The following is a 52,238-nucleotide window of genomic DNA, read 5'->3' as shown; positions in this document are numbered from 1 at the left end:
TATTACAGGGACAATCCCCCTGGAGCAACATGGAGTTAAGTGTCTTGCTCAAGGACACACTGGTGGTGGCTGCTGGGATCGAACCTTAACCTTTTGATTTACCAGTCCAGTGGTTTAACCCACTAGACCACCATCTTAATGAAAACATATAACAGTGTTATGTAATCAGGATGTAAAAAGTTACATAAATTATGTTACAATAAACATGTTATATAAACAACCATAGTAATCAGATTATATTTTGTAAGCCCTTTCTAAGTATTTATTTTAATCTGCAGGACTGGTTCTGCCAGTCTATCTGCTTTTCAAACTGTATCTCATTCTGACCTGTTGGATGTAATCTCAAGCATGAAATTGACCACATGCTCTCTCCACTTCATTCCTGACACCCTATTTAAAGTGTTTTTTGACGTTATCTCACCTAGTGTGCTGTCTTTTCTAATTGCATCCCTGCATACTAGCATCGTCCCATCGTGTTTTAAACATGCGGTGATACACCCTCTGATTAAAAAACAAATCTGGATTTCTCTGATTTTCAAAATTAAAGATTTAATTCTATGGCGCCCTTTCTGCTGAAAGTTCTGGAAAAAGTAGTCTTTGACCAATTTAATCCGTATTACTTATCCAACAATATTTTGTATCCCTTTCATTCTGGTTTTAAGGCCCAGCATAGTACCGAGTCTGCCCTCCTAAGAGTGACAAATGACATCCTACTATCAATTGACCCAATTTGGTTTGAGTCTTACCTGAAATTTGAGAAATTTCTTCATCCCCAATGCCGATTACATGTGGTGTACCGCAGGGTTCAATTTTGAGTCCAGTCTTATTTAATCTTTGTATGCTCCCCTTATGTTTGATCTTTGAGCGTCATAATATATGCAGTTGACACCCAGTTTTATTTGCCATTAGACACTGACAGAAATTCTGTTCCTTCCTTGCTAGCTTGCTTACAGGATATTAAGGAACGGATGGATGAAAATTTTCTATAACCGATTGAGACAAAATCTGAGGTCATCCACTGATCGATAATAACAGTACTCTCCTGGGTCCCCTTCAGACAAATAATATGTAAAAAACTTGAGTAAACAAGTAAAGTAAAGTCTGTGGTCAGGGCTAGTTTCTTCCAACTAAAGCAACTTTGAAAGATACATTTATTTTCTTTCTTTCAGTGACTTAGAGACAGTTATTCATGCATTTATCTCCTCAATGCTTGATTACTGCAATGGCTTGTATGCTTGAATCATTCAGTCATCACTCTCACAACTACAATGAGTACAAAACAATGCAGCTCCATTTTTGACTGGGACAAAAAAGCTTGACCATATTTTACCCATTAAAGCTTCCCTACACTGGCTTCCGGTGAAGCAAAGAATTTGATTTTAAGGTATTAACATTTGTTTTTAAAGCTTTACATTGACTTGTGCCTTCTTATATATCAGAACCTCTAAGTTTTTACTCTCCTCAGCGATCTCTCAGATCTTCAGACCAGCAATTGTTGAAATGCTTCTAAATTCTGGAATACATTACCAGTAACGATCAGAGCTTCTCCTACAATTACAGTTTTTAAAACATCTATTAATACATTTCTTTTTCTCAGGCTTATTTATAAGTAGGGTTTTATTTTGTACAGCACTGTTATTGGTGGTTGAAGTTTGTGTTGTAGTATTTATTTTTATGAAATATCATATAATGTATGTTGTAAGCTTGTTTTTACTTTAACTACTCATTTGACATGATTTGTTCTTTTAAAGTACGTTGTCAATATTGCTATGTGAAGTACTATGGTCAACACTCATGTTGTTTTTGGCGCTATACAAATAAACTTGAGGTGTCTCTGATAATGGCAAGGAAAGAGGATGCCTACCCGACGAACCAGTGAACCCTCAGACCTCCTTTCCTCTATTTATATTCTTGATTGCTTCCCCCTGCATGAGTTGTGGGAAACGTCCTGTTGGGCAATTAAACTGTGCTGAAATAGTGGGATTATAACACTTAGTCCTATTAAAGGTGTGATGAACTGGGCTTGTTTATTGTTTTATACTGTTGTATGAGGTCTGCTTATGACGTTTGCGTGACTTTTACATTCAAAAACATCGAAATCAATAAGTAATTGGCTATTTTCTACCAGGGTTTTGAGGACAGCTCTGCAAATGCTCGGTTTTAATGTGTGTGCCGCATTGAAGACTTTGTAAGTAAATGCCCACTGCTTTGATTGGATAGCAATTTGCGTAGTTGGAGCCTTTTGTGTATTTGGTTAGAGACGTAATATTAGGTTACACATGAGCATTTGTATTATCTGGAGACCTCCTGTGATTTATAAATAACCTCCCCACATCAGTATTTCATGTGACGCATTAGCACGGGATGATTTTCCTCAAATTAATTGATTTATTTCCCGGATCTGATGGCAAGGCTTTGCATATAGTTTGTATAGCCTATAGTTGTATTGCGTTTAATGAGGGCCGTGATTGCGAACCGGACAAAAGATCACCGCGGGTTTCCAATGTTACAAGAGTTTCCATGATAAATAAGCAAACGGGAGACTCATAGTAGCTTATGGATGACACCCAGCACCCGAAATAATACCAAAACACTTCAAACAGCCTCCATTATTCACAAACGGTGGATAAACCTTGAAAAATTATGTATGAGCCCGCAAAATCGCAGAGATCCCGATTTGCACAGGATTAAGATCACAGACAACCTCTGCAATGAATTCAAATGACTAGAGGTCCCCAGGTAATACTCATCTCGTGAGACAGTGATCAGGGCACATCATACGATCTCTAACAAAGCATAGTGACGCATAGTACAAACAAGTTTTACTCACATAAGATTGCTGCACCATTCCGATCGGATCTGGTTAAAAGCATTTATTATTATTATAGAAATGCATACTTGGCTTATAAGATATGTTTGAAGGAAGGATTCAGGTTTAAAGCAATTTTAGATCATTTATTTTGTGTCTCTAATGGAAAATTCTGGTTAATTTCAATCTTTGACAGTGTTATTTCATTTGAGATGCAAATTATTAACCTTAAGATAATTTATCTTAAGATAACCTTAATTATTATTTAATATAATTCTTACCAGTTCATTGCGATTTCAATACTTGTACAAGGTTATATACAAATGTTGAAAATTGAAATAAATGAAATGGTACTCTGTCTGCTCTGTCCATTCATGCACAAAAGGGTAGACCTGCTGTGAAATGTTGTAGTACAGTGTTAAATTGTACAGCCCTTAATAGGATGAGAGGTCAAAATACAAGAATTTCCCAAATTTGTTCCAAGGAAAAACTCTAAAATGCAGATGCAGACAGTGTCATGGGATATTTCATGAATTATTCTCTGTGTTTTTTATTTCTTATTTTATTGTAAATTGTACATATACAATTCATTTTTCATTGCATAACTTCTATTTTAGAAAGTCTTCATCATGAGGCTGATCCTACACCTGCAGGGGTGTAGGATCCACTCAGTAAGAATCCAAAGAATAGCTACTGTTTGTCGCCTTCTTTTCTATAACTATTCTCTTTCTCTCTCCGTCAGTCTGATGTTCGACACCCCACCTGTGAGGAACGTGGTCACACAAATGTACCCACTGGTTTCCCTGGCACCATTCTCCTTTTGAACATGCGTGGCAACAACTTCCATTATCTACCTGGCAACAGTTTCACTAACATCCCCGAGGTGGTGTCCCTCCACTTGGACGGCTGTAAGATTCATGACATCGAGGGTGGAGCTTTCCAGGGCATGAAAGGGCTGATGTACCTCTACTTGTCAGACAACCAGCTTACTTCCTAGGACACAAACGTCTTCGCAGGTGCCCACGACATCATGTATCTTCACCTAGAAGGCAACAGTCTTTCTCAGTTTCCATCTTCAGAGATGCTGGCCCACATTCCCAAACTCCTCGAGCTGCATCTTGAAAGAAACCTGATGGTTAAACTAGAACCTGTAGGACTTCTTAATCCAATCCCGCAATTGACAGGCCTCTATCTTGCCAATAACGCCATCACAAACATAGTTCCTAGAGCACTGGATTCAGCTCCCAATCTGGACGTTCTCCATCTTGGAGATAATAAGCTGACAGAAGTGCCTAGTGATGCGCTAGGCAAGGCACCTCTGTTGACCGAAGTCCATTGGATTGGTCCGAGAGCGTTTCGGGGTGTCGTTAAAGGTCTAAAACACTTGTATATTGATAGAATGGGTCTTCAGAAGGTAGAGGATAATATTTTATTGTTTATATTATATGAAATGAGAATTTCATATAACTAAGAAATACCCATCTGTTCTTAATCTATAAAATGTCCACTGTTTTCTCTTCTGTATTTTGAAAGTAGATGAGTGCAAAGTCTCTGGCATGGTTTGGTCCTGGCCTGGTGTCTTTATCTCTGGAAGAGAATCAGTTAGAAGAGTTACCTGACCTTTCATCACTTACTGGCCTGCAGCACCTCACCCTGGGCAACAATCCTTTAATGTGTGACTGCAAATCACTGCCATTTTACAGGCAAGAGACACAAAATCCATTCATCTAAATATCCCAAAACTGTTTCTTTCAGGTGGTTGTCGAATGCAAGTCTGAAGGTTGAAGCTGTGTGTGGTTACCCTTCTGAGCTTCGGGGTCAGTACGTGATCAAAGCTGATGTTTTCATAAACTGCTCTGGGGAAAACAATGAGTCATTCAATAAAACATCCATAACGACCAATGAAGATAAACTCAACAAACCCTTCCATAGCCCAACCAAAGCCAGACCAGCAGAAACTTATCCTAAACCAGCAGAGACCAAGATGACAGCAGGACTATTACAAAACAGTGGACTCAAACCAGATAAAAAGTTGAAAACAAGAAGGTTAAAAAAGAAAAACAGAAGAAAGAAGACCAAGCATTGAGAAATGATATGAGCCAGAGTTTTGTACTTCAGTATGCTGAATCTTCTACAATAAACGTGTGCACAGTAGTTGCTAGTAACAGTAAGTTTAAACATGTTGATTTGACCAGGCTTAAAGAAGATAAGGTTATACAGAAATGTAACATACCTTTTTCTCTGATCGACATTAGTTATGTCTTCCATATTTTGCCAGTAAACAAGTAAAACCGAACTTCTCTATGTGAGAAAAAATATTGTTTATTGTCCGAAAGTTAATTTGCCCACTTGAATTTAGTAAATGCAGGTTTTAAGATAAACTTTAATATCAGTTTTACATTATTTACAATCTACAAACTACATACAATACTGGCTGATTTGTCTATCAAAAAAGTAATTTCCTGTTCCAGAGGATCAAGAGAATAATTTTTGTGGGTTTAGAATCAATTTTGCATTCATTTTTTTCCCACTAAAATGATTGAACTGTCTGGTTTCTTCGGTTCAGGACTGCACCATGTGTAATCTGTAGAAGGAGCCACAAGGGGGCTACAAATCATGTGATGCAACAAACTGAGCATCACTGTATCTGTTGCTCTCCAATTGAGTCCCATGCAGTTAGGAGACACCAGTGAGGGAAGAGAGCAGGAGATGAACAGCAGTCAGGACACTGATGAGGGTGTTCTTATCATGTGGGTAGGGTCGAGCTGGTACCTTCCTATTCTTAAATAAATAGTCACTTTCAGTCTGTTCACCACACAAAGCTGTTGCGTGGTTTCAGAAGATTTGCAATAAATCACACAGGTTACTTTGTTTTAGTTTCATGTTGGTTTTATTCATTCTTTTTTGGTAACTCCTATATCTTTATAATCACTAATCTATATCACATTGTATAGGACAGTATATCACATAACAATGTTGATCCTCTCTGATTCTACAGTGGTGTTAAATGATTATCAATAATGCTATTTAACACACCTTTTTTCAAAGAGTTGCTTGTAATCAGATGAAATTCACAACAATTTCTTTATTGGTACATGGACACCAGATCATTGAAATAAAATAAAGAATCATAACTTTCGTGAAAATAAATAGTGTTCATCAGAGTACCACCTCCAGCAAGAACAAATGAATATATTAATTGTTATTATATTAAATGTTATTGTGTAATGTATTTATTGACACATGTTTGAATATTAAAGTTAGGGTTGGGAATCGACAATCAATTTCAATTTCCCTCCGAATTGCCCAATGAAAGGAATAGGATCTCTTTTACGAAACAGGGATCCAGACTTTACGAAACAACTTGAAGTGCAGTGGGAGTAGATCAAGCACAGAAATACTACGTCCATCTTAACAAGTTGACCATGTTAAGTGTTGTGTGTCTATAAAATTACAACAGTCCTTGACATTGTTAACTTGAAGTTCTTTATTAGCATCCGCTCCAGCATGCAACCAGTATACCACATGTAACAAGTGACGTATCACGCAGAACGGAAACAGACCAGGGGTTCCCTTAAAGGGGCCTGTATAGTTATACAGAAATCCAGCATATTAAGATAATCATTCCTATAATTATCTACATCCTCTTCCTTAAGCTGAATGCCCCCTTGCCAAAGTGAAACCTTAAATGATGTACAATATACAATTCTGGGTAAACACAATGAACAACTAACAATGCAACTGTATAGTTAAAACAGTATTATAATAGTATTAAATTATATAAATCTTCAGACATTCTCCTGTTACTTGAAAACACAATAACAAAGTGCTTGACACAATAAACAGAAGAAAAACATAATGAACAGTATTAAACAGGCATCAAACCAATCTGCCAACTTTTATATCTGCCAACTTGAAAAGTCATTTCTCATACCTTGGATTCGGTTTGCACATGCGACCTGATCGGGTTATGTAAGGTGCATTGCTGACTTTGACAGGAGACTGTACTGAGTGCTTTAGCAACTCGGCAGATATCGATTGTGGTTGCGGAGGGTGTGTTTGTGGCATGCATGGTGTAGAATTTGAGGAGACTTTTGCAGGTGTATTAGTACTCTGAGAAATAATGTCCTCAGGGTTGTGCTGTGATGGAGGAGGCTCTGCAACAGGAAGAATATGACGACGATTTCTCCTGTATGTTCTCCCTTTGCTTTGAACCGTGTAGGAACGGGGCTCTCTGTTCACCTCTTTCACCACGCCGAGACGATCATAACCTTTTGGAGTCTGCATTCTGACGACTTGACCCATTTTCAGTGCCTGTAATGGGTGACTTGAAGCATCATAATACCGCTTTTGGGTATTTCTCTTGTGGAGAATACGTGCGGTGATTTGCTGAGTGTGTTTGGGGTTTGGCTCAAGTAACTTGGAGTGGATAGGGATGGTTGTTCTAGTCTGTCGTGACATCAGACGTTCTGCTGGAGAACCTAATGTTGGGTCACGAGGGATGTTTCTCAGGTTCAGAAGGTTGAGATATACATCTGTTCCATCTCTGTGTGATTTCTCCATCAGCTCCTTTGCACTGCGGACCGCTCTCTCTGCCAGGCCGTTTGACTGTGCATATTCAGGGCTACTGGTCACGTGGGTGAAGTCCCATTGTTTGACAAAGTCTTTGAAACGCTGACTTGTGTACTGCCTAGCATTGTCTGAAATGAGCGTGTGAGGTGTGCCATGAACTGAGAAATGTTTCTTTAGTTTCTTGATCACAGTGCAAGTTGTTGCATCATGACATAGGTCGATTTCATACCAACCAGAGTATGAATCCACTAACACTTGGTATTGTTTACCGTGCCATTCGAACATGTCCATTGCTACCGTGGACCAGGGAAGATCTGGAACAGGGTACAACTTGAGTGGCTCCTTCTGTTGGTGAGGCTTTGTGCTGTTGCAAACTGAACATGAAAGGATTTCTGCGGTGATGTCAGCTGTCATTGCTGGCCAGAAAATGATACCTCTAGCTCTGCGTTTAGTAGCTTCCACACCAGGGTGACCTCTGTGGACTATGCTGATGTACTCTTTCTGCAAAGAGCGAGGGATGACTGATTTGTGGCCCTTCATCACTATTCCATTGTCCAGAGTTAACTCGTCTCTGTAAGGAAAGAATGGACGAACGGGTGATCTAACACAGTGTTCTTTGGCTGGCCATCCGCATTGAATTACAGAACTGAGGGTCTGCAGCACTTCATCTTCCGCTGTGTGTCTTCGGAGTTCCTCCAGACGAGCAGTAGAAATGTAGCTGACACTCATGACTTCGAATGAGTCATTTTCCATGGCTGGAGGGGTTTCTGTGTTTGGAACTCGAGACAAAGTGTCGGCAAGATACATCTGTTTGCCCTTTTTGTACACCAATGTGATATCGTAACGCTGTAATTGAAGCAACATCCTTTGTAAACGTGCTGGGGCTGTGTGGATAGGTTTTTTTAAAATTGTCACCAGAGGCTGGTGATCAGTCTCGACAATCGTTGGTTTCCCATATACATAGTCTCTGAACTTAGTACAAGCAAATACAACAGCTAGCAGCTCCTTTTCTATCTGCGCATACCGCGTCTCAGTGTCTGTGAGCCTGCGAGATGAGTATGCAACTGGTTTGCAATCTTGTAAGCAAGCAGCACCAAGACCATAGCTTGAGGCATCGCAGGTTAAGGTAACTGGCTTCTTCACATCATAGTATGCCAAGACAGGTGGGTTAGATAAGCATGACTTAAGAGTGTCGAACGCATGTTGGTGCTGCTGATACCAACACCATGCAGTCTCTTTATGCGTCAAATTCCTGAGGGGTGCGGCAATATCACTCGAATTTGGGATAAACTTCCCCAGGTAGTTTGCCATTCCCAAAAACCTCTGAAGTCCAGGAACATCATTCGGGGCTGGCATCTCTGAGATAGCTTTCGTTTTCGCAGGGTCTGCTTTAAGACCGTCGCTTGTGAAAATGTGTCCCACATAACTGACCTGGTTCAGACGAAACTTGCACTTTGCAGGGTTCAACTTGAGGTTGATCTCTCGTGCTCGATTCAGCACCTTCTTCAAGTTTGCGTCGTGTTCAGCAGCATTATGACCACCTATAATGACCGCACAGGGGTACCCTGAAAACAACTGTTCCATAGTGCGTTGAAAAACTTCACTTGCAGCATTTATACCAAAGGGCATACGAAGGAATCTGTAGCGCCCAAATGGTGTGCTGAATGTGGTCTTCATAGAGGATTTATGGTCAAGACGGATCTGCCAGAAAGAATTCTTTGCATCTAGGACAGAGAACACAGTTGCTCCTGACATCTGGGATGCCACCTCCTCTACACTTCGCATCGGGTGATGAGGTCTTTTGAGAGCGCTGTTGAGATCTTTTGGATTGATGCATAGCCTTAGTTCCTTTCTGTCCTTCTTGTGTGTGACCACCATGGAAGAAACCCAATCTGAAGGCTCTGACACTGTAGTTATGACACCGAGACTTTGCATTCGATCTAGCTCTGCTTTTACGCGATCCTGCATTGCTAGGGGCATGCGATGAGCAGGACGAACTACAGATTGCACATTGGGGTCCACTGTCATGGAATAGGTGACTGAAAGTTCTCCTAGCTCATCTGTGAACAAGTCTTTATATTCAGCAAGAATTTCTTCAGTACTGCTCTCCCTATCGACAAGGTGAACGTGTGGACTAATTGTGACAATTCCCATGTCCAAACATGCACGGAAACCTAACAATGGCTGGACATCTTGATCCACCAGGTAGAATTGAAGTGAATGATTTTGTCCATTTAAACTGCACATCATTGTTGCTAAGCCTTCGGTTTCGATTCTGCTTCCACCATAAGCTACAAGGTTAGGTGTCTGCGATAGTCTGACTGGTCTCTCACCACCACTGGAAATTCGTTTGAATAGCTTTTTTGGCATTACATTACATTTTGCCCCTGTGTCCACTTTTATCTCTACCGGCATGGCATTTATGTGTAAGGTGACAAATCCTTCTTCAAGCCTGGACGCTGGGGGGTTAACAATGTTGACACACTTGCCAGGTTCAATACCGTCGACATAAAAAGTGTCGTCATGACTGGAGGAGTCTTCCACTTCGACTTCGTGAACTGATTTTCTGTGGTTGTATTTCGTTTGATTGAATTGGCGACGTACTTTGCAACTTTTGCTGAAATGATTCATTTTCTTACAGTTATGACACTGTTGTCCGAAAGCAGGGCATTTCTCTCTCTTTGCTGCATGACTATTTCCACAGTTTCTGCAATTAGTTATGGCTTGAAAATCACGTTGCTCTTTTTGAGGAGTTTGTCTTGTGTGTTGGCGCCTCTTGCTGGATACCGCTTGTACTGCGTCTACACTAGTGCCTGTCTGGGGCGTGGCCAACGTTTTACTGTTTTCCTCCGTCATCTCGTGTATACGACAAATTGTGATGGCTTTAGTGAGAGTTAGGTCGCTATCCCTTAACAGAGATTTTCTTAAACTTTCTCTGTTGACGCCACATACTATTCTGTCACAGATCAGCTCATCCGTCAATTCTCCAAAGCGACAACTTTTAGCCTTATCGTAGTGTGCCGCCGCAATGAAATGTCAAAGTCCTGCTCGAAAATCCGCCAATTGTCGGCAATGTTTCCATCAAAACTGAGCGGGTCGGGTCTTCGGAAACAATCCGCCATGGTGGTTAGCAACAACACGTGCGTGTATCACCTTCCAATCAGGCTCGCTCAAATGTCTGAGCGAATAGGGTTTATGCAGGCGTAAAGTCCATCTTCTGACACCATGTTGTGTGTCTCTATAAAATTACAACAGTCCTTGACATTGTTAACTTGAAGTTCTTTATTAGCATCCGCTCCAGCATGCAACCAGTATACCACATGTAACACAAGTGACGTATCACGCAGACCGGAAACAGACCAGGGGTTCCCTTAAAGGGGCCTGTATAGTTATACAGAAATCCAGCATATTAAGATAATCATTCCTATAATTATCTACATTAAGCATGATAAACCAGCACATTTAACAGTGTAAAGAAGTCAGAATGCATGAAATAGCATGTCATATGGACAATAACCTACATCTGACCTTAAAACTGTGAGAATGGGAAGTTTGCCTATATTTTATGTTCATTTGTAACTAACTTACTACTTTTCATATAAAAAAGGCCTATTGTGGAAAACATCCCCTATCGGTCATTTTTGTCTAGTTCTGTCAGAAAAACATTAGAAATGCTGTAAACAAATTGTTGCCTTCATGTTTTATGTGTACATGTCATTTATACAGACTAAAATCATGTCTATGAAACTTTTCAATTATTTTGATGAATTAATGCTAATGTAAAAATATTTGTCATATATGTTAGCAGTTTATATTATATAGGCTAAATATTACACCGTTGAAAATATATTAAAAAAATACATAATCAAGCTTTTTAAAAAATGAGTTTTAATTTGTTTCTTCATTTATTATATAAAACAAAGGCTTAGGATGTGACAATAGAAAAAACAACATACATAGCATGATTCCTGAAATAAACAACTGGACATTTTATATATTGTACAGATGACTCGTTTTGAAATGAATCAGGTTACAAAAATGTAAACAAAGTATTTTATAAAACAGCCAATGACAAGAGCTGGTTAATAGAACACCTTTCCTCCAATCAGATGGCGGCGTGGCGTCTCTAATGGCTACGTCATACAGGATCAACAGCATCAGACGCGCAGTGAAAGATGTTTCAGAGAATGTTATCAAAAGTCAGCGTCTCTTGCCTTTGGGAGATAGTTTGTTGTATATTTCTCACTATGAATCCCGCATACAAACTGCTTACAGCCGGAATAAGGATTTAGGAGTCTATCGGAGAGGATTTACTACAGCAACAGCTTCTTTCATCGGAGCCTTGACCGAGGAATCGTCGGGACGGGACACCTCGACTGAAAGCAGGTTTTCTTCAGTTTTTTCTTGTCCTTTGTGTTTTCTACACTTTGAACCTGAACTTTTCTGGCTGTGTTTGTCGTGTAGCGTCGTCGTTAATCTCTGCATATTTGCATGTCAGAAAACCGTCGTGTAGTTGTATTAGTCCGTGATTTTGTCCTGAGCGGTGAAGCTGCTCACTGTTCTTGGCAAAAATCCTCCAGTTTCTGCACGAGCTGTATGACCTGCACGTTTTCTTTCTCATCGACATTGGGTCCAGCTTTACTGACTTTAGGAGGAATCACGGGCTACGCAACGTTAAGAACCAAAAGCTCAAAATGTCCGTACAATTTAGGACTATATTTAACCAATTTATATATCACGGAGGGCCAAATTACTCAAAATGAAATGATGAAGTCAATGTTGAAATATTTAAATTGTTAAATAATACAATTGGTATTAAACATGAAACTTGTACAATTAGTTATTTAATATTTGGGGCCTAAATGTAAAAAAATGTGCCTGTTTGATACTTGTAAGAATGTTGGTTTTTGCGATTGAACAAAAACAATGATTTGATCTTCTTAACCTCTAATGTGAGGCCGGCTGAGTTCAGATGATGAGCGTAAGGGAACATAAAGGCAAGAAAAACTTGCACGAAACCTTTTGCTTTCAACACCTACTAAGTGGTGTCAGCGGCCACCTGAAGAACAACTGGATTCAGCGAATAGATCATCATCATCAGCAACTCATCTCATCTCATCATCAACTCATCTCATCTCATCACATCATCAACTCATCTCATCTCATCATCATCACATCATCATCTCATCTCATCACATCACATCATCAACTCATCATCATCTCATCACATCACATCTCATCTCATCTCATCTCATCACATCATCATCTCATCTCATCATCAACTCATCTCATCTCATCTCATCATTAACACCAACTCATCTCATCTCATCATTAACACCAACTCATCTCATCATTAACACCATCTCATCTCATCATCATCTCATCTCATCTCATCATCATCTCATCATCATCTCATCATCATCTCATCTCATCTCATCTCATCTCATCTCATCTCATCATCAACTCATCTCATCTCATCTCATCTCATCTCATCTCATCTCATCACATCATCATCTCATCTCATCACATCACATCATCAACTCATCACATCACATCACATCATCATCTCATCTCATCATCAACTCATCTCATCTCATCATCAACTCATCTCATCACATCACATCACATCACATCATCATCTCATCATCATCTCATCACATCACATCTCATCTCATCTCATCTCATCACATCATCATCTCATCTCATCATCAACTCATCTCATCTCATCTCATCATTAACACCAACTCATCTCATCTCATCATTAACACCAACTCATCTCATCATTAACACCATCTCATCTCATCATCATCTCATCTCATCTCATCATCATCTCATCATCATCTCATCATCATCTCATCTCATCTCATCTCATCATCAACTCATCTCATCTCATCTCATCTCATCTCATCTCATCTCATCACATCATCATCTCATCTCATCACATCACATCATCAACTCATCACATCACATCACATCATCATCTCATCTCATCATCAACTCATCTCATCTCATCTCATCATCAACTCATCTCATCATCAACTCATCTCATCTCATCATCAACTCATCTCATCTCATCTCATCATCAACTCATCTCATCTCATCTCATCATCAACTCATCTCATCTCATCACATCTCATCTCATCAACACCAACTCATCACATCTCATCTCATCAACACCAACTCATCACATCTCATCACATCTCATCTCATCAACACCAACTCATCACATCTCATCTCATCTCATCTCCAACTCATCTCATCTCCATCTCATCTCATCTCATCTCATCATCAACTCATCTCATCTCATCTCATCATCAACTCATCTCATCATCAACTCATCTCATCTCATCTCATCATCATCTCATCATCAACTCATCTCATCTCATCTCATCATCAACTCATCTCATCTCATCTCATCTCATCATCAACTCATCTCATCTCATCATCTCATCATCAACTCATCTCATCTCATCTCATCATCAACTCATCTCATCTCATCTCATCATCAACTCATCTCATCATCAACTCATCTCATCTCATCATCATCTCATCATCAACTCATCTCATCTCATCTCATCATCAACTCATCTCATCTCATCTCATCTCATCATCAACTCATCTCATCTCATCATCTCATCATCAACTCATCTCATCTCATCTCATCATCAACTCATCTCATCTCATCATCAACTCATCTCATCTCATCATCAACTCATCTCATCTCATCTCATCATCAACTCATCTCATCTCATCTCATCTCATCATCAACTCATCTCATCTCATCTCATCATCATCTCATCTCATCTCATCATCATCTCATCTCATCTCATCTCATCATCAACTCATCTCATCTCATCTCATCTCATCATCAACTCATCTCATCTCATCATCAACTCATCTCATCTCATCATCAACTCATCTCATCTCATCTCATCTCATCTCATCTCATCATCAACTCATCTCATCTCATCATCAACTCATCTCATCTCATCTCATCTCATCATCAACTCATCTCATCTCATCTCATCATCAACTCATCTCATCTCATCTCATCTCATCTCATCTCATCATCAACTCATCTCATCTCATCTCATCATCAACTCATCTCATCTCATCTCATCTCATCATCAACTCATCTCATCTCATCTCATCATCAACTCATCTCATCTCATCATCAACTCATCTCATCTCATCTCATCTCATCTCATCTCATCATCAACTCATCTCATCTCATCTCATCTCATCATCAACTCATCATCATCACATCTCATCTCATCATCATCTCATCTCATCATCAACTCATCTCATCTCATCATCAACTCATCTCATCATCAACTCATCTCATCTCATCATCATCTCATCATCAACTCATCTCATCTCATCATCATCATCATCATCATCATCATCATCATATCATCTCATCTCATCTCATCTCATCTCATCTCATCTCATCTCATCTCATCTCATCTCATCTCATCTCATCTCATCTCATCTCATCTCATCTCATCTCATCTCATCTCATCTCATCTCATCCCATCCCATCCCATCCCATCCCATCCCATCCCATCCCATCCCATCCCATCCCAAGAAAAACTTGCACGAAACCTTTTGCTTTCAACACATACTAAGTGGCGTCATCTCATCTCATCATCAACTCATCTCATCATCAACTCATCTCATCTCATCATCAACTCATCACATCATCAACTCATCTCATCTCATCTCATCATCAACTCATCTCATCTCATCACATCATCAACTCATCTCATCTCATCATCAACTCATCTCATCATCAACTCATCTCATCTCATCTCATCACATCATCAACTCATCTCATCTCATCTCATCATCAACTCATCTCATCTCATCTCATCATCAACTCATCTCATCATCAACTCATCTCATCTCATCATTAACACCAACTCATCTCATCTCTTCATCATCTCATCTCATCATCAACTCATCTCATCTCATCTCATCTCATCACATCATCAACTCATCTCATCTCATCATCATCACATCACATCATCATCTAATCTCATCTCATCTCATCTCATCATCAACTCATCTCATCTCATCACATCATCAACTCATCTCATCTCATCATTAACACCAACTCATCTCATCTCATCATTGACACCAACTCATCTCATCTCATCATCATCTCATCTCATCATCAACTCATCTCATCTCATCATCAACTCATCTCATCATCAACTCATCTCATCTCATCATCATCTCATCATCAACTCATCTCATCTCATCATCATCTCATCATCATCTCATCTCATCTCATCATCATCTCATCATCATCATCAACTCATCTCATCTCCATCTCCATCAACATCAACATCAACATCAACATCAACTCATCACATCTCATCCTATCCCCTCCCATCCCCTCAACCTCATCCCCTCATCCCCTCATCCTCATCCCCTCATCCTCATCCCCTCAACCCCTCATCCTCATCCCCTCAACCTCATCCCCTCATCCTCATCCTCATCCCCTCAACCTCATCCCCTCATCCTCATCCTCATCCCCTCAACCTCATCCCCTCATCCTCATCCTCAGGGTTAAGATTTGACACGGTTCATCACAGTTTCATCTTTGTATGCCTTGTCTCAACTTTGCGTTGAGCAGTTTGGCCGAACTGTTCTTGGCACACGAACTCCAGTAGTTGCATGTACCGTACTTTCCATGCAGATCTGCACTTCAGCTCTCAACAACAGTCGCCTGCTGATTTCAGCGCAAACATTGAGACACAACTGTCACTGAATACTGCTCTATATCATAGTGTACAATTATTCAAATTGTGATGATTTTCCAACCAAATCTGCATAAAGACTTTAACGAAAGCAGAGTGACAGTAAAAGTTTATGAAAGGAAACAGTGTGATGAAACCTGATGAGCTGTGTCCAATCTAAACCTCTTCTTTCTGGTGGTACACCAACTCATCTCATCTCATCATCAACACCAACTCATCTCAACACCAACTCATCATTCAAGTGGAAGATTTGCTATAAGGTGCAATACATCTTTAGCACTCCATGAGTCACTTGTGATATGCCAAGGCTCACCCAGTTGTGCTGTGCACAGCCTCCTTCAAGTAAAGCAGCAAGCAATCCACAGCTGATACGTCTGAGATCATCAATATTTGTGGATTGCCAAGTCAGCACTGCCCTCTTTGGGTTTTTTGATTTGGAAGGGAGGCCAGCTCACTCCCCAACCAACAGAGACGCTCTAGCGACAGACGCTAGAGACTGCAGCTTTTAGCCTCCTTGTTGCCCATTTTCTCTTACAGTTTGCAGGAGGATATGTGGAGTTTACTCTTGTCATAATCGCCAATGGCTTGCAGAGATTTATTCATATTTTTCATGGTAATTTAGTTATATTTTTGGCTATTTTCAAAGCTGCATGTGCAGATTAAACGCAAATACTCAAATCTTGAAGCAGCATAATATATTTAACACAGCCTAACTGCGCAGCATTTGCGCATATACGACTTACTGTACTTGAATATACCTGTCACTAACTATGCATGTGTCTGGGGGGTTTTAAACTTAAAACTATGCGAAGGACCCCCAAATGAGATGAACTTTTTTGTAAGGGGCCCCTTCTGAATTACATATACATCTATTTTTATTGTGTAAAGAAACATTTAAATGTGATATTATGATGACAACATGTTGGTTCCATTTACATATAGTCATTTAGCAGACGCTTTTATCCAAAGCGACTTACAGAGAGTTCAGGGAGCAATAAGCGATATGTCATACAGGAGCAGTAATACAACAGGTGATAATACAAAGTAACTTGTTTCAACAAACGCTAGATTCACTACCTGTTGAGAGAATGAGAGAGGGTTAGTTATTTTATGTTATATTTTTTTAATTTGTCTGTCGAGTATTCACAGAAGAGATGGGTCTTAAGTAGAGATGCACCGATTGCAGTTTTCTTTGCCGATTATTATAAGTGAAACCTGCCGATTCCGATACACATTTTTTTTATATATTTTTATTATCATTACATAAATTATTGAACATTTCAATTTCCCTAAATACAGTTCTCCAACCTGCAATAAATTACAGAATCTAATCTTGCCCAAATATATTCCTCTTAAATTAAAGAACTCTGTGACTGAAAATAAGTATAAATAATAAAATATAACTAAACTTATTCATTTTTGTATTCTCACAAAAGTCTAAGATAACAATAAAATATTTCAGCTTCATTCTTGTCTGTTTCTGTTGCTTTATTTTATTTTTCTGAAATGTAAAATAACTTCAACTGCCACTTCAATAAAAAGTAAAAAATCATAAAAAAATATGATGTACTCAAGAAAAATAGTTTGTAGTTTTGCGAGCATAAGTCAGCTTCAGCTCTCTCAAGGAGTACGGAGGGCCGACCTGCCTTAACACAAAATACTGTAGTATTTAAGCTAACAGAGTCAACTAACTACGTCATTACTTGGGTAAATCAAGCTCACATGATTGGTTATCAATAGATAAACAAGAACACAAAGCTCTCAAACACTTCTGGAGTCATGAGACAGGACATATAGTCCTATAAATGATCAAAGATGACTGGCATGTATATAAAAGGAATTAAAACATAAACGTTACGACTGTCTCGTGATTTTCCACTCTTTCTCACTTTCGTGAAACAATACAATCACACACACAAGTGGTAGAGTGTGTATTTCCTCAAGGGTAGAGTGTGAGCTAACAGAATATGTTTTTCGAACATGATGATAAAAAGTCCCTTTTCACAGTCACACTGACCTAGCAGGAAGAGAGAGACTTTAACAATGAATTATTTTCTACATTCTGTATCAGAAATGGTTTGTGTTAATCATGCTTAAATCATCAAGATAATATGAGATAATGCTGAATAATGATTGATTAATATTTGTCAAAACCACATACAAGTATTTATATATTGAAGGAGAAGCCACAGCACCAGTCCCTTCAAGTACAACATTGGTATGGTTGAAGTTTTCTAAAACGTTTTTAATCTGATATTTTATTTGTTTAACAAAAATTGTTAAATAATTGTATTAAAACTATAGAAAGTATGTGTACTAATTGACATTAACGGAATTCATAACATATTAAAGGTCATTTGGTGTCATCAGTCAATGATATAAATTTTTAAATAAAAATGTCTGTAAAATATCACCACCATTTCTCTTTATTTTATGCAAAACATTTTACTCAAAACTCATTGAGACTCGAGATCAAATTTTTGTGCGTGCTTTTTTGCGAAATTTGCAAGATTAATAAATTTTATATAAAATGCAACACTTTGTCTCATTCGCTGTCCTTTAGGAAACCCCATCAGGTCAGTACTTGTTTACTGCAGGGCCTGAAGATATGGACACAGAAGTCCGGGATAAAGTTTCATGGTGCCTGTGCTTGGCCGCCATATCTCTCAGAAGAACCTTTAGAGACTGTGCAGGAACAGGACCTCCGCTGCAGACAACAAGATGAGTTGATGCAGGATGATTCAGAGAAAGAAGGAGAGAGGAAAACCGAGGATAAAAAAAGATTACACCAAAAACCAACTCCAAGAAAAACACATGTCCAAAGAATAGCTACTGTAAGGTGAGAAAAAGTCAGAGGAGACGATTGTTGATTTGTCGCCTTCTTTTCTATAACTATTCTCTTTCTCTCTCCGTCAGTCTGATGTTCGACACCCCACCTGTGAGGAACGTGGTCACACAAAAGTACCCACTGGTTTCCCTGGCACCATTCTCCTTTTGAACATGCCTGGCAACCACTTCCATTATCTACCTGGCAACAGTTTCACTAACATCCCCGAGGTGGTGTCCCTTCACTTGGACGTCTGTAAGATTCATGACATCGAGGGTGGAGCTTTCCAGGGCATCTCGCCAATAACACCATCACAAACATAGTTTCTAGAGCACTGGATTCAGCTCCCAATCTGGACGTTCTCCATCTTGGAGATAATAAGCTGACAGAAGTGCCTAGTGATGCGCTAGGCAAGGCACCTCTGTTGACCGAAGTCCATTGGATTGGTCCGAGAGCGTTTCGGGGTGTCGTTAAAGGTCTAAAACACTTGTATATTGATAGAATGGGTCTTCAGAAGGTAGAGGATAATATTTTATTGTTTATATTATATGAAATGAGAATTTCATATAACTAAGAAATACCCATCTGTTCTTAATCTATAAAATGTCCACTGTTTTCTCTTCTGTATTGTGAAAGTAGATGAGTGCAAAGTCTCTGGCATGGTTTGGTCCTGGCCTGGTGTCTTTATCTCTGGAAGAGAATCAGTTAGAAGAGTTACCTGACCTTTCATCACTTACTGGCCTGCAGCACCTCACCCTGGGCAACAATCCTTTAATGTGTGACTGCAAATCACTGCCATTTTACAGGTAAGAGACACAAAATCCATTCATCTAAATATCCCAAGACTTTTATAAACTGCTCTGGGGAAAACAATGAGTCGTTCAATAAAACATCCATAATGACCAATGAAGATAAACTCAACAAACCCTTCCATAGCGCAGCCAAAGCCAGACCGGCAGAAACTGATCCTAAACCAGCAGAGACCAAGATGACAGCAGGACTATTACAAAACAGTGGACTCAAACCAGATAAAAAGTTGAAAACAAGAAGGTTAAAAAAGAAAAACAGAAGAAAGAAGACCAAGCATTGAGAAATGATATGAGCCAGAGTTTTGTACTTCAGTATGCTGAATCTTCTACAATAAACGTGTGCACAGTAGTTGCTAGTAACAGTAAGTTTACACATGTTGATTTGACCAGGCTTAAAGAAGATAAGGTTATACAGAAATGTAACGTACCTTTTTCTCTGGTCGACATTAGTTATGTCTTCCATATTTTGCAAGTAAACAAGTAAAACCGAACTTCTCTATGTGAGAAAAAAGGTTTTTTATTGTCCGAAAGTTAATTTGCCCACTTGAATTTAGTAAATGCAGGTTTTAAGATAAACTTTAATATCAGTTTTACATTATTTACAATCTACAAACTACATACAATACTGGCTGATTTGTCTATCAAAAAAGTAATTTCCTGTTCCAGAGGATCTAGAGAATAATTTTTTTCGGTTTAAAATCAATTTTGCATTCATTAATTTCCCCCTAAAATGATTGAACTGTCTGGTTACTTCGGTTCAGGACTGCACCATGTGTAATCTGTAGAAGGAGCCACAAGGGGGCTACAATCATGTGATGCAACAAACTGAGCATCACTGTATCTGTTGCTCTCCAATTGAGTCCCATGCAGTTAGGAGACACCAGTGAGGGAAGAGAGCAGGAGATGAACAGCAGTCAGGACACTGATGAGGGTGTTCTTATCATGTGGGTAGGGTCGAGCTGGTACCTTCCTATTCTTAAATAAATAGTCACTTTCAGTCTGTTCACCACACAAAGCTGTTGCGTGGTTTCAGAAGATTTGCAATAAATCACACAGGTTACTTTGTTTTAGTTTCATGTTGGTTTTATTCATTCTTTTTTGGTAACTCCTATATCTTTATAATCACTAATCTATATCACATTGTATAGGAAAGTATATCACATAACAATGTTGATCCTCTCTGACTCTACAGTGGTGTTAAATGATTATCAATAATGCTATTTAACACACCTTTTTTCAAAGAGTTGCTTGTAATTAGATGAAATTCACAACAATTTCTTTATTGGTACATGGACACCAGATCATTAAAATAAAATAAAGAATCATAACTTTTGTGAAAATAAATAGTGTTCATCAGAGTACCACCTCCAGCAAGAACAACTGAATATATTAATTGTTATTATATTAAATGTTATTGTGTAATGTATTTATTGACACATGTTTGAATATTAAAGTTAGGGTAGGGAATCGACAATCAATTTCAATTTCCCTCCGAATTGCCCAATGAAAGGAATAGGATCTCTTTTACGAAACAGGGATCCAGACTTTACGAAACAACTTGAAGTGCAGTGGGAGTAGATCAAGCACAGAAATACTACGTCCAACTTAACAAGTTGACCATGTTAAGCATGATAAACCAGCACATTTAACAGTGTAAAGAAGTCAGAATGCATGAAATAGCATGTCATATGGACAATAACCTACATCTGACCTTAAAACTGTGAGAATGGGAAGTTTTTCATTTTTTCATATAAAAAAGGCCTATTGTGGAAAACATCCCCTATCGGTCATTTTTGTCTAGTTCTGTCAGAAAAACATTAGAAATGCTGTAAACAAATTGCTGCCTTCATGTTTTATGTGTACATGTCATTTATACAGACTAAAATCATGTCTATGAAACTTTTCAATTATTTTGATGAATTAATGCTAATGTAAAAATATTTGTCATATATGTTAGCAGTTTATATTATATAGGCTAAATATTACACTGTTGAAAATATATTAAAAAAATACATAATCAAGATTTTTAGAAAATGAGTTTTAATTTGTTTCTTCATTTATTATATAAAACAAAGGCTTAGGATGTGACAATAGAAAAAACAACATACATGATTCCTGAAATAAACAACTGGACATTTTATATATTGTACAGATGACTCGTTTTGAAATGAATCAGGTTACAAAAATGTAAACAAAGTATTTTATAAAACAGCCAATGACAAGAGCTGGTTAATAGAACACCTTTCCTCCAATCAGATGGCGGCGTGGCGTCTCTAATGGCTACGTCATACAGGATCAACAGCATCAGACGCGCAGTGAAAGATGTTTCAGAGAATGTTATCAAAAGTCAGCGTCTCTTGCCTTTGGGAGATAGTTTGTTGTATATTTCTCACTATGAATCCCGCATTCAAACTGCTTACAGCCGGAATAAGGATTTAGGAGTCTATCGGAGAGGATTTACTACAGCAACAGCTTCTTTCATCGGAGCCTTGACCGAGGAATCGTCGGGACGGGACACCTCGACTGAAAGCAGGTTTTCTTCAGTTTTTTCTTGTCCTTTGTGTTTTCTACACTTTGAACCTGAACTTTTCTGGCTGTGTTTGTCGTGTAGCGTCGTCGTTAATCTCTGCATATTTGCATGTCAGAAAACCGTCGTGTAGTTGTATTAGTCCGTGATTTTGTCCTGAGCGGTGAAGCTGCTCACTGTTCTTGGCAAAAATCCTCCAGTTTCTGCACGAGCTGTATGACCTGCACGTTTTCTTTCTCATCGACATTGGGTCCAGCTTTACTGACTTTAGGAGGAATCACGGGCTACGCAACGTTAAGAACCAAAAGCTCAAAATGTCCGTACAATTTAGGACTATATTTAACCAATTTATATATCACGGAGGGCCAAATTACTCAAAATGAAATGATGAAGTCAATGTGGAAATATTTATATAGGCTCAATTGTTAAATAATACAATTGGTGTTAAAACATGAAACTTGTACAATTAGTTATTTAATATTTGGGGCCTAAATGTAAAAAAATCTGCCTGTTTGATACTTGTAAGGTTCCAATAAGTAAAGATACAGTGACTACTGGGTCCTGTGAGAATGTTGGTTTTTGCGATTGAACAAAAACAATGATTTGATCTTCTTAACCTCTAATGTGAGGCCGGCTGAGTTCAGGTGATGAGCGTAAGGGAACATAAAGGCAAGAAAAACTTGCACGAAACCTTTTGCTTTCAACACCTACTAAGTGGCATCAGCGGCCACCTGAAGAACAACTGGATTCAGCGAATAGATCATCATCATCAGCAACTCATCTCATCTCATCATCATCTCATCTCATCTCATCATCAACTCATCTCATCTCATCTCATCACATCATCATCTCATCTCATCTCATCTCATCTCATCTCATCACATCATCATCTCATCTCATCATCAACTCATCTCATCTCATCACATCATCAACTCATCTCATCTCATCTCATCACATCATCATCACATCATCATCTCATCACATCATCATCTCATCTCATCACATCACATCACATCATCAACTCATCTCATCTCATCACATCATCATCTCATCTCATCACATCATCAACTCATCTCATCTCATCATCATCATCACATCACATCATCAACTCATCTCATCTCATCACATCACATCATCAACTCATCTCATCACATCATCATCTCATCTCATCACATCATCAACTCATCTCATCTCATCATCATCTCATCTCATCATCAACTCATCTCATCTCATCTCATCTCATCTCATCTCATCTCATCTCATCTCATCTCATCTCATCAACATCAACATCAACATCAACATCAACATCAACTCATCACATCTCATCCTATCCCCTCCCATCCCCTCATCCTCAACCTCATCCCCTCATCCTCATCCCCTCATCCCCTCAACCTCATCCCCTCAACCTCATCCCCTCATCCTCATCCTCATCCCCTCAACCTCATCCCCTCATCCTCATCCTCAGGGTTAAGATTTGACACGGTTCATCACAGTTTCATCTTTGTATGCCTTGTCTCAACTTTGCGTTGAGCAGTTTGGCCGAACTGTTCTTGGCACACGAACTCCAGTAGTTGCATGTACCGTACTTTCCATGCAGATCTGCACTTCAGCTCTCAACAACAGTCGCCTGCTGATTTCAGCGCAAACATTGAGACACAACTGTCACTGAATACTGCTCTATATCATAGTGTACAATTATTCAAATTGTGATGATTTGCCAACCAAATCTGCATAAAGACTTTAACGAAAGCAGAGTGACAGTAAAAGTTTATGAAAGGAAACAGTGTGATGAAACCTGATGAGCTGTGTCCAATCTAAACCTCTTCTTTCTGGTGGTACACCAACTCATCTCATCTCATCATCAACACCAACTCATCTCAACACCAACTCATCATTCAAGTGGAAGATTTGCTATAAGGTGCAATACATCTTTAGCACTCCATGAGTCACTTGTGATATGCCAAGGCTCACCCAGTTGTGCTGTGCACAGCCTCCTTCAAGTAAAGCAGCAAGCAATCCACAGCTGATACGTCTGAGATCATCAATATTTGTGGATTGCCAAGTCAGCACTGCCCTCTTTGGGTTTTTTGATTTGGAAGGGAGGCCAGCTCACTCCACAACCAACAGAGACGCTCTAGCGACAGACGCTAGAGACTGCAGCTTTTAGCCTCCTTGTTGCCCATTTTCTCTTACAGTTTGCAGGAGGATATGTGGAGTTTACTCTTGTCATAATCGCCAATGGCTTGCAGAGATTTATTCATATTTTTCATGGTAATTTAGTTATATTTTTGGCTATTTTCAAAGCTGCATGTGCAGATTAAACGCAAATACTCAAATCTTGAAGCAGCATAATATATTTAACACAGCCTAACTGCGCAGCATTTGCGCATATACGACTTACTGTACTTGAATATACCTGTCACTAACTATGCATGTGTCTGGGGGGTTTTAAACTTAAAACTATGCGAAGGACCCCCAAATGAGATGAACTTTTTTGTAAGGGGCCCCTTCTGAATTACATATACATCTATTTTTATTGTGTAAAGAAACATTTAAATGTGATATTATGATGACAACATGTTGGTTCCATTTACATATAGTCATTTAGCAGACGCTTTTATCCAAAGCGACTTACAGAGAGTTCAGGGAGCAATAAGCGATATGTCATACAGGAGCAGTAATACAACAGGAGATAATACAAAGTAACTTTTATCAACAAACGCTAGATTCACTACCTGTTGAGAGAATGACAGAGGGTTAGTTATTTTATGTTATATTTTTTTCATTTGTCTGTCGAGTATTCACAGAAGAGATGGGTCTTAAGTAGAGATGCACCGATTGCAGTTTTCTTTGCCGATTATTATAAGTGAAACCTGCCGATTCCGATACACATTTTTTTTATATATTTTTATTATCATTACATAAATTATTGAACATTTCAATTTCCCTAAATACAGTTCTCCAACCTGCAATAAATTACAGAATCTAATCTTGCCCAAATATATTCCTCTTAAATTAAAGAACTCTGTGACTGAAAATAAGTATAAATAATAAAATATAACTAAACTTAATCATTTTTGTATTCTCACAAAAGTCTAAGATAACAATAAAATATTTCAGCTTCATTCTTGTCTGTTGCCTAGTCTGTTTCTGTTGCTTTATTTAATTTTCTGAAATGTAAAATAACTTCAACTGCTACTTCAATAAAAAGTAAAAAATCATAAAAAAATATGATGTACTCAAGAAAAATAGTTTGTAGTTTTGCGAGCATAAGTCAGCTTCAGCTCTCTCAAGGAGTACGGAGGGCCGACCTGCCTTAACACAAAATACTGTAGTATTTAAGCTAACAGAGTCAACTAACTACGTCATTACTTGGGTAAATCAAGCTCACATGATTGGTTATCAATAGATAAACAAGAACACAAAGCTCTCAAACACTTCTGGAGTCATGAGACAGGACATATAGTCTTATAAATGATCAAAGATGACTGGCATGTATATAAAAGGAATTAAAACATAAACGTTACGACTGTCTCGTGATTTTCCACTCTTTCTCACTTTCGTGAAACAATACAATCACACACACAAGTGGTAGAGTGTGTATTTCCTCAAGGGTAGAGTGTGAGCTAACAGAATATGTTTTTCGAACATGATGATAAAAAGTCCCTTTTCACAGTCACACTGACCTAGCAGGAAGAGAGAGACTTTAACAATGAATTATTTTCTACATTCTGTATCAGAAATGGTTTGTGTTAATCATGCTTAAATCATCAAGATAATATGAGATAATGCTGAATAATGATTGATTAATATTTGTCAAAACCACATACAAGTATTTATATATTGAAGGAGAAGCCACAGCACCAGTCCCTTCAAGTACAACATTGGTATGGTTGAAGTTTTCTAAAACGTTTTTAATCTGATATTTTATTTGTTTAACAAAAATTGTTAAATAATTGTATTAAAACTATAGAAAGTATGTGTACTAATTGACATTAACGGAATTCATAACATATTAAAGGTCATTTGGTGTCATCTGTCAATGATATAAATTTTTAAATAAAAATGTCTGTAAAATAACACCACCATTTCTCTTTATTTTATGCAAAACATTTTACTCAAAACTCATTGAGACTCGAGATCAAATTTTTGTGCGTGCTTTTTTGCGAAATTTGCAAGATTAATAAATTTTATATAAAATGCAACACTTTGTCTCATTCGCTGTCCTTTAGGAAACCCCATCAGGTCAGTACTTGTTTACGGCAGGGCCTGAAGATATGGACACAGAAGTCCGGGATAAAGTTTCATGGTGCCTGTGCTTGGCCGCCATATCTCTCAGAAGAACCTTTAGAGACTGTGCAGGAACAGGACCTCCGCTGCAGACAACAAGATGAGTTGATGCAGGATGATTCAGAGAAAGAAGGAGAGAGGAAAACCGAGGATAAAAAAAGATTACACCAAAAACCAACTCCAAGAAAAACACATGTCCAAAGAATAGCTACTGTAAGGTGAGAAAAAGTCAGAGGAGACGATTGTTGATTTGTCGCCTTCTTTTCTATAACTATTCTCTTTCTCTCTCCGTCAGTCTGATGTTCGACACCCCACCTGTGAGGAACATGGTCACACAAATGTACCCACTGGTTTCCCTGGCACCATTCTCCTTTTGAACATGCGTGGCAACCACTTCCATTATCTACCTGGCAACAGTTTCACTAACATCCCCGAGGTGGTGTCCCTTCACTTGGACGGCTGTAAGATTCATGACATCGAGGGTGGAGCTTTCCAGGGCATGAAAGGGCTGATGTACCTCTACTTGTCAGACAACCAGCTTACTTCCTAGGACACAAACGTCTTCGCAGGTGCCCACGACATCATGTATCTTCACCTAGAAGGCAACAGTCTTTCTCAGTTTCCATCTTCACAGATGGTGGCCCACATTCCCAAACTCCTCGAGCTGCATCTTGAAAGAAACCTGATGGTTAAACTAGAACCTGTAGGACTTCTTAATCCAATCCCGCAATTGACAGGCCTCTATCTTGCCAATAACGCCATCACAAACATAGTTCCTAGAGCACTGGATTCAGCTCCCAATCTGGACGTTCTCCATCTTGGAGATAATAAGCTGACAGAAGTGCCTAGTGATGCGCTAGGCAAGGCACCTCTGTTGACCGAAGTCCATTGGATTGGTCAGAGAGCGTTTCGGGGTGTCGTTAAAGGTCTAAAACACTTGTATATTGATAGAATGGGTCTTCAGAAGGTAGAGGATAATATTTTATTGTTTATATTATATGAAATGAGAATTTCATATAACTAAGAAATACCCATCTGTTCTTAATCTATACAATGTCCACTGTTTCCTCTTCTGTGTTGTGAAAGTAGATGAGTGCAAAGTCTCTGGCATGGTTTGGTCCTGGCCTGGTGTCTTTATCTCTGGAAGAGAATCAGTTAGAAGAGTTTCCTGACCTTTCATCACTTACTGGCCTGCAGCACCTCACCCTGGGCAACAATCCTTTAATGTGTGACTGCAAATCACTGCCATTTTACAGGTAAGAGACACAAAATCCATTCATCTAAATATCCCAAAACTGTTTCTTTCAGGTGGTTGTCGAATGCAAGTCTGAAGGTTGAAGCTGTGTGTGGTTACCCTTCTGAGCTTCGGGGTCAGTACGTGATCAAAGCTGATGTTTTCATAAACTGCTCTGGGGAAAACAATGAGTCATTCAATAAAACATCCATAACGACCAATGAAGATAAACTCAACAAACCCTTCCATAGCCCAACCAAAGCCAGACCAGCAGAAACTTATCCTAAACCAGCAGAGACCAAGATGACAGCAGGACTATTACAAAACAGTGGACTCAAACCAGATAAAAAGTTGAAAACAAGAAGGTTAAAAAAGAAAAACAGAAGAAAGAAGACCAAGCATTGAGAAATGATATGAGCCAGAGTTTTGTACTTCAGTATGCTGAATCTTCTACAATAAACGTGTGCACAGTAGTTGCTAGTAACAGTAAGTTTAAACATGTTGATTTGACCAGGCTTAAAGAAGATAAGGTTATACAGAAATGTAACGTACCTTTTTCTCTGATCGACATTAGTTATGTCTTCCATATTTTGCCAGTAAACAAGTAAAACCGAACTTCTCTATGTTAGAAAAAATATTGTTTATTGTCCGGAAGTTAATTTGCCCACTTGAATTTAGTAAATGCAGGTTTTAAGATAAACTTTAATATCAGTTTTACATTATTTACAATCTACAAACTACATACAATACTGGCTGATTTGTCTATCAAAAAAGTAATTTCCTGTTCCAGAGGATCAAGAGAATAATTTTCGTGGGTTTAGAATCAATTTTGCATTCATTTTTTTCCCACTAAAATGATTGAACTGTCTGGTTACTTCGGTTCAGGACTGCACCATGTGTAATCTGTAGAAGGAGCCACAAGGGGGCTACAAATCATGTGATGCAACAAACTGAGCATCACTGTATCTGTTGCTCTCCAATTGAGTCCCATGCAGTTAGGAGACACCAGTGAGGGAAGAGAGCAGGAGATGAACAGCAGTCAGGACACTGATGAGGGTGTTCTTATCATGTGGGTAGGGTCGAGCTGGTACCTTCCTATTCTTAAATAAATAGTCACTTTCAGTCTGTTCACCACACAAAGCTGTTGCGTGGTTTCAGAAGATTTGCAATCAATCACACAGGTTACTTTGTTTCATGTTGGTTTTATTCATTCTTTTTTGGTAACTCCTATATCTTTATAATCACTAATCTATATCACATTGTATAGGACAGTATATCACATAACAATGTTGATCCTCTCTGATTCTACAGTGGTGTTAAATGATTATCAATAATGCTATTTAACACACCTTTTTTCAAAGAGTTGCTTGTAATTAGATGAAATTCACAACAATTTCTTTATTGGTACATGGACACCAGATCATTAAAATAAAATAAAGAATCATAACTTTTGTGAAAATAAATAGTGTTCATCAGAGTACCACCTCCAGCAAGAACAACTGAATATATTAATTGTTATTATATTAAATGTTATTGTGTAATGTATTTATTGACACATGTTTGAATATTAAAGTTAGGGTAGGGAATCGACAATCAATTTCAATTTCCCTCCGAATTGCCCAATGAAAGGAATAGGATCTCTTTTACGAAACAGGGATCCAGACTTTACGAAACAACTTGAAGTGCAGTGGGAGTAGATCAAGCACAGAAATACTACGTCCAACTTAACAAGTTGACCATGTTAAGCATGATAAACCAGCACATTTAACAGTGTAAAGAAGTCAGAATGCATGAAATAGCATGTCATATGGACAATAACCTACATCTGACCTTAAAACTGTGAGAATGGGAAGTTTTTCATTTTTTCATATAAAAAAGGCCTATTGTGGAAAACATCCCCTATCGGTCATTTTTGTCTAGTTCTGTCAGAAAAACATTAGAAATGCTGTAAACAAATTGCTGCCTTCATGTTTTATGTGTACATGTCATTTATACAGACTAAAATCATGTCTATGAAACTTTTCAGTTATTTTGATGAATTAATGCTAATGTAAAAATATTTGTCATATATGTTAGCAGTTTATATTATATAGGCTAAATATTACACTGTTGAAAATATATTAAAAAAATACATAATCAAGATTTTTAGAAAATGAGTTTTAATTTGTTTCTTCATTTATTATATAAAACAAAGGCTTAGGATGTGACAATAGAAAAAACAACATACACGATTCCTGAAATAAACAACTGGACATTTTATATATTGTACAGATGACTCGTTTTGAAATGAATCAGGTTACAAAAATGTAAACAAAGTATTTTATAAAACAGCCAATGACAAGAGCTGGTTAATAGAACACCTTTCCTCCAATCAGATGGCGGCGTGGCGTCTCTAATGGCTACGTCATACAGGATCAACAGCATCAGACGCGCAGTGAAAGATGTTTCAGAGAATGTTATCAAAAGTCAGCGTCTCTTGCCTTTGGGAGATAGTTTGTTGTATATTTCTCACTATGAATCCCGCATACAAACTGCTTACAGCCGGAATAAGGATTTAGGAGTCTATCGGAGAGGATTTACTACAGCAACAGCTTCTTTCATCGGAGCCTTGACCGAGGAATCGTCGGGACGGGACACCTCGACTGAAAGCAGGTTTTCTTCAGTTTTTTCTTGTCCTTTGTGTTTTCTACACTTTGAACCTGAACTTTTCTGGCTGTGTTTGTCGTGTAGCGTCGTCGTTAATCTCTGCATATTTGCATGTCAGAAAACCGTCGTGTAGTTGTATTAGTCCGTGATTTTGTCCTGAGCGGTGAAGCTGCTCACTGTTCTTGGCAAAAATCCTCCAGTTTCTGCACGAGCTGTATGACCTGCACGTTTTCTTTCTCATCGACATTGGGTCCAGCTTTACTGACTTTAGGAGGAATCACGGGCTACGCAACGTTAAGAACCAAAAGCTCAAAATGTCCGTACAATTTAGGACTATATTTAACCAATTTATATATCACGGAGGGCCAAATTACTCAAAATGAAATGATGAAGTCAATGTTGAAATATTTATATAGGCTAAATTGTTAAATAATACAATTGGTATTAAACATGAAACTTGTTCAATTAGTTATTTAATATTTGGGGCCTAAATGTAAAAAAATCTGCCTGTTTGATACTTGTAAGAATGTTGGTTTTTGCGATTGAACAAAAACAATGATTTGATCTTCTTAACCTCTAATGTGAGGCCGGCTGAGTTCAGGTGATGAGCGTAAGGGAACATAAAGGCAAGAAAAACTTGCACGAAACCTTTTGCTTTCAACACCTACTAAGTGGTGTCAGCGGCCACCTGAAGAACAACTGGATTCAGGGAATAGATCATCATCATCAGCAACTCATCTCATCTCATCATCAACTCATCTCATCACATCACATCACATCATCATCTCATCATCATCTCATCACATCACATCTCATCTCATCTCATCTCATCATCATCAGCAACTCATCTCATCTCATCATCAGCAACTCATCTCATCTCATCTCATCTCATCATCAGCTCATCACATCTCATCTCATCTCATCTCATCATCAGCTCATCTCATCTCATCATCAGCTCATCTCATCACATCTCATCTCATCTCATCATCAGCTCATCACATCTCATCTCATCTCATCACATCATCAGCTCATCTCACCTCATCTCATCTCATCTCATCATCAGCTCATCTCATCTCATCATCAGCTCATCACATCTCATCTCATCTCATCACATCATCAACTCATCTCATCTCATCTCATCTCATCTCATCATCACATCTCATCTCATCTCATCTCATCTCATCTCATCTCATCTCATCTCATCTCATCTCATCTCATCTCATCTCATCTCATCTCATCTCATCTCATCATCTCATCTCATCTCATCTCATCTCATCTCATATCATATCATATCATATCATATCATATCATATCATATCATATCATCATCATATCCCCATCCCCTCAACCTCATCCCCTCAACCTCATCTCATCTCATCAGTTCGCTTGCTGACTTTCACTCAGAAAGGGAGGGTTAAGATTTGACACGGTTCATCACAGTTTCATCTTTTTATGCCTTGTCTCAACTTTGCGTTGAGCAGTTTGGCCGAACTGTTCTTGGCACACGAACTCCAGTAGTTGCATGTACCGTACTTTCCATGCAGATCTGCACTTCAGCTCTCAACAACAGTCGCCTGCTGATTTTAGCGCAAACATTGAGACACAACTGTCACTGAATACTGCTCTATATCATAGTGTACAATTATTCAAATTGTGATGATTTGCCAACCAAATCTGCATAAAGACTTTAACGAAAGCAGAGTGACAGTAAAAGTTTATGAAAGGAAACAGTGTGATGAAACCTGATGAGCTGTGTCCAATCTAAACCTCTTCTTTCTGGTGGTACATCAACATCATTCAAGTGGAAGATTTGCTATAAGGTGCAATACACCTTTAGCACTCCAGGAGTCACTTGTGATATGCCAAGGCTCACCCAGTTGTGCTGTGCACAGCCTCCTTCAAGTAAAGCAGCAAGCTGGCCTCCCTTCCAAATCACAACCCAAAGAGGGCAGTGCTGATTTGGCAATCCACAAATATTGATGATCTCAGACGTATCAGCTGTGGATTGCCAAATCAGCACTGCCCTCTTTGGGTTGTGATTTGGAAGGGAGGCCAGCTCACTCCCTAACCAACAGAGACGCTCTAGCGACAGACGCTAGAGACTGCAGCTTTTAGCCTCCTTGTTGCCCATTTTCTCTTACAGTTTGCAGGAGGATATGTTGAGTTTACTCTTGCCATAATCGCCAATGGCTTGCAGAGATTTATTCATATTTTTCATGGTAATTTAGTTATATTTTTGGCTATTTTAAAATCTGCATGTGCAGATTAAACGCAAATACTCAAATCTTGAAGCAGCATAATACATTTAACACAGCCTAACTGCGCAGCATTTGCGCATATACGACTTACTGTACTTGAATATACCTGTCACTAACTATGCATGTGTCTGGGGGGTTTTAAACTTAAAACTATGCGAAGGACCCCCAAATTAGATGAACTTTTTTGTAAGGGGCCCCTTCTGAAATACATATACATCTATTTTTATTGTGTAAAGAAACATTTAAATGTGATATTATGATGACAACATGTTGGTTCCATTTACATATAGTCATTTAGCAGACGCTTTTATCCAAAGCGACTTACAGAGAGTTCAGGGAGCAATAAGCGATGTCACACAGGAGCAGTAATACAACAGGTGATAATACAAAGTAACTTGTTTCAACAAACGCTAGATTCACTACCTGTTGAGAGAATGACAGAGGGTTAGTTATTTTATGTTATATTTTTTTCATTTGTCTGTCGAGTATTCACAGAAGAGATGGGTCTTAAGTAGAGATGCACCGATTGCAATTTTCTTTGCCGATTATTATAAGTGAAACCTGCAGATTCCGATACACATTTTTTTTATATATTTTTATTATCATTACATAAATTATTGAACATTTCAATTTCCCTAAATACAGTTCTCCAACCTGCAATAAATTACAGAATCTAATCTTGCCCAAATATATTCCTCTTAAATTAAAGAACTCTGTGACTGAAAATAAGTATAAATATTAAAATATAACTAAACTTAATCATTTTTGTATTCTCACAAAAGTCTAAGATAGCAATAAAATATTTCAACTTTATTCTTGTCTGTTTCTGTTGCTTTATTTTATTTTTCTGAAATGTAAAATAACTTCAACTGCCACTTCAATAAAAAGTAAAAAATCATAAAAAGATATGATGTACTCAAGAAAAATAGTTTGTAGTTTTGCGAGCATAAGTCAGCTTCAGCTCTCTCAAGGAGTACGGAGGGCCGACCTGCCTTAACACAAAATACTGTAGTATTTAAGCTAACAGACTCAACTAACTACGTCATTACTTGGGTAAATCAAGCTCACATGATTGGTTATCAATAGATAAACAAGAACACAAAGCTCTCAAACACTTCTGGAGTCATGAGACAGGACATATAGTCTTATAAATGATCAAAGATGACTGGCATGTATATAAAAGGAATTAAAACATAAACGTTACGACTGTCTCGTGATTTTCCACTCTTTCTCACTTTCGTGAAACAATACAATCACACACACAAGTGGTAGAGTGTGTATTTCCTCAAGGGTAGAGTGTGAGCTAACAGAATATGTTTTTCGAACATGATGATAAAAAGTCCCTTTTCACAGTCACACTGACCTAGCAGGAAGAGAGAGACTTTAACAATGAATTATTTTCTACATTCTGTATCAGAAATGGTTTGTGTTAATCATGCTTAAATCATCAAGATAATATGAGATAATGCTGAATAATGATTGATTAATATTTGTCAAAACCACATACAAGTATTTATATATTGAAGGAGAAGCCACAGCACCAGTCCCTTCAAGTACAACATTGGTATGGTTGAAGTTTTCTAAAACGTTTTTAATCTGATATTTTATTTGTTTAACAGAAATTGTTAAATAGTTGTATTAAAACTATAAAAAAAGTATGTACTAATTGACATTAACGGCATTCATAACATAATAAACGTCATTTGGTGTCATCTGTCAATGATATAAATTATTAAATAAAAATGTCTGTAAAATAACACCACCATTTCTCTTTATTTTATGCAAAACATTTTACAGCTTATAAAAGTGGTGTGAAAAGATAGAAGTCAAACACACACACTGGGTTTACAGCATTTTACCTTAAATACATATTACATGGAGCAATGAGTTTAATGTAACATTGATGCATTTTAAAAGCTTTCATGAATGTAGATCAAAATGAAATGTTTTTAAATGGATGTTGTATATAAAGGCCAGAAAGCATTTGACCAATACAGCTTGGAGAATATTTTTCTGTGGAGAAAGCTTGTGATGATCAGGAGTTGTCATGCAGTCAGAGAAAACTGCATCTCAACATCAACTCCTGATGGACCAGTGTGAAGGTTTGTTTGAGAAAACCACAGAGACAAACCGCTGTTTCAGCTTTAACCAGGACGCTTTAGAGAGAGGAAAGTTGGAAACGTGCAGCCAAGGTCTGTTTTTAACATTGTTTTATATCCATTATTTCAAAGACATGCATTTTTTTTGTGAAATCTAGTCAATGCTCGGACGTGACATTTAAAGCTTGATGTCGGCTAGTCGAGGGTCATGTGATTTTGACAATGTGCCTTTAAGAAGACACACGCTTCAGCGGCATTCTGTCACACTATTGGTAATACTAGGCCAATATGAATCCTGTCTTTATTCCACACGCATTCTGTGTCCTGTTTTCGTCCGCAACATTCAAGATGTGTTGACACACACGTGAACACTTACGGTTCATTATAATAAATATCAAAAATATAAAACGTGTGCATTATAGCTGACACACTCATGAACACCGTACAGTTAGTTTTGTGGCTATAATTCATTCCCAATGAATGCTTTTGAGCTTTAAAATGGTACATTTGTGTTTGAGTCCACACAGTAGTGAAACACAGCAATATTTGCCTAAGATTTCATGGTTTATTATTATAATAAATATAAATTATCTAAAAGTTGTGCTATATTGCTGACACACACATGCACTCTGTGGTTTCGTTTAATCCCTTTAAATGCTCTTGATTTAATGTGTATGTAACTTTAGAGATGTTCCCTAAATTCAAGACTATCCAACTTTATGCCAGTTAACAACAAGATGATCCAAAGGTCTTTGCATTAAACATAAAGCAATTTATGGCATTATGAAAGAAATAAGGCCAACTATTTATATAAGTTCACTGTTGTTAAAATAACAAACTATTTTATTTGCTATTGGTTTGTATTAGATGGATCGTTTATTTAACATTTTCGTTTGTCATTCTTTATATTTTGTATTATCTTAAGTTGTTGATGAACAATTCTCCACATTCTTATCAAAATCTTATAATATTTAAATATATTGTATGTATACAATTAATTTTATTATTTTCCATGTTATTTTTTTATATTTTTTATATCAATTTGTTAAATGTTCGTTTTCTTGTTTTGATGGTTGTTTTGATTAATAAAAATAATTCTTTAGCCATAGTTTTGTTTTCAATTAGAGGAAAAATGTTGGTAACAGAGAGTTCAGTTCTTCAGTAACCAGTCCACGTGAATGGGGGTCTGTTCATAACGTTCTTTAAAATATCCTCTTTTGTGTTCTGCAGAAGAAAGAAAGCCACACATGTTTGATATGACAAGAGGGTGAATAAGTGATGACAGAATTCTCATTTTGAAGATGAACTTCTTTAAGAGTGCATGTCCTGCTATATAAAAGTGTACTATTTGAAATGTCCAGCAGGTGTCACCAATTGCATTGCAGTGCAGGATTAATTGAAAGTATGATGCTCACTTTCAGCTATTACTCATTATTTCCGACATCAGTCATTTTGCAGTTATTATTACTCCAAGAATTATTGAATGAAAGACTCTGGCTGCCATCTTCTGTCGCTGGTGTTTTGCAGGATCACAAATCACATGCTAACATGAAGTACAGATCTGCAGCAAAATATTGTTTTTGGAATACACAAACAAACAGTTTTAACAAAATTGTATTACATTTAAGCATTGGGCAGATGATTTTATCCAAAGCAACTAACATTGCTTTATACTATAAATTCATTATAGATATGTGCTATCTCTGGGCTCAAACACATGACTTTGGCATTTCTAGCACCATGTTCTTACCACTGAGCTGCAGGAAAGCTCTGAATACTGATGTAGAAATTCTGCAAAATATTCAACTTCAACTACATCTTTATCCAACTAAGTACTTTTGTCACTGGCTCAATTTATTTTAAGTCTAATTTATGTGAAAAGTAGCATAATTTATATTCATATTTGATTGTATGTTAATTTCACCAAATTAGATTAAAACTACTCAACAGTTATTGATTCTTTGCAGGGGTCTACCATAAGTTAAGTTTGGGTCACATATCGTTTGTTAATGTTGTTGTCTATTACTGTACTTCAATATCAATTGCATACCTTTGCATAAAATGAATGTGAATAAAAACAACTGTTAAAGCCATATATAACATTTTATTAAATGTAATACATGAATAGATTATTGACCTGATAAATATACCAACAAATTCAATTCATTTTTCTTATCTAAGAATAAATCTTCGATCTACATCCACACAAGACTTAAGACCCACCCTCTTTCCTATATAAGAGCAGTTATACACAATATCAATAATGTTCACAATATTCAATATGATCGCCATTTTCTTATGCATGTGAAACATTTCAGATTTAAATATTTGGTTCTGAATTAAACATGATTTATAATAAACACAACATTGAACTTTGTATGGTGCAATCATTTCTTCTTACAATGCTTTATTTATTTACTAAAGATCATTTTACAAGATGAAAACAACAATGGTCACTTATTGTCACAGATTTTAACACTACACAATGATTCGAACAAGATACAACCAACAGAACATTTACAACTTCATCAAATTGTTAAATGAACATATTTAAGCTTAAATAATATGTGAATTAATAAAATGTTAGTGCCTCGGGACCAGTGTTGCTTAAAGTTTGTAAAATGGTCTAGCCTGCTGGAGTTGCTGTAACACATGACAGGTAATGTGTAAAGGACTGAAGCACCTCTGAGGTTTTCAGACTCTTTTATAGCAGAGATGATGTGAAGCACCGCCCTGTGAAGTCTGACGGGACAGTGAGCTTTATGTGTATGTGTTCTGTGTATCACCAGCGGGACCCTGAGCATCTCCCTCACCTCCTCTCTCTCCTTCAGGCTAAATCTCTCCACGTCTGCTGAAGAATAAGGAGTCTCTCTGGGACTGACACTGTTAATAAATTGTGTTTCTCTTATTTAGCCCTGGGGACTTCAAACAGCTAAAGGTGGATAATTGACACTTGATTTTAAAATGTGTAAATGACAAAGTCTGAACTGTAAGAGTTCTACACGAGAACCCAAATTCACATTGGTTTTCTTTTTTAAACGTAAAGGAATAGTTGGGATAGGAAAACCTGTATCACTCTCTTTCTACTGCAGAACACAAAAGAAGATATTGTGAACAATGTTGGTAACAAAACAACCCTCCATTGACCTCCAAGAACACAACACCACTGAGACATTTCTCAAAATATCTTCTGTTGTGTTTCACTGAAAAAAGAATCATATTCAGATTTTCGGGGGCGAACTATACTTTTAAAATTTTTCCCAACAGGCCTTAACATTACCTTTTATTCATCTTACCTAACATAACACTATATCTAAAAAATCCTCCTTCTGTGTCACTTGCATGGTATGTATTGTTCTGTCTTTGATAAAACTTTCCTTTTCAGCTGAGGTCAGGGCTATGATTCATGGGACTGGGACAAAATGATAAAGGTTGGGCCGGATAAACATAAAGGTAACGTTTAATAATAAGTATGAGATCTACTCAACAGTGATGTGCAATTCAGTGTCTGAAACCTCAGAACATCTGGATTAAGTATATGTAACAAATATTGCTTTGAAAATGAATTTATTAAATAGCTTATCTTTTTCATTTCAACAATTTCTCATCTCAAGGACATTTTTTCCAAATGTCCGTAACACATGGTGGCGCCACAACCCATCTCCGCATGAACATCCCAGTATAGACAAGAGGGATAGACTTCTAATCAATACAATTCCTCAAAGGCATACCTGTAAAATATTTTAAAAACATCTAAAAATATATTATATTTTGTAATGAATGTATTGAAATTGTTCAATATTTATTATATAAATTTAGTGCAAACTGAAGGGCTATGCAAATGATGCATGATTGGTATTTTTTATACTGTATTTGATACATTGATATTATTTCACCATCATGCCTTTGATGGATTATCTTTCTTCTTGCAGCACAGCTTCTCTACGCAGGATTTGGGTAGGAACGGGATTTTCTCTAGTCGAGACAAGTAAGTCAGTGGCTGGATAGTGCTGCTGATGTTTACGAAGGCAAAGCCCACAGGCTGAACGTAACAGGAGAAGACCTTATGTGGATAAAAGTCCTCAAAGGGGAAGAGCGCAACTGGCGGCAGATAGTTAGAGATGATTATGAAAAGGATCGACAACACGATCTTAAACGCTTTCCTCTTCATAGGGTGCATCTCATCTTTTCCAGCCCCTCGAGAGCGTTTGAGGGCCAGTAGGATGGCCACATTACACACCACCATCCAGGTGAAAGAGAACAAGACCTCACCCGTGAAGACTTTTTCGAAATTGGGAATGCCGCCGATAGCTTTGGCTGAAGCGTAGGCAAAGGTGAGCATTAGGACCACGACGGTGAGGCCAACTCTGTATTTCGGGGACTTCAGTTGTCCGAAGGCAATGGGGAAAACAACAGCTATGAAACGATCTAGACAGATGCATGAGAGTAAGAGCGGACCGCTGGTGTCCTTCACGCCGAAGGTAAACTTCAGAGCCCTCCAACCAATTGCACTCCTCCAGTGGTAGAGATTGAGGAACGATATGATGGTCATGAAGCCGAAGTACGCATCCATGAAGGCCAGACAGCCCAGGAAGATGTCAGAAGTGGAAGGTTCATTCCGGGTGTTTATGAGGTGTGCGATGACCAGGATGTTGGCCGGTATTCCGATGATCATGTTGATGGATTGTAAAGCCAAGTCAAAAATGATACCGCTCACCATGTGCTCGCACCCATCAAACACACTGAAGGTGTGGGTGGCGTTGGTTGAGTTGGTCGTGAGGTTAGAGGAGGGCAGGCTGCTTCTTAGGGCGTAGTTAAATCTTGTGTCGTGAAGTAGTGGATGCTCCATAATGTCTGAGAGAAAACTGTGAATGCGATTCTAGAGGAGACAGTGAATATGACATACAGTGTGTTATTTTCGTAGTTGGTAATTTCCAAAAAGCCAAGCTCTTTAATTTTTTATTAATTTTTTAATTGCAATGAATGAAGCCTGTTAACTGTCACCCGTTCCGTATACGGGACACCTAAGTTTGCGTCAATATTGTGCAGGAAATTTCTAGTCAAATCATGACAAACTATATATCATTGGAAAGGTCTAAGACTCTAGAATACAGATTTCTTTGGTGTTTTTTTTTATAATTTATGTAGGGAGAGTAATTGATTCTTTTTAATAAGTGTGCTTCGGTTTTTCATTATCCTTTTGCGACCTGTATTTATTTATGTATTTTTTAATCAAAGAAAAACATAAAGGTTTTTTTATAATTTTTTTACAATAAACCTAACATCCTTTTGTGTGTGTTTATTTTCATTTTTTGTGCAATAATCAGCTACGAAGCCAACCCTAAGTCTGTGTTCCAAAGAATTAATGAGTTACCGCCATTTTAGTTCCAACATGTGTTTTCATGTGTAGGCTTAAAAAGGGCTCCAACAGTTAATAGGTTTTAAATTTAGATTAGGCGTAGATTGTTAGATTGTGTTCTGTCTTTTATGACAGTATGAGCTTGCTAAGATCTTGAATAAAAGTCAAGACAGTAAAGGACTGTTCAACATCAGCAGTCTGTTAGGTCGGACTGTACACACCAGAAAAATACAGTAAAATAACTTTTTTCACATTCAATTGAGTTTTTCTTGTTAATTTGCAGCCTTTTTCTGTAATTTGACAGTTTTTACTGTATTTCAAAAATATGTAATTTGCAAAAAAAATCTTTAAAAGCAGTAATATACATATATATATATATTTATATATATAAAACAGTACGATTCTGTAAAATTACAGTTTTTACATAATAAGTAAAAAACAGTTTGAATTAAGTTGTTACATTATAGCCTACACGAAAAACTGTACAAAATAACAGTTAGAGAGTAAAAGTACAGTTTTAACAGTCTACTTCATTCATCTCAGAACTGTAGTCAGGATTGACGATGTTGACTGGCCGATAAGTAGTGTCATCCTTAATGACACAAAACTGAAACCCAGATCCAAGCGATCCCTTTTGTTTTGTATGAAGTCTGAAGTCTGTATTTCATTCTACAGGGAGAACTTGAGTTCATTTTGATACCATAGCATGCAAAACAATAAATAAAAGTTTTTATCGCTGCATATAATATAGACAAGCTATAAACATGTTTAAAACGCAACTCTTTTTGGTTCATTATTAGCTCTCTGTAACATATAGTCAGCATATCTGGCAACCTAAAGTTCAGATGAGCTTCATGAACATCAAGGAGAAATCACTAGTTCTTGCCACGGTCTTAACTTTTTTTCTGCTATAGAGATTCAGGAAATTTTGAGATAGATCATACTTGGATTCACAAAAAAGGTCCTGGGCAGCCATTTTACAGACTGAGGTATAGTGCATCATCTCAGTTTTTCAAGAATACATAATTTACAAAAACAGGTGAGATCTCCCTCTGTGCATGTTTTCTTGTTACCCCATGTACCCACAGGAGTGCACCCACTGCACAAACACAGACCGCGCAAAACACACCTGTCAGGAGGGACTTCAATCTACATCCATATAAAACTTAAGCCCCGCCCCTTTTCCTTGGCACTGATATATAAAGGCAGCTCACTTGTAGTTCACCTTCGCTAATAGTTTTCACACTGTTCAACATGTAAATCGATTTGCAATGTAAATGTTCCATTGGATGATTGGAAGATCTAATTACAAATGATTATGAATTACAAAAATAAACGGGACCTTTGACACAGTAGGTGTTGTTCAATTATTTCTCATTGCAATGCTTAGTTTTATTGATTTTATTTACACAGCATATAAACATTTTAGTTCTTAAACAAATGTATTCAACGACATGACAGGTAATGTGTAAAAGACTGAAGCACCTCTGAGGTTTTCAGACTCTTTTATAGCAGAGATGATGTGAAGCACCGCCCTGTGAAGTCTGACGGGACAGTGAGCTTTATGTGTATGTGTTCTGTGTATCACCAGCGGGACCCTGAGCATCTCCCTCACCTCCTCTCTCTCCTTCAGGCTAAATCTCTCCACGTCTGCTGAAGAATAAGGAGTCTCTCTGGGACTGACACTGTTAATAAATTGTGTTTCTCTTATTTAGCCCTGGGGACTTCAAACCTGCTAAGGTGAACCATTGACACTTGATCTGACATATAGTGTCGGGAAAAGTTTGTTCTGCTACAAATAGACAGATGTTTTGTCGAGTACAAATTATACATCTATATAAGTGGTCACTTTTCAAGAGTCCGATGATGAGTACATTATTTTTCAAGTTATTTTTTATCTATTGCAAAAATTAATAAATTTTACATTCGACAAATAGTCTCCATTTATAATGTCAAAACAGTTTCACACGGTTCACCTGTAATTTCTATGATTTTTTTGTTACAATGTTGCAAGGTTTTATGGTTTAAATGCAATTTTAGAAGACTTAACATATTTTGTTAAGAGTTTATATTTCTTAGTCATAGTGACAAACTACTATCATTTGAAATCTTTAAAGTTGAAAAAATTCAACCCAAGAGTCTTTGGAAACAATTTCAGATAATTCAAATAAATTCAGTCCTAACTCACAGTACGCAGTAATGAAAGATTTATTTATTTACAATAGTACGACTTGCTCCAATCACCTAATATAATTACAACCTGATGTTTCATTAAGAATCTCTGATTACCATAGAAAACTATTTAAAAAGACATTCGGAAGTATGCAGGGCTACAAAAATTCATAATAGGATCATTTATGGTAGAACAGAAAAGATAAAGACAAACACTTCTTACCTGATGGTTTAAGTTGTGAAGATATGGAGTTTGATTGTGGAGTTGCCTTTATAACATCCTGAGACCTTGAGGAATTGGGAGGACCTTTTCAGGTGAGTTCTGGACTAGGTCCCTAATGGTGAATTATTTGTGTTCTACACTCTTCTGTCCTCACAGGATCCAAGCTGTGTTTCTTGGTTAAAGGTTTATGATGACTGTTGTTACAGAGGTGACTGATTAATGTCATTTGAATGAAAAAATGTCAATGCGAAAAGCAAAGTTAATGAAATAAATATGTATGGCTCACTTCTTACTACAGTTAAACTACATCACCAAGCTTGTCATGTAAAATTAAGCGTTTACAAGGGATGTGATTTTACACCATCAGCAAGATGGAGTATATAATAACAAGATGACGATCACTTCAGTCTTCACATAGATGAAGAATTAAGAAATTATCATTTTGCATGAACATTCTCCTCAAAACAATTTCATTTGCATGCGTTGACTATAGGCCACAAAACATTTGTTCAATTCTTTATATCTAAAGGAGTGTAATGTCTTTAATAACATACACAACATGATTTGATTAGTTTGATTCATTATTTTATTTTTATTAGATATTATGTTCATAAAATTTTGGATGTCATTAATTAATCCTACTGTAATTTTCCCCTTAACAGCCTGTTTATAAAAGTGTTTCAATAAACGCAAACCATAAAACTACCATCTGCAATACATTCTACATGCTCAACATGAAATGGATCATTATACAGCATACGTGTAGATGAGTCAGGATTTGCATCATATCAGCGAATAAGAATAAACAATAAATACAAATAAATAAATGAATTGACTCTCGGTTCTGGGATTAACTTGCATCTTGGGACTGGTTTTGATTGGTACCAGTGGCCAGAGGGCCCTCGTGTCAGTCTCTATTTGTCTTTGACTCTTTCATTGCAAACAGTGCACACAGGTGCAGCACTCCGCTGATAATGTGTGCTCCTTCATGACGGCTGCGTGTTTTCAGGTTGAAATTTGAAGGACTGAGGCGTTACGTTGCTTTTGATGGAACGTGTTCATGTTATACAGAATTAAATTACAATGCACAAAAAATATATTTTGTATATTAATCATAAATGTATCTCATGAAATGTTTATTTGGACTAGCAATAAATTATAACTTTTCCAAGAAGAACAGAATTACAACTTCTTGTTTTCCTGTTAGCTACCTACCTGGGACGTTATCCTTAAAAAGGTCTGTCACTTTACATTTTGCACATCTGATATGTATGTGTACTGTATATAAATGTTTAAATAAGTGTTTACGAACTGTAAATGTATATATACATACAAACATATACATGCAATTGAGAACCAGAGGTGTTGTATTCGAATACAACATTTCATGTTTTTGCTCTTGGCTTCTTCATTGACATATTCTCCTCAAACTTTAAGTTTTACTGCCTGGCATCATTGATCATTTCACTGAACTACTCCTTTCCTGTAGCTCAGTAGTTAGAGGGTGGCGCTAGCAACGCCACGGTCATTGGTTCGATCCCAGGGATTGCACATACTCAAATACAAATGTATAGTATCCTGAAACGTAAGTCGCTTTGAATAAAAGCGTTTGCCAAATGCATAAATGCAAATGGATGGATAATGAATAGTATAATGTAATGTATAGTATAATGCAATGTAAGTAGCTTTGGATAAAAGCGTATGTTATATACATTTATATCCTCATTTATTTCAGATTCTTGGTTGGTATTACCTTTGGATCCTCATTAAACTGTCAGTGTACAAGCAAAAGCTGTCTTTCCATGACAGATTATGGGATATTTTTAGATGTAATTATTCACGCATGTTTTGGCTACAACCCCTGCGCTGTTGCTTCTTTTTGTGGAACACAATAGGAGACATTTCACACTCTGCTCATATGATAACACACGTGTAAAACCCTTGGGCTTAGAGGTAAGAGAAATTAGGAAAAAATGAATCATGGGAGGACAATAATGAGTCTCTTTTTAAGACACACGCTAACACTTCATATCAAACTTCATAATAACTCTGGTCAGATCTAATAAAACAATTCCACATGACGTCTATCAGCTAAATGCTTCTGATACATGACAGTTTAAAAGAGTTCATCAGATCTGTGTTCTTTGTGCTGTCACCTGTCTTTACATCCATCCATTTCATTCGAGACACAAAGACCAATTAATAGAACAATTATGAGTCATATAATGTGACTGTAAACTTCACAAAACCCTTTTTATGTAATTCGTTACATTCAAATCTCAAATGACAATTTACGTAAGAATGTTTTTACGAATAATTCATATTTCATGAATGAATGGGTAATGCTGTTTTCTGTGACAGAGTTACAGTATAACAATAAGTCCTTGTCCAGTAAATATCATCGAGACAAAATGTAAAGTACATTTAATTTGAGTGAAATGCTTTATTCAAAGCTACATAAAGGCTTTGTCTGCGGTTGAGTAGAACAGAAACATAAAAAAACACATGGCATATGTTTTAAAATCACCACACATTGTTTAAAAATTCATTTGCGTCAGAACAAGTCTGCGATTGCAGGTTATTTAGCCATTATGCGGGAGAGAACAGAAGCTAGCCAAGAAGCAGACAGAAGGGAGCAGACGTGATGAATTTTAATTCAGATTTTTAAAGTTGAATAATTATTGTATAAACTGTATAATACTTGTTTTACATAAATGTGTGGTAAAAACTTAAGCACATAACAACTAAACTATTTAAAAAACGATGAAAGACCATGGCAAAGGAAACTTTGAATCATAACCCCATTTTTGTCATCTCGAATATAATAACCTGGTCCTTCTGAAAGTTTTTCAGGAAATATTAAAAACACAGTACTTTATAAACAATACTATCATATACTAATATAAATCCTTTTTATTGGTTCAATATTTGCAGAACCCTGGAACAAACATAAAGGGTGACTAAGAATAATGATTCATGGCAATACAAGGTTTAAGAAGAACAGCATTAATGTACAGCCTGATCTCACAGGAACTCACAACCCTTTTATGAGGTGGCTAATTTATATGAATTTGTATAATGTGATCATACAAAAACGTCTTTTACACGTAGCATTAGAACAAAATGTGAAATATGTCTGATACAGATAACAACGAGTCAAACTGTAAGAAGGAGGTTCAGCATCTGACAAAAGTTGTTCACTCAATAATCTGTACTTAAAAACATCTCTAAAACCAAGGAATTTATAATTGACTTCAGAAGATCAAAGCGTACAGAGCACGCTGCCCTCTTGAGTAGAAGGCAAGGAGGTTGAAAAGGTAAAGAGTTTTAAGTTCCTTTGTGTGCATATCTCAGCCGACCTCACCTGGTCCGCACACATCTCCCATCAGGTGGGGAAGGCAGACTGCACTGAAACAGGCACACCTTTCGGTCATCAATAGAGAGCCTTCTGACCTACTGCATCATAGAGTGGTACAGCAGCTGCACAGAAAAAGAAGAAGACCTGCAGCAGGTGGTGAAGGTGGCAGAGCAAATCATCCGCACAACACTTCCTCCCCTCAAAGACATTTACACTGTCTGTCTCAGATAGAAAGCCAGCTGTATCATTATGGACGCACCCACACTGCATATCACCTGTTTTCCCGTCTGTCCTTTGGGAAAAGATACAAAACATTTAAGATGAGGACTAACAGTTCAAAGAGCCGTAAATTCTCCTATCCAATGTCTCAGGTCTTCAAGTGCAATAGTACACACACGCACACACACACACACACACACACATACACTAACACACATACACTTCTCTTCTATTGTCCAAGTGCAACTTGTTTGAAAAATGTGTTTTGGATTTATTCTGTGTTGTGAGAAAAGAGGCTATGAAGAATATAAAAGTGTCTTAATGATTTATGTATCTACACTGACAGAGAATGACTTATCCATCACATTCTCAGTGGGAATAATAACATAATAAACACATTAGTAGACACACGATGTGAGGGAATTAAGCATTTAGAAAATCACTGATTGCTCTGATTTCAGACATCCAGGATTACAGTTTTTTCCAACTGCTTACACACGTTTTCAAAACTATGTCACCTTTTCTCAAAACTCTACACACAATTCCCAAAACTGCACACACAAAATGCAAAATGCCTCATATCTCCTTCAAAATTTAACACTGCATTCAAAATTCCATAAACACATGTCAGGATGAAGCATTTGCAACAAATGGCAAATACTTCTTTCATAAAAGTGAATGTTTCGATATACCAAGTAAACACTGTTGTTCTAAATTTAAAGCTCTTTTGTCTTTCATGTGCTCATATCTACATTTCGATACAATGTTCTACAGTGAAAGTTATCTGCTGAGGGGAAACAAGTACACTGTAAACACAAATGCAATCTAGATACAGAACATATATATTAGGCCAAACATTACTGTTTATTACAGTAGCATTCAACAAAATCAAAGACATATATAAACCAAAAGTATGTTCTTCAGAATTGTGTGTGTGGGGTCCCGGGGGGCAGTCCAGAAATTGGTGGAGGTGCAGCCATCATTGTTGAGCTACGCTTCATCGCTTCTTCGGGCTGGGGCTGGCCACAATACTTTGTCCACATCACTAGAAACATTTTCTCTTGCCAAACATCGAGGGAAGTATCTCTTAGCATGGCGTATCCAACCTTGGACAGAGGCAAACTCTGTGTCCCCACATGCGTCCTCCATTGCCTGGAGAAGCGCCATGCGGGCATAGGGTTGGCGATCATAGACTTTCCAGCGCCTGGCTGAGAAGAATTCCTCTATGGGATTTAGAAAAGGTGAATTTGGGGGTACGTACAAAACTACAAATTGCTGATGGGTGGTAAACCAGTTTTGGACCAGAACAGCACGGTGAAAACTAACATTGTCCCATGTAACCACAAATCTAGCATGCTCCTGATCTGGATCAGGGACAAGTATTGTGTACAAACTGTAGTACAGCATGATAACCAACCTCATTCATTCAAGGCAGTGCAATAAATGGATGGTTTAGAATTACAAATGTTTTTGCAATACTATGAAGTCATAGGTATTTACTGTACATTACTGTATAGCTAAAATAGTCATTAGATAGTTTCATACCTGTTCTCATTTCTGAAGGTTTGAATTATTGATGCCACTGTAAATCGACTCAAATTGGGCTGGAGTCTCATTCCAGCCTCTCTCATGCTCAAACCGTGGTTGATCACAAGATCAACAAGTGTTCCCCTAATCTTATCAGAGATGGCTCTCCTTCCTTCTCTTCTTTGCCCTCGTCCTCTTCTTCCTCTTCCTCCTCTTCCTCCTACTCCTCTTGCTCTCTGTCCATTGTTGGCATGCATTGTTCAAAACAGGTAATCTGACCTTTGATCTATTTATAGGCCAATACTACAGTAAAGCAGTGATTGGATAGTGATCAGTTAAGCAATCAGTTTCCACATGTGAGGAGAGTGTGTGTGACCTGGTGAATAAGTGTAGCATTTTGACTGGTTGTGTTTGGAAAAGGAAAGCAAGTCACTTCCTGTTAGATTTTTGTGTTTTAGGTAAATAATTGTGTGTAATGTTTTGAAAAAAGTGTTTTATGCAATGAACGCTGAGTCAAAGGCTGAGAAATAGCTTGTGGTTTTGGAGATTTTGTGTTTAGTTTTGCACTTTGGGTGAGAGGTTTAAAAAATCATGTGACATGAAAAGATTTTGTGTGTAAGCAGTTGGAAAAAACTGTAAGTGTTTAATATCTGATTTGAACACTATTAATCTTTTGATTTGATGACTTTCATCTGAAAACAAAACTAGCCATGTTATATACTGCAACTTGCAGAAAACAATGCTGTGTAGGGTATACAGTAGAATTTGTGAAATACACAACAATTTCCTTAATGATGCCACAATCTTTGCTATTTAATGATATATCCAAAAATATAATATTATGGTAAATGTGTTTACAACAGAAGACAAATGTTTGCTTTGAAATGTGTTTGCTTCATTTTGCCAGAGATGTGAGGCATTTTGCATTTTCTGTGTGAAATTCTTGGATTTGTGTGTAAAGTTTTGAAAAAAAAGAGGCAACGTTTTGAAAATGTGTGTAAGAAGTTGAAAGAACTGTAGTGTAATAAAATGCACAGTCATAACAGATATGTCTATGTCAGTTGACAGCTTATGTTCAGAGCGTTATTGTTTACATGACGTTGTCAGTGACAGAAAACAAAAGATTTTGGGAAAACAAACAGACACACATTAATTTATTTTAATGTTAATAATTTTAATGATTTAATTTTTTTAATATTCCTCAGCATTTGCCTCAACACTTTGCCTAAAATCCCCAAATCAATGTTGAATGTCTGTTTGTTGTGTCTTTTATTTGTAAATTTGGTGGCAATTCTACTTCCTTTTGTAGTTTTTACAGTTCCTTTTTTTTCCTAATTGTTTTTACCAGTCTTGTTATTTCTGGTTAATTTGTCAACGTAAATGCGAGACTACGTCTGAAATCACATACTTTTATAATATACAGCTATGTATGTAATATCTGAAACATCCTTTTAAGGCCGTGCTAGATCACATTTATCAGAGATGAAGACCTGTGTATTCAATTTGTTTCAGGTTTCCTAGAGGTGTTTAATTTGAACACTAAACCAATGTTTCTTTGATATTACAGTTGAATAAAGAATCTACACTGTAGAATAATTGTTTTATCATGGACATTCATTTGATTTTAAGATGCCACAGTTTGTGCTATAAAAATCATTTTATCTTTAAAAGTTAACTTTAGCCTACTGTTCATGATTATAACAATAACACCACTGAAATAAAAATGCTAAGCATCTAGGAAAAATGTACGATTATGTTTTGTCAGGTTTCTTGTGTAACTGCATCACTTCACGTGGCAGTGGATAATTTCCCAAGCTTCTTGGCTAAATATTGTGTGAGAGGACAGATGATTGATTGCATCAGAGTGACATCTTTGCGTGCTCCCATGACCAAGCCAGACTCAAGAGATGGAAGAAAAACAGCATGAAATGTGTGTACGTGTTTAGTTTGGCATGCACATCAGTCATCTCATCAGTCAGAAAGATGCCACGGCACGCATTGCTTAACTCTACCAATTGTATTGTATTATGTTTTTTTATGGTGGCTGCTCTGTAAATGTCCAAGTTGGCATGGATTAATGCTGTGCCCGATGTGGAAAAATCAGAGCTCTTCCACACAAGCTGCCAAGTTGGAAGTCTGTCTTTAAGAGGCATTCGATTAAACTCGTCCAGATAGGAAGTTGGAAATTTTCACTTGCACAGCATAAACTTTCTCCATTCCAGCAGCACCTGCAACTTTCAATACATTTCCCAGAATTCACTTCATTAATAAATTACCTTCGTCTATGAATCAGAACATGCTAAGCTCTGATCCAGTGCCTGAGACTGAAAATGACAGGAAATACACCATCACCAAAAAATGTCAGTTCTCGTTGTGACAAAAAAATAACATCTGAAAGAGGGGTGGTGAAGCATGAAAGACTTTGACTTGTATTGTATTTTGTGTGCTAACTCTTGGCCTAAAATGACCTCCCAGACCGGCACTGGTCGTGCCTCATAATTATTCATGAGGGTGCATGGCCTTTACCTATGAGAATACAATCTCATAATTACTCATGACAAGTCTGACCTTTCCCTAAGACAACCCCCTAAAATAATTTCATACCATGCTTAAACATGGTGATCACACATTTTTTCATAACTTCACCCAAAATGCAGAATGACCGGCCTTAAATCAATATGAAACAAGTTTGTGTGCAACAGATCTTCTCTGCTTTGCCAAACTGAAGCACCAGGAAGCTTTTGGATCGATGGACTGATACACGAATGCTATCTTTACTGTATGTTTGTGAACTGCACATCCTGATGTCATCCTCTTTGGGTGATAACTGAGCAAAGGTCTTATCCATCAGAAACCATAAGGGCTGTTTTCTCAATATGCATTCTTCAGCAATCTTGTGTCCTTGTGTTCTCACTCTGCGTCATCTGGTTCCAATACTCAAGAACACACGAACAGAGAACACGTTCTTGATGGATGCAGAAGTCATTGCGGCGGATCCATCTGAGCACGTTCTTCTGAGGTTGCCTCGCAAGACCGGTCTCCACAAGAACACAAGTCGGTTCTTTTGCCTTCCTATGAAAAGGGAAACGGCCAAGTTCTCTTCAGTTGGGAGAGGAAGGGAGGTTGTAACTGAATGGAGACATGCGAAAACACTAGTCTGTTTAGATGACACCATTTAACCTCTCAGATATAAAAAATGTAAACATGCTCTTATCATTAAACTGATTAAGTGCTTATCCAAGAAATTATTCAGATGTGAATGTAACAATCCATTGATTCATCAGAGAAAAATGTTTTAATAGCAAAATGTTGGCTAAAAAGGCATTTATCAATTTGTCTTTTTGTTTATATTAGTTTTACTGAATTTTTTTCAGCCTTTTATATATGAGTTTTTTTCTGTTGAGTTCCACCAATTGGGAGAAACCCTGCAAAGGAAAAGATGTCAAAAATAAAGTTTCTCATCTAATAGTACGCTAAGTACTTCTCAGACACAGCACTCTTTAACATCATATCCAACATCTTTCCACATAAACAATTTAATGCTTTTCAAATTTGGATAATGGATAAATTATGCTGTATAATTAGAACACATTAGCACATTAAAAATAAAATAACTGTCATGCTTCTGATGAACTTACATTAACTCATTATTACCTTAATAGCCTCACAATGCTTAAAAGAACAAAGTTCTTTTCTTTTGCAAAGTTTTTCTTTGCAAAGAAACTGCAAAAAAGGGGCAGATATGATAAATTAACCAAGTCCATTAACATTTAAAAAAGCAGTTTTGAGGCGGACAACAGAATTTAAACAAAAAAATATATGTTCTAGAACTATTGGTTTGACTATAAGCGCTTTTTCACCATCGCGCCGAACCGTTCCAAGCACAGTCTGAATTACAGTTATGTCTCCACGTAAGCCTGGTTCGACACGGCACGATGACTGTAGTGGAGTAGGCGGGGCAAGACCGTTGTTCGAGACCGGTGAGTAATTGTGATGGAGCACCAGCTGTGCGCACACCGGGCTGGAATCACGTAGGAGATCGGGAGCATATAAGAGAATGAGCGACCGGACCGTCGAAGAGAGAGCACCGGGCCCGAACATGTTTTACGTTTGTATTTATATTTATATCTGTTTTTATGTTATTTCGCCGGCGGTCGTCCGTGAGGGGCCACCGGCTGTTATTATTTATATTAAAACTTTATGTTAAATGTTTGCCGGTTCCCGTCTCCTTCCATATCTTGAATCTTTCTACAATGACAAACTGTTCACAGTTCGAAATTAGGTTAGACCACCGTGCCGAACCGCGCTAATGAATGCGCTCAGAGGCATCATACCTCAGTCTCTTGTGTTACCAAGGCATTGCTTGACTCATTTGTGTTTACATTCTAAAAATTTCCGTTATCATCACTGCGTTGAAAAATGAAACCATTTACTTACCGGCTGGAATGTATCAACACGGAGTCGTACGATTAAGCAACGTGAATGATTCGGCACGACGGTGGAAGAGCCATACTGTGTCACCATACTGACAAAGAATGTTTGGA

General features: G+C 37.5%; 3 protein-coding genes, 4 long non-coding RNA genes and 1 pseudogene across 8 annotated transcripts; 5 read left to right on the top strand and 3 right to left on the bottom strand.

The window, feature by feature from the left end:
• Positions 1–3,556: 3,556 nt before the first annotated feature.
• On the top strand, positions 3,557–5,724 carry LOC130426512 (chondroadherin-like protein). Of its 2 annotated transcripts, none has more exons than XR_008907189.1 (3): positions 3,557–4,223; positions 4,343–4,482; positions 4,565–5,724. XR_008907189.1 is itself a non-coding variant. In XM_056753337.1 (3 exons), exons 1-3 carry the CDS (start codon positions 3,840–3,842, stop codon positions 4,893–4,895), a joined length of 852 nt encoding a protein of 283 aa, XP_056609315.1. In that variant the 5' UTR covers positions 3,557–3,839; the 3' UTR covers positions 4,896–5,724. The 2 variants fall into 2 exon arrangements, 1 of the variants encoding a protein (XP_056609315.1); XM_056753337.1 differs by having other exon boundaries at positions 4,346–4,482.
• Positions 5,725–18,555: 12,831 nt separating this feature from the next.
• On the top strand, positions 18,556–21,002 carry LOC130426726 (uncharacterized). The gene is made up of 4 exons (XR_008907221.1): positions 18,556–18,985; positions 19,063–19,490; positions 19,613–19,779; positions 19,910–21,002. It is a non-coding gene; the product is annotated as an uncharacterized LOC130426726 (long non-coding RNA).
• A 191-nt stretch (positions 21,003–21,193) lies between these two features.
• Positions 21,194–21,967, bottom strand: LOC130427010 (uncharacterized). Its single transcript, XR_008907258.1, has 2 exons — positions 21,891–21,967; positions 21,194–21,585 (listed from the first exon to the last, which is right to left on the bottom strand). It is a non-coding gene; the product is annotated as an uncharacterized LOC130427010 (long non-coding RNA).
• Positions 21,968–22,956: 989 nt separating this feature from the next.
• On the top strand, positions 22,957–24,887 carry LOC130427009 (uncharacterized). Its single transcript, XM_056754052.1, has 2 exons — positions 22,957–23,169; positions 23,211–24,887. Exons 1-2 carry the CDS (start codon positions 22,957–22,959, stop codon positions 23,778–23,780), a joined length of 783 nt encoding a protein of 260 aa, XP_056610030.1. The 3' UTR covers positions 23,781–24,887.
• Positions 24,888–25,793: 906 nt separating this feature from the next.
• Positions 25,794–29,058, top strand: LOC130425885 (chondroadherin-like protein; annotated as a pseudogene).
• Positions 29,059–30,124: 1,066 nt separating this feature from the next.
• On the bottom strand, positions 30,125–31,558 carry LOC130425512 (uncharacterized). The gene is made up of 2 exons (XR_008907075.1): positions 31,517–31,558; positions 30,125–31,327 (listed from the first exon to the last, which is right to left on the bottom strand). It is a non-coding gene; the product is annotated as an uncharacterized LOC130425512 (long non-coding RNA).
• A 693-nt stretch (positions 31,559–32,251) lies between these two features.
• On the top strand, positions 32,252–33,550 carry LOC130425510 (uncharacterized). The gene is made up of 2 exons (XR_008907074.1): positions 32,252–32,381; positions 32,527–33,550. It is a non-coding gene; the product is annotated as an uncharacterized LOC130425510 (long non-coding RNA).
• Positions 33,551–38,734: 5,184 nt separating this feature from the next.
• LOC130425884 (G-protein coupled receptor 183-A-like) lies at positions 38,735–39,685 on the bottom strand. Its single transcript, XM_056752308.1, has one exon. The coding sequence runs from the start codon at positions 39,683–39,685 to the stop codon at positions 38,735–38,737; it is 951 nt and encodes a 316-aa protein (XP_056608286.1).
• Between the last annotated feature and the right edge of the window lie 12,553 nt (positions 39,686–52,238).

Source organism: Triplophysa dalaica, chromosome 7 (genome assembly GCF_015846415.1).
Source record: "Triplophysa dalaica isolate WHDGS20190420 chromosome 7, ASM1584641v1, whole genome shotgun sequence".
NCBI classification, from domain to species: Eukaryota; Metazoa; Chordata; class Actinopteri; order Cypriniformes; family Nemacheilidae; genus Triplophysa; species Triplophysa dalaica.
This window is presented reverse-complemented; position numbering and strand designations above follow the sequence as displayed.

Bases quoted from the DNA above. Each gene is read 5' to 3' on its own strand.
- LOC130427009 (XM_056754052.1), top strand. From the start codon at position 22,957: ATGAGCGTAAGGGAACATAAAGGCAAGAAAAACTTGCACGAAACCTTT. The intron at 23,170-23,210 runs TCATCTCATCTC...TCTCATCTCATC, and splicing joins CATCATCATCTCATCTCATC to ATCAACTCATCTCATCTCAT.
- LOC130426512 (XM_056753337.1), top strand. From the start codon at position 3,840: ATGTATCTTCACCTAGAAGGCAACAGTCTTTCTCAGTTTCCATCTTCA. The intron at 4,224-4,345 runs GTAGAGGATAAT...TTTTGAAAGTAG, and splicing joins ATAGAATGGGTCTTCAGAAG to ATGAGTGCAAAGTCTCTGGC. The intron at 4,483-4,564 runs GTGTGACTGCAA...TGTTTCTTTCAG, and splicing joins CTGGGCAACAATCCTTTAAT to GTGGTTGTCGAATGCAAGTC.
- LOC130425884 (XM_056752308.1), bottom strand. From the start codon at position 39,685: ATGGAGCATCCACTACTTCACGACACAAGATTTAACTACGCCCTAAGA.